This window comes from Scyliorhinus torazame, chromosome 13, assembly GCF_047496885.1.
Source record: "Scyliorhinus torazame isolate Kashiwa2021f chromosome 13, sScyTor2.1, whole genome shotgun sequence".
Lineage (NCBI taxonomy): Eukaryota > Metazoa > Chordata > Chondrichthyes > Carcharhiniformes > Scyliorhinidae > Scyliorhinus > Scyliorhinus torazame.
This window is the reverse complement of record NC_092719.1, coordinates 97,667,305-97,739,393: the sequence shown is the minus strand read 5'-3', so window position 1 is coordinate 97,739,393 and position 72,089 is coordinate 97,667,305.

Below are 72,089 nucleotides of genomic sequence, written 5' to 3'. Positions count from 1 at the left end.
TAACCCCTGGAGAGCCCAAGTGGCAGTCGTTAAAACTGGGGAGAAACGCAGAATGGTCGTGGACTACAGCCAGACCATCAATCGGTACACGCAGTTCAACGCGTACCCCCTCCCACGCATATCTGATATGGTCAATCAGATTGCACAGTACCGGGTCTTCTCAACGGTAAACCTCATCCGCCTACCACCAGCTCCCCATTCGTAAATCAGACCGTCCATACACCGCTTTCGAGGTGGACGGTCGTCTCTTATCACTTCCTCAGGGTTCCCTTCAGCGTCACTAACGGGGTCTCGGTCTTCCAAAGGGAGATGGACCGAATGGTCGACCGGTACGGTATTCAGGCCACCTTCCCGTACCTAGACAACGTCACCATCTGCGGCCATGACCAGCAGCACCACGATGCCAATCTTGCCAAATTTCTCCACACCGCCACTCTCCTCAACCTCACCTACAACAAGGAGAAGTGCATGTTTAGCACGACCCGCTTAGCCATACTCGGCTATGTGGTCCAGAACGGAATTCTGGGGCCCGATCCCGACCGCATGCGCCCCCTCATGGAGCTTCCCCTCCCCCACTGCCCCAAGGCCCTCAAACGCTGCCTGGGTTTCTTCTCGTACTATGCTCAGTGGGTCCCAAACTATGCGGACAATGCCCGCCCACTCATTCAGTCCACCCATTTTCCCTTGACACAGCAGGCCTTCGCCCGTATCAGAGCCGATATCACCAAGGCCGGGAAGCACCCAGTAGACGAGACACTGCCCTTTCAAATAGGGAGTGACGCAGGCAGACCCGTGGCAATCCTTTTCCCGCACCCTTCATGCCTCAGAAATTCGGCACTCATTGGTCGAAAAAGAGGCCCAAGCTATTGTTGAAGCTGTGCGGCATTGGAGACATTACCTGGTCGGCAGGAGATTCACTCTCCTCACTGACCAATGGTCGGTAGCCTTCATGTTCAATAACACACAGCGGGGAAAGATCAAAAACGATATAATCTTTCGGTGCAGGATCGAGCTCTCCACCGAGAAATAACGAGATTTTGTATCGACCCTGCAAACTCAACGAGCCCCCAGCTGCCCTATCCCGAGGTACATGTGCCAGCGCACAAGTAGACCGACTCTGGACCCTGCACGACAGCCTTTGTCACCCGGGAGTCACACGGTTGTACCATTTCATAAAGGCCCGCAACCTGCCCTACTCCGTCGAGGAAGTACGGACAATCACCAGGGACTGCCAGGTCTGTGCAGAGTGCAAGCCGCACTTCTACCGGCCGGACAGTGCGTGCCTGATGAAGGCCTCCCGCCCCTTTGAACGCCTCAGCATGGATTTCAAAGGGCCCCTCCCCTCCACCGACCGAAACACGTATATTCTCAGTGTGGTCGATGAGTACTCCAGGATCCCCTTCGCCATCCCATGCCCCGACATGACTTCTGCCACCGTCATCAAAGCCCTAAACACTATCTTCACTCTGTTTGGTTTCCCCGCCTATATCCACAGTGACAGGGGATCCTCATTCATGAGCGATGAGCTGCGTCAGTTCCTGCTCCAGCAGGACGACCAGCTATAACCCCCAGGAAAACGGACAGGTAGAGAGGGAGAACGGGACGGTATGGAGGGCCATCCAACTGGCCCTACGGTCCAGGAACCTCCCAGCCTCTCGCTGGCAGGAGGTCCTCCCTGATGCACTCCACTCCATTCGGTCACTGCTGTGCACCGCGACTAACAACACAGCCCATGAACGTCTCTTTGCCTTACCCCGATGGCCGCCAAGATACTGTCTCCCTCAAGGACCTGGCACCAGCAGGTTCCCCACACACATACCCCTCCGGCCCGGCACCACCCTCCCTCCCCCGGCGCTCCCAGCAGCAACCCCCCCCCAGGACCATCCGTCCTCCCCTTACCCACGTCCGAGGATGAAGAGGATTTCGGCACCCTCCCGGAGTCACCGAACATCGGGCCAGCATCGACATCGCCGCCACCGCTACGTCGGACCCAGCTGAACATCAAGGCACCGGACCGGTTAAATCTCTAAATGGCACCGGACTTCAAAAGACATTCTTTTTTCTGATCAAATACTGTAATTATAAATTCATTGCTGCATATAGTTCTCCACCACCCCCGCCGGACTCAATTTTAACATGGGGTGAATGTGGTAAACCACTGTTGCACCTGTATTAGGTCATGTAAGGTAGGACCTGTACTACAGGTTCACCGGTACTCCCTGCCTGCTGGCTCCGCCCAGTAGGCGGAGTATAAATATGTGTGTCCTCCATTCAGAAGCCATTTCCTCAGCTGCTGAGGGAGGCCACCACATCTTAGAACAATAAAGCCTCAGTTGTATCCAACTCTAGTCTTTGTTCAATTGATCGTGCCTCACTCCCACTTACTGAAAGACCCTCCCTCAGACTGACTGAAAGACCCTGCGTTCACAAACTGACTGAAAGATCCCCCAAAACACACATTGGCAGACTCTCCCTCATACACCGGCTGAAAGACACTCCATCACACACTGACTGGCAGACATCCCTCAATCACTGACTGAAAGACCCTCCCACACAAACTGACAAAAAGACCCTCCCTCGCACTGATTGAAAGACCCTCCCTCACACTGACTGGAAGATCCTCCCTCACACTGACTGGAAGATCCTTCCTCACACTGACTGAAAGACCCTCCCTCACACTGACTGAAAGACCCTCCCTCACACTGACTGAAAGACCCTCCCTCACACTGACTGGAAGATTCTCCCTCACACTGACTGGAAGATCCTCCCTCACACTGACTGAAAGACCCTCCCTCACACTGACTAAAAGACCCTCCCTCACACTGACTGGAAGATCCTCCCTCACACTGACTGAAAGACCCTCCCTCACACTGACTGAAAGACCCTCCCTCACACTGACTGAAAGACCCTCCCGCACACTGACTGAAAGACCATCCCTCGCACTGATTGAAAGGCCCTCCCTCACACTGACTGAAAGACCCGCCCTCACACTAACTGAAAGACCCTCCCTCACACTGACTGAAAGACCCTCCCTCACACTGACTGAAAGACCCTCCCTCGCTCTGACTGAAAGACCCTCCCTCACACTGACTGAAAGACCCTCCCTCACACTGACTGAAAGACCCTCCCTCACACTGACTGGAAGATCCTCCCTCACACTGACTGAAAGACCCTCCCTCACACTGACTGAAAGACCCTCCCTCACACTGACTGAAAGACCATCCCTCGCACTGATTGAAAGGCCCTCCCTCACACTGACTGAAAGACCCTCCCTCACACTGACTGGAAGACCCTCCCTCACACTGACTGAAAGACCCTCCCTCACACTGACTGAAAGACCCTCCCTCACACTGACTGGAAGATCCTCCCTCACACTGACTGAAAGACCCTCCCTCACACTGACTGAAAGACCCTCCCTCACACTGACTGAAAGACCCTCCCTCACACTGACTGAAAGACCCTCCCTCACACTGACTGAAAGACCCTCCCTCACACTGACTGAAAGACCCTCCCTTGCACATGGGGTGGCACAGTGGTTAGCACTGCAGTCTCACAGCACCGGGGACCCAGGTTCGATTCCGACCTCAGGTGACTGTCTGTGTGGAGTTTGCACTTTCTCCCCGTGTCTGCGTGGGTATCCTCCAGGTGCTCTTGTTTCTTCACACAGTCCAAAGATGTGCAGGTTAGGTGGTTTGGCCATGCTAAATTTCCCCCAGATTTGTGAAGAGGATAGGGTGAGAGTTGGGCCTAGGTCAGCTGCTCTGTCAGAGAGTCGGTGCAGACTCGATGGGCTGTATGGTGTTCATCTGCACTGTGGGGATTCTATGACCCTCCGTTGCACTGACTGGAAGACCCTCCCTCACACTGACTGAAAGACCCCCCCTCGCACTCACTGAAAGACCCCCCCCCCTCGCATTGGCTGAAAGACCCTCCCTTGCACTGACTGAAAGACCCTCCCTCGCTCTGACTGAAAGACCCTCCCTTGCACTGACTGAAAGACCCTCACTCGCTCAGACTGAAAGACCCTCCCTCACACTGACTGAAAGACCCTTCCTCCCACTGACTGGAAGGCCCTCCCTCGCAAACTGACTAAAAGATATTCCCTCACACTGACTGAAATACCCTCCCTCACACTGACTGGAAGATATTCCCTCACATTGACTGAAAGACCCTCCCTCCCACTGACTGAAAGACCCTCCCTCACACTGACTGGAAGATATTCCCTCACACTGACTGAAAAACCCTTCCTCACACTGACTGAAAGACCCTCCCTCACACTGACTGAAAGACCCACCCTTGCTCTAATTGAAAGACCCTCCCTCAGACTGACTGGAAGACCTTCCCTCGCACTGACTGAAAGACCCTCCCTCACACTGACTGAAAGACCCTCCCTCGCACTGACTGGAAGATATTCCCTCACACTGACTGAAAGACCCTCCCTCCCACTGACTGAAAGACCCTCCCTCACACTGACTGGAAGATATTCCCTCACACTGACTGAAAAACCCTTCCTCACACTGACTGAAAGACCCTTCCTCACACTGACTGAAAGACCCTCCCTCACACTGACTGAAAGACCCACCCTTGCTCTAATTGAAAGACCCTCCCTCACACTGACTGGAAGACCTTCCCTCGCACTGACTGAAAGACCCTCCCTCACACTGACTGAAAGACCCTCCCTCGCACTGACTGAAAGACCCTCCCTCGTACTGACTGAAAGACCTTTCCTCACTCTGACTGAAAGACCCTCCCTCGCACTGACTGAAAGATCCTCCCTCACATTGACTGAAATACCCTCCCTCACACTGACTGGAAGGCCCTCCCTCACACTGACTGGAAGACCCTCCCTCGCTCTGACTGAAAGACCCTCCCTCGCTCTGACTGAAAGACCCTCCCTCACACTGACTGGAAGACCCTCCCTCGCTCTGACTGAAAGACCCTCCCTCACACTGACTGAAAGACCCCCCCTCGCACTCACTGAAAGACCCCCCCCTCGCATTGGCTGAAAGACCCTCCCTTGCACTGACTGAAAGACCCTCCCTCGCTCTGACTGAAAGACCCTCCCTTGCACTGACTGAAAGACCCTCACTCACTCTGACTGAAAGACCCTCCCTCACACTGACTGAAAGACCCTTCCTCCCACTGACTGGAAGGCCCTCCCTCGCAAACTGACTAAAAGATATTCCCTCACACTGACTGAAATACCCTCCCTCACACTGACTGGAAGATATTCCCTCACATTGACTGAAAGACCCTCCCTCCCACTGACTGAAAGACCCTCCCTCACACTGACTGGAAGATATTCCCTCACACTGACTGAAAAACCCTTCCTCACACTGACTGAAAGACCCTCCCTCACACTGACTGAAAGACCCACCCTTGCTCTAATTGAAAGACCCTCCCTCACACTGACTGGAAGACCTTCCCTCGCACTGACTGAAAGACCCTCCCTCACACTGACTGAAAGACCCTCCCTCGCACTGACTGGAAGATATTCCCTCACACTGACTGAAAGACCCTCCCTCCCACTGACTGAAAGACCCTCCCTCACACTGACTGGAAGATATTCCCTCACACTGACTGAAAAACCCTTCCTCACACTGACTGAAAAACCCTTCCTCACACTGACTGAAAGACCCTCCCTCACACTGACTGAAAGACCCACCCTTGCTCTAATTGAAAGACCCTCCCTCACACTGACTGGAAGACCTTCCCTCGCACTGACTGAAAGACCCTCCCTCACACTGACTGAAAGACCCTCCCTCGCACTGACTGAAAGACCCTCCCTCGTACTGACTGAAAGACCTTTCCTCACTCTGACTGAAAGACCCTCCCTCGCACTGACTGAAAGATCCTCCCTCACATTGACTGAAATACCCTCCCTCACACTGACTGGAAGGCCCTCCCTCACACTGACTGGAAGACCCTCCCTCGCTCTGACTGAAAGACCCTCCCTCGCTCTGACTGAAAGACCCTCCCTCACACTGACTGGAAGACCCTCCCTCGCTCTGACTGAAAGACCCTCCCTCGCACTGACTGGAAGACCCTCCCTCGCACTGACTGGAAGACCTTCCCTCGCACTGACTGGAATACCCTCCCTCACACTGTAGCCACCTAAAATGGCTGATTCCCTATTAATTTGGCCAAAAACCGATTTAAAATGGCTAACCGAAAAGGCTGATGGGAAAAGCAGCCAACAGGACACAAACGGACAGCTGCAGACAGAATAGCGTATTCGGCCTGGGGAAGTCGGCCCAGATCGATACCTACGACTATTAGCAGCACTATCCCCGGGAACAATTGCAATATATTAGCAATTGAATGCCGGGCCAGACCTCTTGGCGCCAGCAGTGGCCAAAACAAAGACAGGTGAACGACCACCCCCCGATCGAGGAATTGCCCCATCATTGGAGCATATCGAACCCAGTGATTGGGAACAAGTCCAATCACTTGGGACTCAGGGTCAAGGGCCGCCCCAAGAGGCGGGAAGCCCCTGGGCCCTATAAATTGGGGGGCCAAGTTCAGATCGCTCTCTCTCTCCCTTCTTCTCCTGCTCGCAACCTTCGCAAGAACAGCGACCAGAAACAGTAAGTCTGACTCCAGCGATCGCTACCCGATAGAGATTCCTAGCCATCGACCCGTATCAGCCTTTTTGAATCCCGCAGGCCAGATCCAATTCGATAAACCATTTGTTTCCCTGACCTGGTGAGCCATTCCTAAAGTTAAGTATTGGCCAGTAGTGGTAGGTTTTGATATAGATAGTAGGATTATTGTGTAAGTATTGATTGCTGTACATAATAAATGACCGTTGATTTCAATCTTACTAAGCGGTGTGCTGACTTATTAATCATAACACGAGCTTGAACCACGTGGCGGTATCAGAAAGATACCTGGCGACTCGTGAGCAAAGGTGACATAATCAGAGCTAATAAACTAAGGCTAAAAAGAGCAACATAATTGGCGACTCTGGTGGGACCCGACATAGAAGTGGAAAACCACTCCGGGAGAACCGGAGCAGCACGGTAGCCTTGTGGATAGCACAATTGCTTCACAGCTCCAGGGTCCCAGGTTCGATTCTGGCTTGGGTCACTGTCTGTGCGGAGTCTGCACATCCTCCCCGTGTGTGCGTGGGTTTCCTCCGGGTGCTCCGGTTTACTCCCGCAGTCCAAAGATGTGCGGGTTAGGTGGATTGGCCATGATAAATTGCCCTTAGTGTCCAAAATTGCCCTTAGTGTTGGGTGGGGTTACTGGGTTATGGGGATAGGGTGGCGGTGTTGACCTTGGGTAGGGTGCTCTTTCCAAGAGCCGGTGCAGACTCGATGGGCTGAATGGCCTCCTTCTGCTCTGTAAATTCTATGATAATAACCCCAGAAATTTGAATAGAATCCAATTGGAAACAAAAACAAAAAAAAAGCCCACAAGTGTTCAAGCGGTTCTGGTTAATAATTCATAATTCGGAAGTGTGTGTATGCATGCGTGACTAACAGGGTTATAAGGTAAAACTGATAGATTTTGTTGCGTCAAAACTGTCGGAAGTCTGTATTTTCGGAAATTAGCGCAAGCCAAACTCGCATCTACGACACCACCTTAGCCCCCTGTTCCAAATTTGAATGTAGCAAGCAGATAAGAGAGAGTCATGCAGGAAATGCAACGCCTCATGAACCCCGAAGAATTTGCGGTCGCACCGATCAGCAGCATTAAAGTGGAACAGTGTCCCCTTTGGGAAGCAGAAATTCGGAAATTTCTACAGGGCAAAGGATGGCCCATGTGGAGCGGTTTCTGTAATAATGACGACTCAGGTCCCGGAAGTATAGGGCATACTTGGTGGGAGAACATGAGTGATATTCATAAGAAAAGCTTAGCAAAAGCGCGCAAGCCGATGGCAATCGTGTCCTGTCTGGCACAATTGCGAGGCACAGAGGAGGTCGTCAGGACGCTCCGAAAAGAAATAGAGGGCATACATCGTATGAGTAAAATCGATGTATGCGAGATGGAAAAAGAGAACCTGGAATTGAAAAGGCAGTTAGAAGCCAAGGACGAAGAGGTGGCTGACGCCAAACGGGGTCATCAGTCTTGTCTGGCGCATTTAAGCAGTTTTCAATCCCAGTATGAGAAGGCTTATCAGCACACGCAGCGTGCAGTCCTGGTTAAGAAAGAGACAGAGAAGCAGGCGGAGACGCTTCAGAAGCAATGTAGTGATCTCAAGGCAGCCTTGAGAGCGCTCCACGCAGAAACACGGAACAAAGGCAGAGTACCTTAGACCATGAGAAGTGCCGAAAGCAAATTGCAGACCTGCAAGCAATGCTTTCTGTCCAAAAGGGATTCCAAGACACCTTTGGGGAAAGTTTAGAACAGGAAGACGGCCCTGATTGGGAAGAACTGCAAGAGACAGCGCAGAGATATGTTCAGGGAACATACGCGCAGGGAAAGCCCCAAAGGAGGAAAGCACCCCCACCCCTCACACAACAGATAATACAGGCTCCCATGAACCCTGTAACAACCCACCGCACAGCCACAGCAGACGAGGCGGAAGTCTTATATTCCACCCCCCTCACAGTGACCCAATTACGGGACGCGTGTGCTAAAATCACACCGTTCCTCCCCGCTTCAGACCCACACCATTTCTTTGCCACCGTCAAACACCAGGCGATCTTGTACGGCCTGGATGAGAAAGAGCAGGTAAAGCTCACGGTCCTCAGCTTATACCCATCGGTCGCAGCAGCCCTTCCCGACCCACAGAATGTAGGAGGAGGCACCCTTGCAGAAATGCATACCGCGATCCTGGATGCGATCGGGTATAACCGGGGCGACCCCGTAGACGGTCTAAATAAGTGCGGACAGAAAAAGTCTGAACACCCCACAGCATTCGCAGGACGCTTGTGGATTCACTTTGAAGCCGTTTTCGGAAACGTAGACCGTGCCCATTTGTCCGCAGACAATATGGCCAAATGGACCCGCACCCTTATCTCCCATGCCACGGAAGCAGGACAGAATGCCTGTAGTAATTATGACCCCTCGGAGGAGGCTCATAATGAGAAGTGGGTGGTCAAAAGATTGTCCCGCGTTTGGGAACAAGCGGCTCACAGTAGACCCTCAGCTAGAACCCCCGAGGAAAAACAAGCCGCCGCAGACGTGCAGGCAGTAAGAACCACTCTTCACAACCCCACCTGGGTAAACGAGGGAAAGAGCAGCCCCCCAGCAAAACCGCAAGAATGCTACAATTGCGGACAGTTGGGACATTCTGCCAAAGAATGCAAGGCCCCTAAAAAGCCACAGAGAGCCCAACAGACAGGCACTCTCAAGAAGAAAAAGGCAGAGCCCATACATAGCGTTAGCGCCCGGTCGGATCAGACAGACGTGACCGGAACGGACTGATGGTGTACAGGCTCCCCTAGTTGGGTCTGCGATACCCTTTGGGATAGGTCAGGACGACCCGTAGTCACAGCAAAGGTTAGGGGACAGCCGATCGAGCTTCTCTGGGACACAGGAGGGTCCTGCACCACCTTAAATTCCTCCACCCTTGGTAAGGACACGTGGCCCACTACAGCCACTATCACCCTCAGCGGCTTCACAGGCCACTCACAGCAGGGACACATCACAACCCCTGTACCCATCCAAATCGGAACCATTAATACAAAACACCCCGTAGTGTTAGTCGACCTGCCCCCAACAGCAGAGCACATTTTGGGGATCGACTTCATGAATTCTCATCACCTCTCTTTCGATCCAGTCAACCAGTGTGTCTGGAAGATGGCGAAATCCGCTAGAGCCCCCGCAACGCTCAATATAGGGGATTATATGAACAAAATTAGTGCAGTAGGCGAGTTTTGGTTCAACCCCACCACACTCAGCACGGACCGACAGGTTAGGGCAGTCCTGCAAAAAACAGGGCAGCATTCGCGACCCACAAACACGACTATGGACGGATGACTGGTTCCGTACAAATAACAGGACCGGACCCTAGACCCCAAAAGCAATACGGATTCCCCCTAGAAGCAGAGGGAGAAATCCTAAAGGTTATAGAAAGTTTATTAGAGCAGGGCATCCTAAGATCGGTAGACTCATCTAATAATGCCCCGATTTGGCCAGTAAGGAAACCCGACGGATCATGGCGCCTGACCATTGATTATCGGGAACTCAATAAAGTCACCCCCGCAGCAGCCCCCACCGTTGCGACAAGTCCCGAGACCATGCTCAAACAGGGACTCCATGCCCGATATTTCACAGTTTTGGACGTCAGTAATGGATTCTGGTCCATTCCATTGGCAAAGGCGTGCCAGTACAAATTTGCCTTCACTTTCCGAGCGCAGCAATACACATGGACATGCCTGCCACAAGGCTTCCACAACTCCCCCTCCATTTTCCACCGACAGCTGGCGAGATTTTCTCGCCCCGAATGCCTGGTACAGTATGTAGACGATCTACTACTGCAGACAGACACAAAGGAAGAGCACCCAGCTTCTGTCCGAACTCCTGGAATTACTACATTCCATTGACTGTAAAGTCAACCCCAAAAGGGCCCAGATATTGGAAGAAAAGGTGATATATTTGGGTACTTTTATCACACACGGCAAACACGAGATCGAGCACAAAAGAATTGACTCGATCGCTAAATTGCCCCTTCCCCAAAACGTTTCAGCCCTCCGGTCATTTTTAGGACTGGTTGGCTACTGCCGAAACCACATTGACGGTTTCGCCAGCAAGGCAGCGCCCCTCTCAGACCTTCTAAAGAAAGGGCCCCTGGGAGTGGCTTCCGCAGCATACGGAGGCTGTGGAATCACTAAAACAGGCACTCATAGCCGCCCCCGCACTACAAGTTCCCGACCCGCTTTCCCCTTTTGCCATAGAGGTAGCGACCACAGACCGCACCCTTTTAGCCGTGCTCCTGCAGGAACGGCACGACCAGCTAAGACCCGTGGCTTATGCCTCCCAACTTTTAGATGCTGTGGAGCAGGGATTCTCAGCCTGTGAGAGGCACCTGCTCGCAGTTTTCTGGGCAGTCCAGTACTTTTCCTACATTACCGGACTGAACCCCATCACCATTTTGACCGAACACACCCCCACCCAACTTTTACTGGACGGATGACTTAAAGACGGTACCGTCAGCCAAATCCGTGCTGCTAGGTGGACCCTTCTCTTACAAGGACGGGACATCACAGTCAATCGGACCAAAACACACACATACTTAGCGGACAATCTACAGTACCCCGGAACCCCCCATGAGTGTGAAATCATCTCGCCCCACCCTTTATCGCGAAAACACCCCCAGAAAACTAGCCACTCCATCTCAAAAGCCCCCTCACCCGGACACGTGTGATCCCATTAGGATCTATGTCGAAGGATCTTCCACAGTCCTGGATGGGCAACGCATAACAGGTTGTGGATTTATGTGGAGGACGCGCAGGGATGCGCCCTCGAGGAAATCGCATTAAAATTACCCGGACACTGAGGCGCGCAGGCAGCAGAGCTTGCGGCCATCGCTTACATTGTAGAGCACCCAGATTCCTCCCCCAGCCCAGGAGACATATATTCAGACAGTCTATACGTCTGCAACAGCCTCACTGAATTTCTGCCCCTCTGGGAAACAAGAGGATTTATTTCCGCGGATGGGAAACCCCTCCCCTCAGCCCCATTACTCCGCCATATTCTGCAAAAAGCCAAGGACAGGACTTTTGGCATTATAAAAGTCCGCAGCCACCATTGTTCCTCCCCCCCTGGAAATGACGCGCTGGCTAAAGCAGGATCCAGGCATGGGTACTTTGGAAGCCCCCCGAAAGCGCCCCAGTGAGTGCGCCAGTGAGTGCAGTTCAGGTCACGCAGACTAGGATCGAAGATCTAGTAGAGGCCCAGAAGCAGGATAGCGCTCTCACTGAGATCGTGAAAGGGAAGTTTCCAGCTTCATACGAGAGGTACAGAAATATGGGGCGTCATTCTCCGACCCCCCAGCGGGTCGGAGAATGGCCGTTGGCCGCCGTGAATCCCACCCCTGCCGGTACCGGATATTCGGCGGGGGCGGGAATCGTGCCGCGTCGGTTGGCGGGCCCCCCCGCTGGATTCTCCGGCCCGGATGGGCCGAAGCCCCGCCGATAAATTGCCTGTCCCGCCGGCGTGGATTAAACCACCTTTTCAACGGCGGGACAAGGTGGCGTAGGCGGGCTCCGGGGTCCTGGGGGGGCCCAACAGTGGCCTGGCCCGCGATCGGGGCCCACCGATCCGCGGGCGGGCCTGTGCCGTGGGGGCACTCTTTCCCTTCCGTCTCCGCCACGGTCTCCACCATGGCAGAGGCGGAAGAGACTCCCTCCACTGCGCATGCGCGGGAAATTGTCAGCGGCCGCTGATGCTCCCGCGCATGCGCCGCCCCGAGATGTCATTTCCGTGCCAGCTGGCGGGGCAACAAAGGACGTTTCCGCCAGCTGGCGAGGCGGAAAACCCTCCGGCGTCGGCCTAGCCCCTCAATGTTGGGGCTCGGCCCCCAAAGATGCGGAGCATTCCGCACCTTTGGGGCGGCACGATGCCCGTCTGATTGGCACTGTTTTGGGCGCCAGTCGGCGGACATCGCGCCGTTTCAGGAGAATTTCGCCCATGATAACCACACATGACGGTGTGGTGTTGAAAGACACCCTTTATATAGTTCCAAAGCAGGATCGGAACCAACTAATCTGTTTATTCCATGATGGTCATGGACACCAGGGAATCGATCCCACCGCAGCCCTCCTCAACCAGCTTTGTTGGTGGCCAAATCTCAAAGAGGTTGTATCCCATTACATTGAGAATTGCCTCATCTGCGCTCAGAACAACCCAGATAGGTATACCAAAAAGGCACATCTCAGCCACACCCGACCCGTTAACGGCCCCTGGACTAACCTCCAGATCGATTTTATAGGTCCATTACCCCCTTGCAGGAATGGCTATAAATATGTTCTGGTGGTCATAGACACTTTTACAAAGTGGGTGGAAACCGCGAAAACCACTGCCAAAATCCTAACCCACCACATTTTTACAAGATGGGGACTCCCCCGCAGTATTGAATCGGACCAAGGTTCTCTCTTTACGGGACGGGTCATGCAGAACGTCCTCACGATATTTGGCATAACCCAAAAATTCCACATTGCGTACCACCCACAGTCGAGTGGTATAGTGGAGCGCATGAATCGGACCCTAAAAAGCACCCTTAGAAAAATGGTCCAGCAGAACAACACCACTTGGGATTCTGTCCTCCCCTTTGCGCTGATGTTTTTGCGTAACACTGTTTCCACCTCCACAGGTTACACCCCACACACCCTCATGACTGGATGCCCCATGAAAGGGTCAGAGTACTTGTTAGGTTTAGACCTGACCAGCCCTGAAGTTACGGCCCTCACCCACGAGAAAGCCGTTGAACAATTACTTGCGAATGTAAAAACGGCTCAGTTAGCAGCCGCTGGTAAACTGGGCACTAAAAGGAAACAGAGCAAGGCCTGTTTTGATAAGGCAGTACATGCAACGGAGTATGATAGAGGACAACAAGTGATGTTGTCTGTGTATAACCCCAGCACATTTCTGTCTCCGAAATACTCGGGTACGTACTCCATTACGGATAAAGTAAGCCCATCGGTATACAAAATCAAATACCAAAATGGTAAGACTGCGTGGTTTCACATAAACCAGTTAAAGGCTTATGGAGCACAGTCAAACCGCGCCCACCACGTCATGCTTGACGCAGCAGACCAAACCCTGCCCACAGCCACCGCGACCACACCAACCCCCACCACGTCCAGCCCAGACACGGACTCGCCCCCGACCCCACCCTCAAAATTTACACTCCGCCCCGGAATGCCCACAGACTGCAGCAGCAGAGACAGCGACTGTGACTCTGACGACAGCCACAGCACGCCTCCCTACTATCCTGGTCCCACACCCAGCAACTCCGAGTTCGACTCCAGGGATCCCTTCCTCATCACTTTCTTAAACAAACCACACCACCGACCACCGAACCACACGGACGACCCCAACTTTATCCCCACACAACTTGACGAACGCCATTGGCACCGCGACAACTGCTACAGACTCGTCCGCAACGACAAGAGCAACCCCAACTCACACCACGCAGCCCTCTCATCATTAATTCACTCCAGAATTTGGCACCCGGGAGAAGGGGACGACCTCGAATCAGACCCCCAATCCGCTAACCCCTTTGCGATCCTGTTCGCAACAGAGAACTGAGGTGTCCACATGATGATTTAAAGGAGACACTTGGGAAAAAGTGTTGTCCTTCCTGATGGAACCTGCAGGATGTTTTGCGTTGTTTGTAGGTTTGTTTAAATGTTGTTCGTCCGACAGGAGAATTTCTCACCGCCACACACCCATTCACCTGAAACTTTTTAGCTCTTTCCAAAACCCCCACCACGGCCAGACGCTTGTTCAGCGGTACCAACTTGTCCACAGATACCACAATGGTACCAACTTGTCCGCAGATACCTGGTCAGCAGACCGGACGTCCATTCTCATTCGAGGGTAGAAGCACAGCACTAGCCTCTCACCTGGTGCTGGTCCAAGTGCCAGACGCCCGATCTGATTTGACGGTAGAATCACAGCAGCAACCCCACCATGATGACTACATTTTTGCCCGTTCTTGTCGGTTGCCCAGGCAGTGGAGAAACGGCGTGAGACCCGCCCTGCCTGGGGACCCTCCCGTTGGTCAAAAACGCTCGGGTAGGGGACATACGGTATTGGTAGCCGTCCTACCCGGGGACTCCATCCAAATCTTACCCGTCGCCATCCATACACACCTCATTCGACCTTTTCCTTTCAAAACAGTTTTATTTATTTAGGCAACCCTTGGGTTGCTGCCTCATGCTATTTACATCCAGGAACATTTGGATGATAAACTTAGCACTGGTTCACCATTGGGAAGTGTGCCGTGTCCTAACATTTGTTTTGAAAAAAAATGGGGGAATCACATATAGTGACCAATTATAAGGGTTTAATTGGCCCCAAGAAGGACTGACACACTAACATACCGGATATTATACCAAGGTAGTTACAGATACTATGCTTGTTTTACAGAACTCCAGAAGCTCCAGGACCGGAGGAAAACAGAACACAAAGAAAGAAAAGAAAGAGGACAGCCATGAGGACTTCTTTCATCGTGATCAAAGTTTTCATACTGAGCATTTGGTTGCGCGGGAACGCGGACCCCATTACTCCAAACCCCCCTGCCGTTAATGTTTCACTGCCCCGCAGTACCGAGGGCCCAGTCACCAGCCACGCTGCATTATCCTGGTGTGCCAAGTTCATAACTTGGGCACCAGAGCCCTGTCGTACGTAATTGAAGCACTATTAGCGTTGGCAATACTCTGCTGTGCAGTGCAGACTATGCGCCTCCGCAAATGGAGAAGGAGAGCGTACCGCCCTCGAACCCCGGTATATAGGATCCAATCCCCTATGTTCGGGTATGACCAGACCCCAGACTCACGCGACCTATAATACAAAAAATAAAGAACAAGCACTTGCGTTTTTCTGTAAATAAAAGATGTACAAAACTGCCAGTAACAAAAAAAAAATGTATGATCCTGAGCTTGACTGCCGAGCCAGGAAAGAGTACATGGAATGTTATGATTGTTATTGTATGTTTTAGAGAGATAGGATGATGCAATGCTTGATGAGTGTATTTAGGTAAAATTAGAGGTTCCAAGTTTTTATTTTGTAGATGCATGCCCCTGCCTGACATAGCGCCCTCAAGAATTGTTTAGGTAAATTTTTGTGCATAGCTAGGGTCAGAGTAGTGGCCATGTAGGAGGTGTCCCCCGCCGGTTAGGGAACGGAAAGGACAACATTTATGTGATCCTTCACGCTTCGCGTTAGGATCACAAGGAGGGTCTGTAGCCACCTAAAATGGCTGATTCCCTATTAATTTGGCCAAAACCCGATTTAAAATGGCTAACTGAAAAGGCTGATGGGAAAAGCAGCCAACAGGACACAAATGGACAGCTGCAGACAGAATAGCGTATTCGGCCCTGGGGAAGTCGGCCCAGATCGATACCTACAACTATTAGCAGCACATCAACACAGACATCTGCAGTTAAATCGGCTATCCCCGGGAACAATTGCAACATATTAGCAATTGAATGCCGGGCCAGACCTCTCGGCGCCTGCAGTCGCCGAAACAAAGACAGGTGAACGACCACCCCCCGATCGAGGAATCGCCCCATTTTTGGAGCATATCGAACCCAGTGATTGGGAACAAGTCCAATCACTTGGGACTCAGGGTCAAGGGCCGCCCCGAGAGGCGGGAAGCCCCTGGGCCCTATAAATTGAATGGCCAAGTTCAGATCGCTCTCTCTCTCCCTTCTTCTCCTGCTCGCAACCTTCGCAAGAACATCGACCAGAAACAGTAAGTCTGACTTCAGCGATCGCTACCCGATAGAGATTCCTAGCCATCTAGCCATCCCGTATCAGCCTTTTTGAATCCCGCAGGCCAGATCCAATTCGATAAGCCATTCGTTTCTCTGACCTGGTGGGCCATTCCTAAAGTTAAGTATTGGCCAGTAGTGGTAGGTAGTGATATAGACAGTAGGATTATTGTGTAAGTATTGATTGCTGTACATAATAAATGACCGTTGATTTCAATCTTACTAAGCGGTGTGCTGACTTATTAATCATAACACGAGCTTGAACCACGTGGCGGTATCAGAAAGATACCTGGCGACTCGTGAGCAAAGGTGACATAATCAGAGCTAATAAACTAAGGCTAAAAAGAGCAACAGCACTGACTGGAAGACCCTCCCTCGCACTGACTGGAAGACCCTCACTCACACTGACTGAAAGACCCATCCTTGCTCTAATTGAAGGACCCTCCCTCACACTGACTGGAAGACCCTCCCTCACACTGACTGGAAGAACCTCCCTCGCACTGACTGAAAGACAACATAGGGGACCGGATTCGATTGGGCCTTGGTATGCTGCTCTGTCAGAAAATCGGTGCAGACTCGATCAGCCGTATGGCCTCCTTTTGCACTGTAGGGATTCAATGACCCTCCCTCACACTGACTGAATGACCCTCCCTCGCACTGACTGAAACACCCTCCCTCGCTGATGCACGATCAATTGCACAAAGACTAAAGTTGGGTACAACTGTGGCTTTATTACAGTCAAATGTGTGGCTTCCTGCTGCAGCTGGCGAAATGGCAGGGCGCAGGAGGTCATGCATATTTATACAGTTCTCCGTGGGCGGAGCCAGCCGGCAGGAGCTACTGGCGAACCTGTAGTGTAGGTCCTACCTTGCATCCCCTAATACAGTGGTTCACCACACTCGCACTGACTGAAAGACCCTCCCTCGCTCTGACTGAAAGACCCACCATCGCACGGACTGAAAGACCCTCCCTCGCAATGACTGAAAGACCCCTCCCTTGCGCTGGCGGAAAGACCCTCCCTCATACTGACAGAAAGAACCTTCCTCACACTGACTGAAAGACCCTCCCTCACACTGGCTGAAAGGGCCTCCCTCACACTGACTGGAAGATCCTCCCTTGCACTGACTGGAAGGCCCTCCCTCACACTGACTGAAAGACCCTCCCTCACACTGACTGCAAAAACCATCCCGCACACTGACTGAAAGACCCTCCCTCACACTGACTGAAAGGCCTTCCCTCACACTGACTGGAAAACCCTCCCTCACACTGACTGAAAGACCCGCCCTCACACTGACTGAAAGGCATTCCCTCACACTGACTGAAAGACCCGCCCTCACACTGACTGAAAGGACCCTCCCTCACACTGACTGGAAGACCCTTCCTCACACTGACTGAAGGACCCTCCCTCACACTGACTGAAAGGACCCTCCCTCACACTGACTGGAAGACCCTTCCTCACACTGACTGAAGGACCCTCCCTCACACTGACTGGAAGACCCTTCCTCACACTGACTGAAAGACCCTTCCTCACACTGACTGAAGGACCCTCCCTCACACTGACTGAAAGACCCGCCCTCACACTGACTGAAAGGACCCTCCCTTACATTGACTGGAAGACCCTCCCTCACACTGACTGAAAGACCCGCCCTCACACTGGCTGATAGACCCTCCCTCACACATACTGAAAGACCCTCCCTCACACTGACTGAAAAACCCTCCCTCACGCTGACTGAAAGACCCTCCCTCACACTGACTGAAAGACCCTCCCTCACACTGACTGAAAGATATTCCCTCACACTGACTAGAAGACCCTCCCTCACAAACTGACCCTTGCTCTAATTGAAAGACCCTCCCTCACACTGACTGAAAGACCCTCCCTCCCACTGACTGAAAGTCCCTCCCTCACACTGACTGGAAGACCCTCCCTTGCTCTGACTGGAAGGCCCTCCCTTGCACTGACTGAAAGACCCTCCCTTGCGCTGACTGAAAGACCCTCCCTCACACTGACTGAAAGACCCTCCCTCACACTGACTGAAAAACCCTCCCTCACACTGACTGAAAGACCCTCCCTCACACTGACTGAAAGGCCTTCCCTCACACTGACTGGAAGACCCTCCCTCACACTGACTGAAAGACCCGCCCTCACACTGACTGAAAGGCATTCCCTCACACTGACTGAAAGACCCGCCCTCACACTGACTGAAAGGTCCCTCCCTCACACTGACTGGAAGACCCTTCCTCACACTGACTGAAAGACCATCCCTCACACTGACTGAAAGGCCTTCCCTCACACTGACTGAAAGGCCTTCCCTCACACTGACTGGAAGACCCTCCCTCACACTGACTGAAAGGCCTTCCCTCACACTGACTGGAAGACCCTCCCTCACACTGACTGAAAGACCCGCCCTCACACTGACTGATAGACCCTCCCTCACACTGACTGAAAGACCCTTCCTCACACTGACTGGAAGACCCTCCCTCGCACTGACTGGAAGACCCTCCCTCACATTGACTGGAAGGCCTTCCCTCACACTGACTGGAAGACCCTCCCTTGCTCTGACTGGAAGGCCCTCCCTCGCACTGACTGAAAGACCCTCCCTTGCGCTGACTGAAAGACCCTCCCTCACACTGATTGAAAGGCCTTCCCTCACACTGACTGAAAGGCCTTCCCTCACACTGACTGGAAGACCCTCCCTCACACTGACTGAAAGGCCTTCCCTCACACTGACTGGAAGACCCTCCCTCACACTGACTGAAAGACCCGCCCTCACACTGACTGATAGACCCTCCCTCACACTGACTGAAAGACCCTCCCTCACACTGACTGGAAGGCCCTCCCTCACACTGACTGAAAGGCCCTCCAACACACTGACTGAAAGGCCCTCCCTCACACTGACTGAAAGGCCCTCCCTCACACTGACTGAAAGACCTTCCCTCACACTGACTGAAAGGCCCTCCCTCACACTGACTGAAAGGCCCTCCCTCACACTGACTGAAAGACCTTCCCTCACAAACTGACTGAAAGACCCTCCCACACACTGACTGAAAGACCCTCCCTCACACTGACTGAAAGACCCTCCCTCACACTGACTGATAGACCCTCCCTCGCACTGACTGGAAGGCCCTCCCTCGCAAACTGACTGAAAGACCCTCCCACACACTGACTGAAAGACCCTCCCTCACACTGACTGAAAGACCCTCCCTCCCACTGACTGAAAGGCCCTCCCTCACACTGACTGGAAGGCCCTTCCTCACACTGACTGGAAGACCCTCCCTCGCACTGACTGGAAGGCCCTTCCTCACACTGACTGGAAGACCCTCCCTCGCACTGACTGGAAGACCCTACCTCACATTCACTGGAAGGCCCTCCCTCACAAACTGACTGGAAGACCCTCCCTCACACTGACTGGAATGCCCTTCCTCACACTGACTGAAAGACCCTCCCTCACACTGGCTGGAAGGCCCTCCCTCACATTCACTGGAAGACTCTCCCTCACAAATTGACCCTTGCTCTAATTGAAAGACCCTCCCTCACACTGACTGAAAGATATTCCCTCACACTGACTGAAAGACCCTCCCTTGCACTGACTGGAAGACCCTCCCTCACATTGGCTGGAGGGCCCTCCCTCCCAAACTGACTGAAAGACCCTCCCTCGCTCTGACTGAAAGAACCTCCCTCACTCTGACTGAAAGACCCTCCCTTACACTGACTGGAAGACCCTCCCTCACACTGACTGGGAGACCCTCCCTCGCAAACTGACTGAAAGACCCTCCCTTGCACATGGGTTGGCACGGTGGCACAGTTGTTAGCACTGCTGTCTCACAGCACCGGGGACCCGGGTTCAATTGGGCCTAGGTATGCTGCTCTGTCAGAGAATTGGTGCAGACTCGATCGGCCGAATGCCCTCCTTCTGCACTATAGGGATTCAATGACCCTCCCTCACAGTGACTGGAAGACCCTCCCTCACACCGACGGGAAGTCCCTCCCTCACAAACTGAAAGACCCTCCCTTGCACATGGGTTGGCATGGTGGCACAGTGGTTAGCATTGCTGTCTCACAGCATTGGGGACCGGATTCGATTGGGCCTAGGTATGCTGCTCTGTCAGAAAATCGGTGCAGACTCGATCAGCCGAATGGCCTCCTTTTGCACTGTAGGGATTCAATGACCCTCCCTCACACTGACTGAAACACCCTCCCTCGCACTGACTGAAAGACCCTCCCTCGCTGATGCACGATCAATTGCACAAAGACTAAAGTTGGGTACAACTGTGGCTTTATTACAGTCAAATGTGTGGCTTCCTGCTGCAGCTGGCGAAATGGCAGGGCACTGGAGGTCATACATATTTATACAGTTCTCGGTGGGCGGAGCCAGCCAGCAGGAGCTACTGGCGAACCTGTAGTGTAGGTCCAACCTTGCATCCCCTAATACAGTGGATCACCACAGTCGCACTGAATGAAAGACCCTCCCTCGCTCTGACTGAAAGACCCACCATCGCACGGACTGAAAGACCCTCCCTCGCAATGACTGAAAGACCCCTCCCTTGCGCTGGCGGAAAGACCCTCCCTCATACTGACAGAAAGAACCTTTCTCACACTGACTGAAAGACCCTCCCTCACACTGGCTGAAAGGGCCTCCCTCACACTGACTGGAAGATCCTCCCTTGCTCTGACTGGAAGGCCCTCCCTCGCACTGACTGAAAGACCCTCCCTTGCACTGACTGAAAGACCCTCCCTCACACTGATTGAAAGGCCTTCACTCACACTGACTGAAAGACCCGCCCTCACACTGACTGAAAGGACCCTCCCTTACATTGACTGGAAGACCCTCCCTCACACTGACTGAAAGACCCGCCCTCACACTGGCTGATAGACCCTCCCTCACACATACTGAAAGACCCTCCCTCACACTGACTGAAAAACCCTCCCTCACGCTGACTGAAAGACCCTCCCTCACACTGACTGAAAGACCCTCCCTCACACTGACTGAAAGATATTCCCTCACACTGACTAGAAGACCCTCCCTCACAAACTGACCCTTGCTCTAATTGAAAGACCCTCCCTCACACTGACTGAAAGACCCTCCCTCCCACTGACTGAAAGTCCCTCCCTCACACTGACTGGAAGACCCTCCCTTGCTCTGACTGGAAGGCCCTCCCTTGCACTGACTGAAAGACCCTCCCTTGCGCTGACTGAAAGACCCTCCCTCACACTGACTGAAAGACCCTCCCTCACACTGACTGAAAAACCCTCCCTCACACTGACTGAAAGACCCTCCCTCACACTGACTGAAAGGCCTTCCCTCACACTGACTGGAAGACCCTCCCTCACACTGACTGAAAGACCCGCCCTCACACTGACTGAAAGGCATTCCCTCACACTGACTGAAAGACCCGCCCTCACACTGACTGAAAGGTCCCTCCCTCACACTGACTGGAAGACCCTTCCTCACACTGACTGAAAGACCATCCCTCACACTGACTGAAAGGCCTTCCCTCACACTGACTGAAAGGCCTTCCCTCACACTGACTGGAAGACCCTCCCTCACACTGACTGAAAGGCCTTCCCTCACACTGACTGGAAGACCCTCCCTCACACTGACTGAAAGACCCGCCCTCACACTGACTGATAGACCCTCCCTCACACTGACTGAAAGACCCTTCCTCACACTGACTGGAAGACCCTCCCTCGCACTGACTGGAAGACCCTCCCTCACATTGACTGGAAGGCCTTCCCTCACACTGACTGGAAGACCCTCCCTTGCTCTGACTGGAAGGCCCTCCCTCGCACTGACTGAAAGACCCTCCCTTGCGCTGACTGAAAGACCCTCCCTCACACTGATTGAAAGGCCTTCCCTCACACTGACTGAAAGGCCTTCCCTCACACTGACTGGAAGACCCTCCCTCACACTGACTGAAAGGCCTTCCCTCACACTGACTGGAAGACCCTCCCTCACACTGACTGAAAGACCCGCCCTCACACTGACTGATAGACCCTCCCTCACACTGACTGAAAGACCCTCCCTCACACTGACTGATAGACCCTCCCTCGCACTGACTGGAAGGCCCTCCCTCGCAAACTGACTGAAAGACCCTCCCACACACTGACTGAAAGACCCTCCCTCACACTGACTGAAAGACCCTCCCTCCCACTGACTGAAAGGCCCTCCCTCACACTGACTGGAAGGCCCTTCCTCACACTGACTGGAAGACCCTCCCTCGCACTGACTGGAAGGCCCTTCCTCACACTGACTGGAAGACCCTCCCTCGCACTGACTGGAAGACCCTACCTCACATTCACTGGAAGGCCTTCACTCACACTGACTGAAAGAACTTCCCTCACACTGACTGGAAGGCCCTCCCTCACACTGACTGAAAGACCCTCCCTCACACTGACTGAAAAACCCTCCCTCACACTGACTGAAAAACCCTCCCTCACACTGACTGAAAGACCCTCCCTCACACTGACTGAAAGGCCTTCCCTCACACTGACTGGAAGACCCTCCCTCACACTGACTGAAAGACCCGCCCTCACACTGACTGAAAGGCATTCCCTCACACTGACTGAAAGACCCGCCCTCACACTGACTGAAAGGTCCCTCCCTCACACTGACTGGAAGACCCTTCCTCACACTGACTGAAAGACCATCCCTCACACTGACTGAAAGGCCTTCCCTCACACTGACTGAAAGACCCTCCCTCACACTGACTGAATGACCCTCCCTCACACTGACTGAAAGACCCTCCCTCACACTGACTGAAAGACCCTCCCTCACACTGACTGAAAGACCCTCCCTCACACTGATTGAAAGATATTCCCTCACACTAACTAGAAGACCAACCCTCACAAACTGACCCTTGCTCTAATTGAAAGACCCTCCCTCACACTGACTGAAAGACCCTCCCTCCCACTGACTGAAAGTCCCTCCCTCACACTGACTGAAAGACCCTCCCTCACACTGACTGGAAGATCCACCCTCACACTGACTGAAAGACCCTCCCTCACACTGACTGAAAGACCCTCCCTCACACTGACTGGTAGGCCTTCCCTCACACTGACTGGAAGACCCTCCCTTGCTCTGACTGAAAGACCCTCCCTTGCGCTGACTGAAAGACCCTCCCTCACACTGACTGGAAGATCCACCCTCACACTGACTGAAAGACCCTCCCTCACACTGACTGAAAGACCCTCCCTCACACTGACTGGTAGGCCTTCCCTCACACTGACTGGAAGACCCTCCCTTGCTCTGACTGAAAGACCCTCCCTTGCGCTGACTGAAAGACCCTCCCTCACACTGATTGAAAGGCCTTCCCTCACACTGACTGAAAGGCCTTCCCTCACACTGACTGGAAGACCCTCCCTCACACTGACTGAAAGGCCTTCCCTCACACTGACTGGAAGACCCTCCCTCACACTGACTGAAAGACCCGCCCTCACACTGACTGATAGACCCTCCCTCACACTGACTGGAAGGCCCTCCCTCGCAAACTGACTGAAAGACCCTCCCACGCACCGACTGAAAGACCCTCCCTCACACTGACTGAAAGACCCTCCCTCACACTGACTGAAAGACCCACCCTCACACTGACTGATAGACCCTCCCTCACACTGACTGAAAGACCCTCCCTCACACTGACTGGAAGATCCACCCTCGTACTGACTGAAAGACCCTCCCTCACACTGACTGAAAGACCCTCCCTCACACTGACTGGTAGGCCTTCCCTCACACTGACTGGAAGACCCTCCCTTGCTCTGACTGAAAGACCCTCCCTTGCGCTGACTGAAAGACCCTCCCTCACACTGATTGAAAGGCCTTCCCTCACACTGACTGAAAGGCCTTCCCTCACACTGACTGGAAGACCCTCCCTCACACTGACTGAAAGGCCTTCCCTCACACTGACTGGAAGACCCTCCCTCACACTGACTGAAAGACCCGCCTTCACACTGACTGATAGACCCTCCCTCACACTGACTGGAAGGCCCTCCCTCGCAAACTGACTGAAAGACCCTCCCACACACCGACTGAAAGACCCTCCCTCACACTGACTGAAAGACCCTCCCTCCCACTGACTGAAAGACCCTCCCGCCCACTGTCTGAACGACCCTCCCTCACACTGACTGAAAGATCCTCCCTCACACTGACTGGAAGACCCTCCCTCACACTGACTGGAAGGCCCTCCCTCGCAAACTGACTGAAAGACCCTCCCTCACACTGACTGGAAGACCCCTCCCTTGCGCTGACTGAAAGACCCTCCCTCACACTGACAGAAACACCCTCCCTCCCACTGACTGAAAGACCCTCCCTCACACTGACTGGAAGACCCTCCCTCACACTGACTGAAAGACCCCTCCCTTGCGCTGACAGAAACACCCTCCCTCCCACTGACTGAAAGACCCTCCCTCACAAACTGACTGGAAGACCCTCCCTCACACTGACTGGAATGCCATCCCTCGCAAACTGACTGAAAGACCCTCCCTCACACTGACTGAAAGACCCTCCGTCACTCTGACTGAAAGACCCTCCCTCGCTCTGACTGAAAGACCCTCCCTCGCTCTGACTGAAAGACCCTCGATCACACTGACTGGAAGACCCTCCCTCACACTGACTGAAAGACCCTCCCTCCCACTGACTGACAGACCCTCCCTCGCTCTGACTGAAAGACCCTCCCTCGCACTGACTGAATGACCCTCCCTCGCACTGACTGGAAGACCCTCCCATACACTGACTGAAAGACCCTCCCTCCCACTGACTGAAAGACCCTCCCTCACACTGACTGAAAGACCCTCCCTCACACTGACTGAAAGACACTCCCTCGCTCTGACTGAAAGACCCTCCCTCGCTCTGACTGAAAGACCCTCCCTCGCTCTGACTGAAAGACCCTCCCTCGATCTGACTGAAAGACCCTCCCTCGCACTGACTGAAAGACCCTCCCTCACACTGACGGAAAGACCCACCATCGCACGGACTGAAAGACCCTCCCTCGCAATGACTGAAAGACCCCTCCCTTGCGCTGGCGGAAAGACCCTCCCTCATACTGACAGAAAGAACCTTCCTCACACTGACTGAAAGACCTTCCCTCACACTGGCTGAAAGGGCCTCCCTCACACTGACTGGAACATCCTCCCTTGCTCTGACTGGAAGGCCCTCCCTCGCACTGACTGAAAGACCCTCCCTTGCGCTGACTGAAAGACCCTCCCTCACACTGATTGAAAGGCCTTCACTCACACTGACTGAAAGACCCTCCCTCACACTGACTGAAAGACCCTCCCTCACACTGACTGAAAAACCCTCCCTCACACTGACTGAAAGGCCTTCCCTCACACTGACTGAAAGACCCTCCCTCACACTGACTGAAAAACCCTCCCTCACACTGACTGAAAGACCCTCCCTCACACTGACTGAAAAACCCTCCCTCACACTGACTGAAAGAACTTCCCTCACACTGACTGGAAGGCCCTCCCTCACACTGACTGAAAGACCCTCCCTCACACTGACTGAAAAACCCTCCCTCACACTGACTGAAAGACCCTCCCTCACACTGACTGAAAGGCCTTCCCTCACACTGACTGGAAGACCCTCCCTCACACTGACTGAAAGACCCGCCCTCACACTGACTGAAAGGCATTCCCTCACACTGACTGAAAGACCCTCCCTCACACTGACTGAAAGGCCTTCCCTCACACTGACTGGAAGACCCTCCCTCACACTGGCTGATAGACCCTGCCTCACACATACTGAAAGACCCTCCCTCACACTGACTGAAAGACCCTCCCTCACACTGACTGGAAGACCCTTCCTCACACTGACTGAAAGGCCCTCCCTCACACTGACTGAAAGGCCTTCCCTCACACTGACTGGAAGACCCTCCCTCACACTGGCTGATAGACCCTGCCTCACACATACTGAAAGACCCTCCCTCACACTGACTGAAAGACCCTCCCTCACACTGACTGAAAGACCCTCCCTCACACTGACTGAAAGATATTCCCTCACACTGACTGAAAGACCCTCACTTGCACTGACTAGTAGACCCTCCCTCACAAACTGACCCTTGCTCTAATTGAAAGACCCTCCCTCACACTGACTGAAAGACCCTCCCTCACACTGACTGAAAGTCCCTCCCTCACACTGACTGAAAGACCCTCCCTTGCACTGACCGGAAGACCCTCCCTCACAAACTGACTGAAAGACCCACCAGCACACTGACTAGAAGACTCTCCCTCACAAACTGAACCTTGCTCTAATTGAAAGACCGTCCCTCACACTGACTGAAAGACCCTCCCTCACACTGACTGAAAGACCCTCCCTTGCACTGACTGGAAGACCCTCCCTCACAAACTGACTGAAAGACCCACCAGCACACTGACTAGAAGACTCTCCCTCACAAACTGACCCTTGCTCTAATTGGAAGACACTCCCTCACACTGACTGAAAGATATTCCCTCACACTGTCTGAAAGACCCTCCCTCACACTGACTGGAAGGCCCTCCCTCACAAACTGACCCTTGCTCTAATTGAAAGACCCTCCCTCACACTGACTGAAAGATATTCCCTCACACTGACTGAAAGACCCTCCCATGCACTGACTGGAAGACCCTCCCTCACACTGACTGAAAGGCCTTCCCCACACTGACTGGAAGATCCTCCCTCACACTGACTGAAAGACCCACCCTCACACTGACTGAAAGACCCTCCCTCACACTGACTGAAAGACCCTCCCTCACACTGACTGAAAGACCCTCCCTCACACTGACTGAAAGATATTCCCTCACACTGACTGAAAGTCCCTCCCTTGCACTGACTAGAAGACCCTCCCTCACAAACTGACCCTTGCTCTAATTGAAAGACCCTCCCTCACACTGACTGAAAGACCCTCCCTCCCACTGACTGAAAGTCCCTCCCTCACACTGACTGAAAGACCCTCCATCACACTGACTGAAAGACCCTCCCTCACACTGACTGAAAGACCCTCCCTCACACTGACTGAAAGACCCTCCCTTGCACTGACTGGAAGACCCTCCCTCACAAACTGACTGAAAGACCCACCAGCACACTGACTAGAAGACTCTCCCTCACAAACTGACCCTTGCTCTAATTGAAAGACCCTCCCTCACACTGACTGAAAGACCCTCCCTCACACTGACTGAAAGACCCTCCCTTGCACTGACTGGAAGACCCTCCCTCACAAACTGACTGAAAGACCCTCCCTCACACTGGCTGGAAAGCCCTCCCTCACAAACTGACCCTTGCTCTAATTGGAAGACACTCCCTCACACTGACTGAAAGATATTCCCTCACACTGTCTGAAAGACCCTCCCTCACACTGACTGGAAGGCCCTCCCTCACAAACTGACCCTTGCTCTAATTGAAAGACCCTCCCTCACACTGACTGAAAGATATTCCCTCACACTGACTGAAAGACCCTCTCTTGCACTGACTGGAAGACCCTCCCTCACACTGACTGAAAGATATTCCCTCACACTGACTGAAGGACCCTACCTTGCACTGACTGGAAGACCCTCCCTCACATTGACTGGAGGGCCCTCCCTCCCAAACTGACTGAAAGATCCTCCCTCACACTGACTGAAAGACCCACCATCGCACGGACTGAAAGACCCTCCCTCGCAATGACTGAAAGACCCCTCCCTTGCGCTGGCGGAAAGACCCTCCCTCATACTGACAGAAAGAACCTTCCTCACACTGACTCAAAGACCCTCCCTCACACTGGCTGAAAGGGCCTCCCTCACACTGACTGGAAGATCCTCCCTTGCTCTGACTGGAAGGCCCTCCCTCGCACTGACTGAAAGACCCTCCCTTGCGCTGACTGAAAGACCCTCCCTCACACTGACTGGAAGGCCCTCCCTCACACTGACTGAAAAACCCTCCCTCACACTGACTGAAAAACCCTCCCTCACACTGACTGAAAGACCCTCCCTCACACTGACTGAAAGGCCTTCCCTCACACTGACTGGAAGGCCCTCCCTCACACTGACTGATAGACCCTCCCTCACACTGACTGGAAGACCCTCCCTCGCAAACTGACTGAAAGACCCTCTCATCACCGACTGAAAGACCCTCCCTCACACTGACTGAAAGACCCTCCCTCACACTGACTGAAAGACCCTCCCTCCCACTGACTGAACGACCCTCCCTCACACTGACTGGAAGACCCTCCCTCGCAAACTGACTGAAAGACCCTCTCACACACCGACTGAAAGACCCTCCCTCCCACTGACTGAACGACCCTCCCTCACACTGACTGGAAGACCCTCCCTCGCAAACTGACTGAAAGACCCTCTCACACACCGACTGAAAGACCCTCCCTCACACTGACTGGAAGACCCTCCCTCGCAAACTGACTGAAAGACCCTCTCACACACCGACTGAAAGACCCTCCCTCACACTGACTGAAAGACCCTCCCTCACACTGACTGAAAGACCCTCCCTCCCACTGACTGAACGACCCTCCCTCACACTGACTGAAAGACACTCCCTCGCTCTGACTGAAAGACCCTCCCTCGCTCTGACTGAAAGACCCACCTCGCTCTGACTGAAAGACACTCCCTCGCTCTGACTGAAAGACCCTCCCTCGCACTGACTGAAAGACCCTCCCTCACACTGACTGAAAGACCCACCAGCGCACGGACTGAAAGACCCTCCCTCGCAATGACTGAAAGACCCCTCCCTTGCGCTGGTGGAAAGACCCTCCCTCATACTGACAGAAAGAACCTTCCTCACACTGACTGAAAGACCCTCCCTCACACTGGCTGAAAGGGCCTCCCTCACACTGACTGGAAGATCCTCCCTTGCTCAGACTGGAAGGCCCTCCCTCGCACTGACTGAAAGACCCTCCCTCACACTGATTGAAAGGCCTTCACTCACACTGACTGAAAGAACTTCCTCACACTGACTGGAAGGCCCTCCCTCACACTGACTGAAAGACCCTCCCTCACACTGACTGAAAAGCCTTCCCTCACACTGACTGGAAGACCCTCCCTCACACTGACTGAAAGACCCGCCCTCACACTTACTGAAAGGACCCTCCCTCACACTGACTGGAAGACCCGCCCTCACACTGGCTGATAGACCCTCCCTCACACATACTGAAAGACACTCCCTCACACTGACTGAAAGACCCTCCCTCACACTGACTGAAAGACCCTCCCTCACACTGACTGAAAGCCCCTTCCTCACACTGACTAGAAGACCCTCCCTCACAAACTGACCCTTGCTCTAATTGAAAGTCCCTCCCTCACACTGACTGAAAGACCCTCCCTCACACTGACTGAAAGACCCTCCCTCACACTGACTGAAAGACCCTCCCTCACACTGACTGAAAGACCCTCCCTTGCACTGACTGGAAGACCCTCCCTCACAAACTGACTGAAAGACCCACCAGCACACTGACTAGAAGACTCTCCCTCACAAACTGACCCTTGCTCTAATTGAAAGACCCTCCCTCACACTGACTGAAAGACCCTCCCTCACACTGACTGAAGGACCCTCCCTTGCACTGACTGGAAGACCCTCCCTCACAAACTGACTGAAAGACCCACCAGCACACTGACTAGAAGACTCTCCCTCACAAACTGACCCTTGCTCTAATTGGAAGACACTCCCTCACACTGACTGAAAGATATTCCCTCACACTGTCTGAAAGACCCTCCCTCACACTGACTGGAAGGCCCTCCCTCACAAACTGACCCTTGCTCTAATTGAAAGACCCTCCCTCACACTGACTGAAAGATATTCCCTCACACTGACTGAAAGACCCTCCCTTGCACTGACTGGAAGACCCTACCTCACATTGACTGGAGGGCCCTCCCTCCCAAACTGACTGAAAGATCCTCCCTCACACTGACTGAAAGACCCTCCCTCACACTGACTGAAAGGCCTTCCCTCACACTGACTGGAAGACCCTCCCTCACACTGACTGAAAGACCCGCCCTCACACTGACTGAAAGACCCTCCCTCACACTGACTGAAAGACCCTCCCTCACACTGACTGAAAGACCCTCCCTCACATTGACTGAAAGATATTCCCTCACACTGACTGAAAGACCCTCCCTTGCACTGACTAGAAGACCCTCCCTCACAAACTGACCCTTGCTCTAATTGAAAGACCCTCCCTCACACTGACTGAAAGACCCTCCCTCCCACTGACTGAAAGTCCCTCCCTCACACTGACTGAAAGAGCCTCCCTCACTCTGACTGAAAGACCCTCCCTCACACTGACTGAAAGACCCTCCCTCACACTGACTGAAAGACCCTCCCTTGCACTGACTGGAAGACCCTCCCTCACAAACTGACTGAAAGACCCACCAGCACACTGACTAGAAGACTCTCCCTCACAAACTGACCCTTGCACTAATTGGAAGACCCTCCCTCACACTGACTGAAAGATATTCCCTCACACTGTCTGAAAGACCCTCCCTCATACTGACTGAAAGATATTCCCTCACACTGACTGAAAGACCCTCCCTTGCACTGACTGAAAGACCCTCCCTCATACTGACTGAAAGATATTCCCTCACACTGACTGAAAGACCCTCCCTTGCACTGACTGGAAGACCCTCCCTCACATTGACTGGAGGGCCCTCCCTCCCAAACTGACTGAAAGATCCTCCCTCACACTGACTGAAAGACCCACCATCGCACGGACTGAAAGACCCCTCGCGCTGGCGGAAAGACCCTCCCTCATACTGACAGAAAGAACCTTCCTCACACTGACTCAAAGACCCTCCCTCACACTGGCTGAAAGGGCCTCCCTCACACTGACTGAAAGACCCTCCCTTGCACTGACTGGAAGACCCTCCCTCACAAACTGACTGAAAGACCCACCAGCACACTGACTAGAAGACTCTCCCTCACAAACTGACCCTTGCTCTAATTGGAATACCCTCCCTCACACTGACTGAAAGATATTCCCTCACACTGTCTGAAAGACGCTCCCTCATACTGACTGAAAGATATTCCCTCACACTGACTGAAAGACCCTCCCTTGCACTGACTGAAAGATCCTCCCTCATACTGACTGAAAGATATTCCCTCACACTGACTGAAAGACCCTCCCTTGCACTGACTGGAAGACCCTCCCTCACATTGACTGGAGGGCCCTCCCTCCCAAACTGACTGAAAGATCCTCCCTCACACTGACTGAAAGACCCACCATCGCACGGACTGAAAGACCCCTCGCGCTGGCGGAAAGACCCTCCCTCATACTGACAGAAAGAACCTTCCTCACACTGACTCAAAGACCCTCCCTCACACTGACTGGAAGATCCTCCCTTGCTCTGACTGGAAGGCCCTCCCTCGCACTGACTGAAAGACCCTCCCTTGCGCTGACTGAAAGACCCTCCCTCACACTGATTGAAAGGCCCTCACTCACACTGGCTGAAAGACCCTCCCTCACACTGACTGAAAGGACTTCCCTCACACTGACTGGAAGGCCCTCCCTCACACTGACTGAAAGACCCTCCCTCACACTGACTGAAAGGCCCTCCCTCACACTGACTGGAAGTACTTCCCTCACACTGACTGGAAGACCCTCCCTCACACTGACTGGAAGGCCCTCCCTCACACTGACTGAAAGACCCTTCCTCACACTGACTGGAAGGCCCTCCCTCACACTGACTGGAAGGCCCTCCCTCACACTGACTGGAAGACCCTCCCTCACACTGACTGAACGACCCTCCCTCACACTGACTGAAAAACCCTCCCTCACACTGACTGAAAGACCCTCCCTCACACTGACTGAAAGATATTCCCTCACACTGACTGAAAGTCCCTCCCTTGCACTGACTAGAAGACCCTCCCTCACAAACTGACCCTTGCTCTAATTGAAAGACCCTCCCTCACACTGACTGAAAGACCCTCCCTCCCACTGACTGAAAGACCCTCCCTCACACTGACTGAAAGACCCTCCCTCACACTGACTGAAAGACCCTCCCTCACACTGACTGAAAGACCCTCCCTCACACTGACTGAAAGACCCTCCCTCACACTGACTGAAAGACCCTCCCTTGCACTGACTGGAAGACCCTCCCTCACAAACTGACTGAAAGACCCACCAGCACACTGACTAGAAGACTCTCCCTCACAAACTGACCCTTGCTCTAATTGAAAGACCCTCCCTCACACTGACTGAAAGACCCTCCCTCACACTGACTGAAAGACCCTCCCTTGCACTGACTGGAAGACCCTCCCTCACAAACTGACTGAAAGACCCTCCCTCACACTGGCTGGAAGGCCCTCCCTCACAAACTGACCCTTGCTCTAATTGGAAGACACTCCCTCACACTGACTGAAAGATATTCCCTCACACTGTCTGAAAGACCCTCCCTCACACTGACTGGAAGGCCCTCCCTCACAAACTGACCCTTGCTCTAATTGAAAGACCCTCCCTCACACTGACTGAAAGATATTCCCTCACACTGACTGAAAGACCCTCTCTTGCACTGACTGGAAGACCCTCCCTCACACTGACTGAAAGATATTCCCTCACACTGACTGAAGGACCCTACCTTGCACTGACTGGAAGACCCTCCCTCACATTGACTGGAGGGCCCTCCCTCCCAAACTGACTGAAAGATCCTCCCTCACACTGACTGAAAGACCCACCATCGCACGGACTGAAAGACCCTCCCTCGCAATGACTGAAAGAACCCTCCCTTGCGCTGGCGGAAAGACCCTCCCTCATACTGACAGAAAGAACCTTCCTCACACTGACTGAAAGACCCTCCCTCACACTGGCTGAAAGGGCCTCCCTCACACTGACTGGAAGATCCTCCCTTGCTCAGACTGGAAGGCCCTCCCTCGCACTGACTGAAAGACCCTCCCTCACACTGATTGAAAGGCCTTCACTCACACTGACTGAAAGAACTTCCTCACACTGACTGGAAGGCCCTCCCTCACACTGACTGAAAGACCCTCCCTCACACTGACTGAAAGGCCTTCCCTCACACTGACTGGAAGACCCTCCCTCACACTGACTGAAAGACCCGCCCTCACACTTACTGAAAGGACCCTCCCTCACACTGACTGGAAGACCCGCCCTCACACTGGCTGATAGACCCTCCCTCACACATACTGAAAGACACTCCCTCACACTGACTGAAAGACCCTCCCTCACACTGACTGAAAGACCCTCCCTCACACTGACTGAAAGCCCCTTCCTCACACTGACTAGAAGACCCTCCCTCACAAACTGACCCTTGCTCTAATTGAAAGTCCCTCCCTCACACTGACTGAAAGACCCTCCCTCACACTGACTGAAAGACCCTCCCTCACACTGACTGAAAGACCCTCCCTCACACTGACTGAAAGACCCTCCCTTGCACTGACTGGAAGACCCTCCCTCACAAACTGACTGAAAGACCCACCAGCACACTGACTAGAAGACTCTCCCTCACAAACTGACCCTTGCTCTAATTGGAAGACACTCCCTCACACTGACTGAAAGATATTCCGTCACACTGTCTGAAAGACCCTCCCTCACACTGACTGGAAGGCCCTCCCTCACAAACTGACCCTTGCTCTAATTGAAAGACCCTCCCTCACACTGACTGAAAGATATTCCCTCACACTGACTGAAAGACCCTCCCTTGCACTGACTGGAAGACCCTACCTCACATTGACTGGAGGGCCCTCCCTCCCAAACTGACTGAAAGATCCTCCCTCACACTGACTGAAAGACCCTCCCTCACACTGACTGAAAGGCCCTCCCTCACACTGACTGAAAGACCCTCCCTCACACTGACTGAAAGACCCTCCCTCACACTGACTGAAAGACCCTCCCTCACATTGACTGAAAGATATTCCCTCACACTGACTGAAAGACCCTCCCTTGCACTGACTAGAAGACCCTCTCTCACAAACTGACCCTTTCTCTAATTGAAAGACCCTCCCTCACACTGACTGAAAGACCCTCCCTCCCACTGACTGAAAGTCCCTCCCTCACACTGACTGAAAGAGCCTCCCTCACTCTGACTGAAAGACCCTCCCTCACACTGACTGAAAGACCCTCCCTCACACTGACTGAAAGACCCTCCCTTGCACTGACTGGAAGACCCTCCCTCACAAACTGACTGAAAGACCCACCAGCACACTGACTAGAAGACTCTCCCTCACAAACTGACCCTTGCACTAATTGGAAGACCCTCCCTCACACTGACTGAAAGATATTCCCTCACACTGTCTGAAAGACCCTCCCTCATACTGACTGAAAGATATTCCCTCACACTGACTGAAAGACCCTCCCTTGCACTGACTGAAAGACCCTCCCTCATACTGACTGAAAGATATTCCCTCACACTGACTGAAAGACCCTCCCTTGCACTGACTGGAAGACCCTCCCTCACATTGACTGGAGGGCCCTCCCTCCCAAACTGACTGAAAGATCCTCCCTCACACTGACTGAAAGACCCACCATCGCACGGACTGAAAGACCCCTCGCGCTGGCGGAAAGACCCTCCCTCATACTGACAGAAAGAACCTTCCTCACACTGACTCAAAGACCCTCCCTCACACTGGCTGAAAGGGCCTCCCTCACACTGACTGAAAGACCCTCCCTTGCACTGACTGGAAGACCCTCCCTCACAAACTGACTGAAAGACCCACCAGCACACTGACTAGAAGACTCTCCCTCACAAACTGACCCTTGCACTAATTGGAAGACCCTCCCTCACACTGACTGAAAGATATTCCCTCACACTGTCTGAAAGACCCTCCCTCATACTGACTGAAAGATATTCCCTCACACTGACTGAAAGACCCTCCCTTGCACTGACTGAAAGACCCTCCCTCATACTGACTGAAAGATATTCCCTCACACTGACTGAAAGACCCTCCCTTGCACTGACTGGAAGACCCTCCCTCACATTGACTGGAGGGCCCTCCCTCCCAAACTGACTGAAAGATCCTCCCTCACACTGACTGAAAGACCCACCATCGCACGGACTGAAAGACCCCTCGCGCTGGCGGAAAGACCCTCCCTCATACTGACAGAAAGAACCTTCCTCACACTGACTCAAAGACCCTCCCTCACACTGACTGGAAGATCCTCCCTTGCTCTGACTGGAAGGCCCTCCCTCGCACTGACTGAAAGACCCTCCCTTGCGCTGACTGAAAGACCCTCCCTCACACTGATTGAAAGGCCCTCCCTCACACTGGCTGAAAGACCCTCCCTCACACTGACTGAAAGGACTTCCCTCACACTGACTGGAAGGCCCTCCCTCACACTGACTGAAAGACCCTCCCTCACACTGACTGAAAGGCCCTCCCTCACACTGACTGGAAGGACTTCCCTCACACTGACTGGAAGACCCTCCCTCACACTGACTGGAAGGCCCTCCCTCACACTGACTGAAAGACCCTTCCTCACACTGACTGGAAGGCCCTCCCTCACACTGACTGGAAGGCCCTCCCTCACACTGACTGGAAGACCCTCCCTCACACTGACTGAACGACCCTCCCTCACACTGACTGAAAAACCCTCCCTCACACTGACTGAAAGACCCTCGCTCACACTGACTGAAAGATATTCCCTCACACTGACTGAAAGTCCCTCCCTTGCACTGACTAGAAGACCCTCCCTCACAAACTGACCCTTGCTCTAATTGAAAGACCCTCCCTCACACTGACTGAAAGACCCTCCCTCCCACTGACTGAAAGACCCTCCCTCACACTGACTGAAAGACCCTCCCTCACACTGACTGAAAGACCCTCCCTCACACTGACTGAAAGACCCTCCCTCACACTGACTGAAAGACCCTCCCTTGCACTGACTGGAAGACCCTCCCTCACAAACTGACTGAAAGACCCACCAGCACACTGACTAGAAGACTCTCCCTCACAAACTGACCCTTGCTCTAATTGAAAGACCCTCCCTCACACTGACTGAAAGACCCTCCCTCACACTGACTGAAAGACCCTCCCTTGCACTGACTGGAAGACCCTCCCTCACAAACTGACTGAAAGACCCTCCCTCACACTGGCTGGAAGGCCCTCCCTCACAAACTGACCCTTGCTCTAATTGGAAGACACTCCCTCACACTGACTGAAAGATATTCCCTCACACTGTCTGAAAGACCCTCCCTCACACTGACTGGAAGGCCCTCCCTCACAAACTGACCCTTGCTCTAATTGAAAGACCCTCCCTCACACTGACTGAAAGATATTCCCTCACACTGACTGAAAGACCCTCTCTTGCACTGACTGGAAGACCCTCCCTCACACTGACTGAAAGATATTCCCTCACACTGACTGAAGGGCCCTACCTTGCACTGACTGGAAGACCCTCCCTCACATTGACTGGAGGGCCCTCCCTCCCAAACTGACTGAAAGATCCTCCCTCACACTGACTGAAAGACCCACCATCGCACGGACTGAAAGACCCTCCCTCGCAATGACTGAAAGACCCCTCCCTTGCGCTGGCGGAAAGACCCTCCCTCATACTGACAGAAAGAACCTCCCTCACACTGACTCAAAGACCCTCCCTCACACTGGCTGAAAGGGCCTCCCTCACACTGACTGGAAGATCCTCCCTTGCTCTGACTGGAAGGCCCTCCCTCGCACTGACTGAAAGACCCTCCCTTGCGCTGACTGAAAGACCCTCCCTCACACTGATTGAAAGGACTTCCCTCACACTGACTGGAAGGCCCTCCCTCACACTGACTGATAGACCCTCCCTCACACTGACTGGAAGACCCTCCCTCGCAAACTGACTGAAAGACCCTCTCACACACCGACTGAAAGACCCTCCCTCACACTGACTGAAAGACCCTCCCTCTCACTGACTGAAAGACCCTCCCTCCCACTGACTGAACGACCCTCCCTCACACTGACTGGAAGACCCTCCCTCGCAAACTGACTGAAAGACCCTCTCACACACCGACTGAAAGACCCTCCCTCCCACTGACTGAACGACCCTCCCTCACACTGACTGGAAGACCCTCCCTCGCAAACTGACTGAAAGACCCTCTCACACACCGACTGAAAGACCCTCCCTCACACTGACTGGAAGACCCTCCCTCGCAAACTGACTGAAAGACCCTCTCACACACCGACTGAAAGACCCTCCCTCACACTGACTGAAAGACCCTCCCTCACACTGACTGAAAGACCCTCCCCCCCACTGACTGAACGACCCTCCCTCACACTGACTGAAAGACCCTCCCTCCCACTAACTGAAAGACCCTCCCTCACACTGACTGAAAGACCCTCCCTCCCACTGACTGAACGACCCTCCCTCACACTGACAGAAAGACCCTCCCTCCCACTGACTGAAAGACCCTCCCTCACACTGACTGAAAGACCATCCCTCACACTGACTGAAAGACCCTCCCTCACAAACTGACTGGAAGACCCTCCCTCACACTGACTGGAATGCCCTCCCTCGCAAACTGACTGAAAGACCCTCCCTCACACTGACTGAAAGACCCTCCCTCACTCTGACTGAAAGACCCTCCCTCGCTCTGACTGAAGGACCCTCCCTCGCTCTGACTGAAAGACCCTCCATCACACTGACTGGAAGACCCTCCCTCACACTGACTGAAAGACCCTCCCTCCCACTGACTGACAGACCCTCCCTCGCTCTGACTGAAAGACCCTCCCTCGCACTGACTGAAAGACCCTCCCTCGCACTGACTGGAAGACCCTCCCACACACTGACTGAAAGACCCTCCCTCCCACTGACTGAAAGACCCTCCCTCACACTGACTGAAAGACCCTCCCTCACACTGACTGAAAGACACTCCCTCGCTCTGACTGAAAGACCCTCCCTCGCTCTGACTGAAAGACCCACCTCGCTCTGACTGAAAGACACTCCCTCGCTCTGACTGAAAGACCCTCCCTCACACTGACTGAAAGACCCTCCCTTGCACTGACTGGAAGACCCTCCCTCACAAACTGACTGAAAGACCCTCCCTCACACTGGCTGGAAGGCCCTCCCTCACAAACTGACCCTTGCTCTAATTGGAAGACACTCCCTCACACTGACTGAAAGATATTCCCTCACACTGTCTGAAAGACCCTCCCTCACACTGACTGGAAGGCCCTCCCTCACAAACTGACCCTTGCTCTAATTGAAAGACCCTCCCTCACACTGACTGAAAGATATTCCCTCACACTGACTGAAAGACCCTCTCTTGCACTGACTGGAAGACCCTCCCTCACACTGACTGAAAGATATTCCCTCACACTGACTGAAGGACCCTACCTTGCACTGACTGGAAGACCCTCCCTCACATTGACTGGAGGGCCCTCCCTCCCAAACTGACTGAAAGATCCTCCCTCACACTGACTGAAAGACCCACCATCGCACGGACTGAAAGACCCTCCCTCGCAATGACTGAAAGACCCCTCGCGCTGGCGGAAAGACCCTCCCTCATACTGACAGAAAGAACCTTCCTCACACTGACTCAAAGACCCTCCCTCACACTGACTGAAAGACCCTCCCTTGCACTGACTAGAAGACCCTCCCTCACAAACTGACCCTTGCTCTAATTGAAAGACCCTCCCTCACACTGACTGAAAGACCCTCCCTCCCACTGACTGAAAGTCCCTCCCTCACACTGACTGAAAGAGCCTCCCTCACTCTGACTGAAAGACCCTCCCTCACACTGACTGAAAGACCCTCCCTCACACTGACTGAAAGACCCTTCCTTGCACTGACTGGAAGACCCTCCCTCACAAACTGACTGAAAGACCCACCAGCACACTGACTAGAAGACTCTCCCTCACAAACTGACCCTTGCACTAATTGGAAGATCCTCCCTCACACTGACTGAAAGATATTCCCTCACACTGTCTGAAAGACCCTCCCTCATACTGACTGAAAGATATTCCCTCACACTGACTGAAAGACCCTCCCTTGCACTGACTGAAAGACCCTCCCTCATACTGACTGAAAGATATTCCCTCACACTGACTGAAAGACCCTCCCTTGCACTGACTGGAAGACCCTCCCTCACATTGACTGGAGGGCCCTCCCTCCCAAACTGACTGAAAGATCCTCCCTCACACTGACTGAAAGACCCACCATCGCACGGACTGAAAGACCCCTCGCGCTGGCGGAAAGACCCTCCCTCATACTGACAGAAAGAACCTTCCTCACACTGACTCAAAGACCCTCCCTCACACTGGCTGAAAGGGCCTCCCTCACACTGACTGAAAGACCCTCCCTTGCACTGACTGGAAGACCCTCCCTCACAAACTGACTGAAAGACCCACCAGCACACTGACTAGAAGACTCTCCCTCACAAACTGACCCTTGCACTAATTGGAAGACCCTCCCTCACACTGACTGAAAGATATTCCCTCACACTGTCTGAAAGACCCTCCCTCATACTGACTGAAAGATATTCCCTCACACTGACTGAAAGACCCTCCCTTGCACTGACTGAAAGACCCTCCCTCATACTGACTGAAAGATATTCCCTCACACTGACTGAAAGACCCTCCCTTGCACTGACTGGAAGACCCTCCCTCACATTGACTGGAGGGCCCTCCCTCCCAAACTGACTGAAAGATCCTCCCTCACACTGACTGAAAGACCCACCATCGCACGGACTGAAAGACCCCTCGCGCTGGCGGAAAGACCCTCCCTCATACTGACAGAAAGAACCTTCCTCACACTGACTCAAAGACCCTCCCTCACACTGACTGGAAGATCCTCCCTTGCTCTGACTGGAAGGCCCTCCCTCGCACTGACTGAAAGACCCTCCCTTGCGCTGACTGAAAGACCCTCCCTCACACTGATTGAAAGGCCCTCACTCACACTGGCTGAAAGACCCTCCCTCACACTGACTGAAAGGACTTCCCTCACACTGACTGGAAGGCCCTCCCTCACACTGACTGAAAGACCCTCCCTCACACTGACTGAAAGGCCCTCCCTCACACTGACTGGAAGGACTTCCCTCACACTGACTGGAAGACCCTCCCTCACACTGACTGGAAGGCCCTCCCTCACACTGACTGAAAGACCCTTCCTCACACTGACTGGAAGGCCCTCCCTCACACTGACTGGAAGGCCCTCCCTCACACTGACTGGAAGACCCTCCCTCACACTGACTGAACGACCCTCCCTCACACTGACTGAAAAACCCTCCCTCACACTGACTGAAAGACCCTCCCTCACACTGACTGAAAGATATTCCCTCACACTGACTGAAAGTCCCTCCCTTGCACTGACTAGAAGACCCTCCCTCACAAACTGACCCTTGCTCTAATTGAAAGACCCTCCCTCACACTGACTGAAAGACCCTCCCTCCCACTGACTGAAAGACCCTCCCTCACACTGACTGAAAGACCCTCCCTCACACTGACTGAAAGACCCTCCCTCACACTGACTGAAAGACCCTCCCTCACACTGACTGAAAGACCCTCCCTCACACTGACTGAAAGACCCTCCCTTGCACTGACTGGAAGACCCTCCCTCACAAACTGACTGAAAGACCCACCAGCACACTGACTAGAAGACTCTCCCTCACAAACTGACCCTTGCTCTAATTGAAAGACCCTCCCTCACACTGACTGAAAGACCCTCCCTCACACTGACTGAAAGACCCTCCCTTGCACTGACTGGAAGACCCTCCCTCACAAACTGACTGAAAGACCCTCCCTCACACTGGCTGGAAGGCCCTCCCTCACAAACTGACCCTTGCTCTAATTGGAAGACACTCCCTCACACTGACTGAAAGATATTCCCTCACACTGTCTGAAAGACCCTCCCTCACACTGACTGGAAGGCCCTCCCTCACAAACTGACCCTTGCTCTAATTGAAAGACCCTCCCTCACACTGACTGAAAGATATTCCCTCACACTGACTGAAAGACCCTCTCTTGCACTGACTGGAAGACCCTCCCTCACACTGACTGAAAGATATTCCCTCACACTGACTGAAGGACCCTACCTTGCACTGACTGGAAGACCCTCCCTCACATTGACTGGAGGGCCCTCCCTCCCAAACTGACTGAAAGATCCTCCCTCACACTGACTGAAAGACCCACCATCGCACGGACTGAAAGACCCTCCCTCGCAATGACTGAAAGACCCCTCGCGCTGGCGGAAAGACCCTCCCTCATACTGACAGAAAGAACCTTCCTCACACTGACTCAAAGACCCTCCCTCACACTGGCTGAAAGGGCCTCCCTCACACTGACTGGAAGATCCTCCCTTGCTCTGACTGGAAGGCCCTCCCTCGCACTGACTGAAAGACCCTCCCTTGCGCTGACTGAAAGACCCTCCCTCACACTGATTGAAAGGACTTCCCTCACACTGACTGGAAGGCCCTCCCTCACACTGACTGAAAAACCCTCCCTCACACTGACTGAAAAACCCTCCCTCACACTGACTGAAAGACCCTCCCTCACACTGACTGAAAGGCCTTCCCTCACACTGACTGGAAGGCCCTCCCTCACACTGACTGATAGACCCTCCCTCACACTGACTGGAAGACCCTCCCTCGCAAACTGACTGAAAGACCCTCTCACACACCGACTGAAAGACCCTCCCTCACACTGACTGAAAGACCCTCCCTCTCACTGACTGAAAGACCCTCCCTCCCACTGACTGAACGACCCTCCCTCACACTGACTGGAAGACCCTCCCTCGCAAACTGACTGAAAGACCCTCTCACACACCGACTGAAAGACCCTCCCTCCCACTGACTGAACGACCCTCCCTCACACTGACTGGAAGACCCTCCCTCGCAAACTGACTGAAAGACCCTCTCACACACCGACTGAAAGACCCTCCCTCACACTGACTGGAAGACCCTCCCTCGCAAACTGACTGAAAGACCCTCTCACACACCGACTGAAAGACCCTCCCTCACACTGACTGAAAGACCCTCCCTCACACTGACTGAAAGACCCTCCCTCCCACTGACTGAACGACCCTCCCTCACACTGACTGAAAGACCCTCCCTCCCACTGACTGAAAGACCCTCCCTCACACTGACTGAAAGACCCTCCCTCCCACTGACTGAACGACCCTCCCTCACACTGACAGAAAGACCCTCCCTCCCACTGACTGAAAGACCCTCCCTCACACTGACTGGAAGACCCTCCCTCACACTGACTGGAAGGCCCTCCCTCGCAAACTGACTGAAAGATATTCCCTCACACTGACTGAAAGACCATCCCTCACACTGACTGAAAGACCCTCCCTCACAAACTGACTGGAAGACCCTCCCTCACACTGACTGGAATGCCCTCCCTCGCAAACTGACTGAAAGACCCTCCCTCACACTGACTGAAAGACCCTCCCTCACTCTGACTGAAAGACCCTCCCTCGCTCTGACTGAAGGACCCTCCCTCGCTCTGACTGAAAGACCCTCCATCACACTGACTGGAAGACCCTCCCTCACACTGACTGAAAGACCCTCCCTCCCACTGACTGACAGACCCTCCCTCGCTCTGACTGAAAGACCCTCCCTCGCACTGACTGAAAGACCCTCCCTCGCACTGACTGGAAGACCCTCCCACACACTGACTGAAAGACCCTCCCTCCCACTGACTGAAAGACCCTCCCTCACACTGACTGAAAGACCCTCCCTCACACTGACTGAAAGACACTCCCTCGCTCTGACTGAAAGACCCTCCCTCGCTCTGACTGAAAGACCCACCTCGCTCTGACTGAAAGACACTCCCTCGCTCTGACTGAAAGACCCTCCCTCGCACTGACTGAAAGACCCACCAGCGCACGGACTGAAAGACCCTCCCTCACACTGACTGAAAGACCCTCCCTTGCACTGACTGGAAGACCCTCCCTCACAAACTGACTGAAAGACCCTCCCTCACACTGGCTGGAAGGCCCTCCCTCACAAACTGACCCTTGCTCTAATTGGAAGACACTCCCTCACACTGACTGAAAGATATTCCCTCACACTGTCTGAAAGACCCTCCCTCACACTGACTGGAAGGCCCTCCCTCACAAACTGACCCTTGCTCTAATTGAAAGACCCTCCCTCACACTGACTGAAAGATATTCCCTCACACTGACTGAAAGACCCTCTCTTGCACTGACTGGAAGACCCTCCCTCACACTGACTGAAAGATATTCCCTCACACTGACTGAAGGACCCTACCTTGCACTGACTGGAAGACCCTCCCTCACATTGACTGGAGGGCCCTCCCTCCCAAACTGACTGAAAGATCCTCCCTCACACTGACTGAAAGACCCACCATCGCACGGACTGAAAGACCCTCCCTCGCAATGACTGAAAGACCCCTCGCGCTGGCGGAAAGACCCTCCCTCATACTGACAGAAAGAACCTTCCTCACACTGACTCAAAGACCCTCCCTCACACTGGCTGAAAGGGCCTCCCTCACACTGACTGGAAGATCCTCCCTTGCTCTGACTGGAAGGCCCTCCCTCGCACTGACTGAAAGACCCTCCCTTGCGCTGACTGAAAGACCCTCCCTCACACTGATTGAAAGGACTTCCCTCACACTGACTGGAAGGCCCTCCCTCACACTGACTGAAAAACCCTCCCTCACACTGACTGAAAAACCCTCCCTCACACTGACTGAAAGACCCTCCCTCACACTGACTGAAAGGCCTTCCCTCACACTGACTGGAAGGCCCTCCCTCACACTGACTGATAGACCCTCCCTCACACTGACTGGAAGACCCTCCCTCGCAAACTGACTGAAAGACCCTCTCACACACCGACTGAAAGACCCTCCCTCACACTGACTGAAAGACCCTCCCTCTCACTGACTGAAAGACCCTCCCTCCCACTGACTGAACGACCCTCCCTCACACTGACTGGAAGACCCTCCCTCGCAAACTGACTGAAAGACCCTCTCACACACCGACTGAAAGACCCTCCCTCCCACTGACTGAACGACCCTCCCTCACACTGACTGGAAGACCCTCCCTCGCAAACTGACTGAAAGACCCTCTCACACACCGACTGAAAGACCCTCCCTCACACTGACTGGAAGACCCTCCCTCGCAAACTGACTGAAAGACCCTCTCACACACCGACTGAAAGACCCTCCCTCACACTGACTGAAAGACCCTCCCTCACACTGACTGAAAGACCCTCCCTCCCACTGACTGAACGACCCTCCCTCACACTGACTGAAAGACCCTCCCTCCCACTGACTGAAAGACCCTCCCTCACACTGACTGAAAGACCCTCCCTCCCACTGACTGAACGACCCTCCCTCACACTGACAGAAAGACCCTCCCTCCCACTGACTGAAAGACCCTCCCTCACACTGACTGGAAGACCCTCCCTCACACTGACTGAAAGACCCTCCCTCACACTGACTGAAAGACCCTCCCTCACACTGACTGAAAGACCCTCCCTCCCACTGACTGAACGACCCTCCCTCACACTGACAGAAAGACCCTCCCTCACACTGACTGAAAGACCATCCCTCACACTGACTGAAAGACCCTCCCTCACAAACTGACTGGAAGACCCTCCCTCACACTGACTGGAATGCCCTCCCTCGCAAACTGACTGAAAGACCCTCCCTCACACTGACTGAAAGACCTTCCCTCACTCTGACTGAAAGACCCTCCCTCGCTCTGACTGAAGGACCCTCCCTCGCTCTGACTGAAAGACCCTCCATCACACTGACTGGAAGACCCTCCCTCACACTGACTGAAAGACCCTCCCTCCCACTGACTGACAGACCCTCCCTCGCTCTGACTGAAAGACCCTCCCTCGCACTGACTGAAAGACCCTCCCTCGCACTGACTGGAAGACCCTCCCACACACTGACTGAAAGACCCTCCCTCCCACTGACTGAAAGACCCTCCCTCACACTGACTGAAAGACCCTCCCTCACACTGAATGAAAGACACTCCCTCGCTCTGACTGAAAGACCCTCCCTCGCTCTGACTGAAAGACCCACCTCGCTCTGACTGAAAGACACTCCCTCGCTCTGACTGAAAGACCCTCCCTCGCACTGACTGAAAGACCCACCAGCGCACGGACTGAAAGACCCTCCCTCACACTGACTGAAAGACCCTCCCTCGCACTGACTGAAAGACCCTCCCTCACACTGACTGAAAGACCCACCAGCGCACGGACTGAAAGACCCTCCCTCGCAATGACTGAAAGACCCCTCCCTTGCGCTGGCGGAAAGACCCTCCCTCATACTGACAGAAAGAACCTTCCTCACACTGACTGAAAGAGCCTCCCTCACACTGGCTGAAAGGGCCTCCCTCACACTGACTGGAAGATCCTCCCTTGCTCAGACTGGAAGGCCCTCCCTCGCACTGACTGAAAGACCCTCCCTCACACTGATTGAAAGGCCTTCACTCACACTGACTGAAAGAACTTCCTCACACTGACTGGAAGGCCCTCCCTCACACTGACTGAAAGACCCTCCCTCACACTGACTGAAAGGCCTTCCCTCACACTGACTGGAAGACCCTCCCTCACACTGACTGAAAGACCCGCCCTCACACTGACTGAAAGGACCCTCCCTCACACTGACTGGAAGACCCGCCCTCACACTGGCTGATAGACCCTCCCTCACACATACTGAAAGACACTCCCTCACACTGACTGAAAGACCCTCCCTCACACTGACTGAAAGACCCTCCCTCACACTGACTGAAAGCCCCTTCCTCACACTGACTAGAAGACCCTCCCTCACAAACTGACCCTTGCTCTAATTGAAAGTCCCTCCCTCACACTGACTGAAAGACCCTCCCTCACACTGACTGAAAGACCCTCCCTCACACTGACTGAAAGACCCTCCCTCACACCGACTGAAAGACCCTCCCTTGCACTGACTGGAAGACCCTCCCTCACAAACTGACTGAAAGACCCACCAGCACACTGACTAGAAGACTCTCCCTCACAAACTGACCCTTGCTCTAATTGAAAGACCCTCCCTCACACTGACTGAAAGACCCTCCCTCACACTGACTGAAAGACCCTGCCTTGCACTGACTGGAAGACCCTCCCTCACAAACTGACTGAAAGACCCACCAGCACACTGACTAGAAGACTCTCCCTCACAAACTGACCCTTGCTCTAATTGGAAGACACTCCCTCACACTGACTGAAAGATATTCCCTCACACTGTCTGAAAGACCCTCCCTCACACTGACTGGAAGGCCCTCCCTCACAAACTGACCCTTGCTCTAATTGAAAGACCCTCCCTCACACTGACTGAAAGACCCTCCCTCACACTGACTGAAAGATATTCCCTCACACTGACTGAAAGACCCTCCCTTGCACTGACTGGAAGACCCTACCTCACATTGACTGGAGGGCCCTCCCTCCCAAACTGACTGAAAGATCCTCCCTCACACTGACTGAAAGACCCTCCCTCACACTGACTGAAAGGCCTTCCCTCACACTGACTGGAAGACCCTCCCTCACACTGACTGAAAGACCCGCCCTCACACTGACTGAAAGACCCTCCCTCACACTGACTGAAAGACCATCCCTCACACTGACTGAAAGACCCTCCCTCACATTGACTGAAAGATATTCCCTCACACTGACTGAAAGACCCTCCCTTGCACTGACTAGAAGACCCTCCCTCACAAACTGACCCTTGCTCTAATTGAAAGACCCTCCCTCACACTGACTGAAAGACCCTCCCTCCCACTGACTGAAAGTCCCTCCCTCACACTGACTGAAAGAGCCTCCCTCACACTGACTGAAAGACCCTCCCTCACACTGACTGAAAGACCCTCCCTCACACTGACTGAAAGACCCTCCCTTGCACTGACTGGAAGACCCTCCCTCACAAACTGACTGAAAGACCCACCAGCACACTGACTAGAAGACTCTCCCTCACAAACTGACCCTTGCACTAATTGGAAGACCCTCCCTCACACTGACTGAAAGACCCTCCCTTGCGCTGACTGAAAGACCCTCCCTCACACTGATTGAAAGGCCCTCACTCACACTGACTGAAAGACCCTCCCTCACACTGACTGAAAGGACTTCCCTCACACTGACTGAAAGACCCTCCCTCACACTGACTGAAAAACCCTCCCTCACACTGACTGAAAGGCCCTCCCTCACACTGACTGGAAGGACTTCCCTCACACTGACTGGAAGACCCTCCCTCACACTGAATGGAAGGACTTCCCTCACACTGACTGGAAGACCCTCCCTCACACTGACTGAACGACCCTCCCTCACACTGACTGAAAAACCCTCCCTCACACTGACTGAAAGGCCCTCCCTCACACTGACTGGAAGACCCTCCCTCACACTGACTGAAAGGCCCTCCCTCACACTGACTGACAGACCCTCCCTCACACTGACTGGAAGACCCTCCCTCACAAACTGACTGGAAGACCCTCCCTCACAAACTGACTGGAAGACCCTCCCTCACACTGACTGGAATGCCCTCCCTCGCAAACTGACTGAAAGACCCTCCCTCACACTGACTGGAATGCCCTCCCTCGCAAACTGACTGAAAGACCCTCCCTCACACTGACTGAAAAACCCTCCCTCGCTCTGACTGAAAGACCCTCCCTCGCTCTGACTGACAGACCCTCCCTCACACTGACTGAAAGACCCTCCCTCACTCTGACTGAAAGACACTCCCTCGCTCTGACTGAAAGACCCTCCCTCGCTCTGACTGAAAGACCCTCCATCACACTGACTGGAAGACCCTCCCTCACACTGACTGAAAGACCCTCCCTCCCACTGACTGACAGACCATCCCTCGCTCTGACTTAAAGACCCTCCCTCGCACTGACTGGAAGACCCTCCCACACACTGACTGAAAGATCCTCCCTCCCACTGACTGAAAGACCCTCCCTCACACTGGCTGAAAGGGCGTTCCTCACACTGACTGGAAGATCCTCCCTTGCTCTGACTGGAAGGCCCTCCCTCGCACTGACTGAAAGACCCTCCCTCACACTGACTGAAAGGACTTCCCTCACACTGACTGGAAGGCCCTCCCTCACACTGACTGAAAAACCCTCCCTCACACTGACTGAAAGACCCTCCCTCACACTGACTGAAAGGCCTTCCCTCACACTGACTGGAAGACCCTCCCTCACACTGACTGAAAGACCCACCCTCACACTGATAGAAAGGCATTCCCTCACACTGACTGAAAGACCCGCCCTCACACTGACTGAAAGGACCCTCACTCACACTGACTGGAAGACCCTCCCTCACACTGACTGAAAGACCCTCCCTCGCAATGACTGAAAGACCCCTCCCTTGTGCTGACGGAAAGACCCTCCCTCATACTGACAGAAAGGCCCTTCCTCACACTGACTGAAAGACCCTCCCTCACACTGACTGAAAGGACTTCCCTCACACTGACTGGAAGGCCCTCCCTCACACTGACTGAAAGACCCTCCCTCACACATACTGAAAGACCCTCCCTCACACTGACTGAAAGACCCTCCCTCACACTGACTGAAAGACCCTCCCTCACACTGACTGAAAGACCCTCCCTCACACTGACTGAAAGATATTCCCTCACACTGACTGAAAGACCCTCCCTTGCACTGACTAGAAGACCCTCCCTCATAAACTGACCCTTGCTCTAATTGAAAGACCCTCCCTCACACTGACTGAAAGACCCTCCCTCCCACTGACTGAAAGTCCCTCCCTCACACTGACTGAAAGACCCGCCCTCACACTTACTGAAAGGACCCTCCCTCACACTGACTGGAAGACCCGCCCTCACACTGGCTGATAGACCCTCCCTCACACATACTGAAAGACACTCCCTCACACTGACTGAAAGACCCTCCCTCACACTGACTGAAAGACCCTCCCTCACACTGACTGAAAGCCCCTTCCTCACACTGACTAGAAGACCCTCCCTCACAAACTGACCCTTGCTCTAATTGAAAGTCCCTCCCTCACACTGACTGAAAGACCCTCCCTCACACTGACTGAAAGACCCTCCCTCACACTGACTGAAAGACCCTCCCTCACACTGACTGAAAGACCCTCCCTTGCACTGACTGGAAGACCCTCCCTCACAAACTGACTGAAAGACCCACCAGCACACTGACTAGAAGACTCTCCCTCACAAACTGACCCTTGCTCTAATTGGAAGACACTCCCTCACACTGACTGAAAGATATTCCGTCACACTGTCTGAAAGACCCTCCCTCACACTGACTGGAAGGCCCTCCCTCACAAACTGACCCTTGCTCTAATTGAAAGACCCTCCCTCACACTGACTGAAAGATATTCCCTCACACTGACTGAAAGACCCTCCCTTGCACTGACTGGAAGACCCTACCTCACATTGACTGGAGGGCCCTCCCTCCCAAACTGACTGAAAGATCCTCCCTCACACTGACTGAAAGACCCTCCCTCACACTGACTGAAAGGCCCTCCCTCACACTGACTGAAAGACCCTCCCTCACACTGACTGAAAGACCCTCCCTCACACTGACTGAAAGACCCTCCCTCACATTGACTGAAAGATATTCCCTCACACTGACTGAAAGACCCTCCCTTGCACTGACTAGAAGACCCTCTCTCACAAACTGACCCTTTCTCTAATTGAAAGACCCTCCCTCACACTGACTGAAAGACCCTCCCTCCCACTGACTGAAAGTCCCTCCCTCACACTGACTGAAAGAGCCTCCCTCACTCTGACTGAAAGACCCTCCCTCACACTGACTGAAAGACCCTCCCTCACACTGACTGAAAGACCCTCCCTTGCACTGACTGGAAGACCCTCCCTCACAAACTGACTGAAAGACCCACCAGCACACTGACTAGAAGACTCTCCCTCACAAACTGACCCTTGCACTAATTGGAAGACCCTCCCTCACACTGACTGAAAGATATTCCCTCACACTGTCTGAAAGACCCTCCCTCATACTGACTGAAAGATATTCCCTCACACTGACTGAAAGACCCTCCCTTGCACTGACTGAAAGACCCTCCCTCATACTGACTGAAAGATATTCCCTCACACTGACTGAAAGACCCTCCCTTGCACTGACTGGAAGACCCTCCCTCACATTGACTGGAGGGCCCTCCCTCCCAAACTGACTGAAAGATCCTCCCTCACACTGACTGAAAGACCCACCATCGCACGGACTGAAAGACCCCTCGCGCTGGCGGAAAGACCCTCCCTCATACTGACAGAAAGAACCTTCCTCACACTGACTCAAAGACCCTCCCTCACACTGGCTGAAAGGGCCTCCCTCACACTGACTGAAAGACCCTCCCTTGCACTGACTGGAAGACCCTCCCTCACAAACTGACTGAAAGACCCACCAGCACACTGACTAGAAGACTCTCCCTCACAAACTGACCCTTGCACTAATTGGAAGACCCTCCCTCACACTGACTGAAAGATATTCCCTCACACTGTCTGAAAGACCCTCCCTCATACTGACTGAAAGATATTCCCTCACACTGACTGAAAGACCCTCCCTTGCACTGACTGAAAGACCCTCCCTCATACTGACTGAAAGATATTCCCTCACACTGACTGAAAGACCCTCCCTTGCACTGACTGGAAGACCCTCCCTCACATTGACTGGAGGGCCCTCCCTCCCAAACTGACTGAAAGATCCTCCCTCACACTGACTGAAAGACCCACCATCGCACGGACTGAAAGACCCCTCGCGCTGGCGGAAAGACCCTCCCTCATACTGACAGAAAGAACCTTCCTCACACTGACTCAAAGACCCTCCCTCACACTGACTGGAAGATCCTCCCTTGCTCTGACTGGAAGGCCCTCCCTCGCACTGACTGAAAGACCCTCCCTTGCGCTGACTGAAAGACCCTCCCTCACACTGATTGAAAGGCCCTCCCTCACACTGGCTGAAAGACCCTCCCTCACACTGACTGAAAGGACTTCCCTCACACTGACTGGAAGGCCCTCCCTCACACTGACTGAAAGACCCTCCCTCACACTGACTGAAAGGCCCTCCCTCACACTGACTGGAAGGACTTCCCTCACACTGACTGGAAGACCCTCCCTCACACTGACTGGAAGGCCCTCCCTCACACTGACTGAAAGACCCTTCCTCACACTGACTGGAAGGCCCTCCCTCACACTGACTGGAAGGCCCTCCCTCACACTGACTGGAAGACCCTCCCTCACACTGACTGAACGACCCTCCCTCACACTGACTGAAAAACCCTCCCTCACACTGACTGAAAGACCCTCGCTCACACTGACTGAAAGATATTCCCTCACACTGACTGAAAGTCCCTCCCTTGCACTGACTAGAAGACCCTCCCTCACAAACTGACCCTTGCTCTAATTGAAAGACCCTCCCTCACACTGACTGAAAGACCCTCCCTCCCACTGACTGAAAGACCCTCCCTCACACTGACTGAAAGACCCTCCCTCACACTGACTGAAAGACCCTCCCTCACACTGACTGAAAGACCCTCCCTCACACTGACTGAAAGACCCTCCCTTGCACTGACTGGAAGACCCTCCCTCACAAACTGACTGAAAGACCCACCAGCACACTGACTAGAAGACTCTCCCTCACAAACTGACCCTTGCTCTAATTGAAAGACCCTCCCTCACACTGACTGAAAGACCCTCCCTCACACTGACTGAAAGACCCTCCCTTGCACTGACTGGAAGACCCTCCCTCACAAACTGACTGAAAGACCCTCCCTCACACTGGCTGGAAGGCCCTCCCTCACAAACTGACCCTTGCTCTAATTGGAAGACACTCCCTCACACTGACTGAAAGATATTCCCTCACACTGTCTGAAAGACCCTCCCTCACACTGACTGGAAGGCCCTCCCTCACAAACTGACCCTTGCTCTAATTGAAAGACCCTCCCTCACACTGACTGAAAGATATTCCCTCACACTGACTGAAAGACCCTCTCTTGCACTGACTGGAAGACCCTCCCTCACACTGACTGAAAGATATTCCCTCACACTGACTGAAGGGCCCTACCTTGCACTGACTGGAAGACCCTCCCTCACATTGACTGGAGGGCCCTCCCTCCCAAACTGACTGAAAGATCCTCCCTCACACTGACTGAAAGACCCACCATCGCACGGACTGAAAGACCCTCCCTCGCAATGACTGAAAGACCCCTCCCTTGCGCTGGCGGAAAGACCCTCCCTCATACTGACAGAAAGAACCTCCCTCACACTGACTCAAAGACCCTCCCTCACACTGGCTGAAAGGGCCTCCCTCACACTGACTGGAAGATCCTCCCTTGCTCTGACTGGAAGGCCCTCCCTCGCACTGACTGAAAGACCCTCCCTTGCGCTGACTGAAAGACCCTCCCTCACACTGATTGAAAGGACTTCCCTCACACTGACTGGAAGGCCCTCCCTCACACTGACTGATAGACCCTCCCTCACACTGACTGGAAGACCCTCCCTCGCAAACTGACTGAAAGACCCTCTCACACACCGACTGAAAGACCCTCCCTCACACTGACTGAAAGACCCTCCCTCTCACTGACTGAAAGACCCTCCCTCCCACTGACTGAACGACCCTCCCTCACACTGACTGGAAGACCCTCCCTCGCAAACTGACTGAAAGACCCTCTCACACACCGACTGAAAGACCCTCCCTCCCACTGACTGAACGACCCTCCCTCACACTGACTGGAAGACCCTCCCTCGCAAACTGACTGAAAGACCCTCTCACACACCGACTGAAAGACCCTCCCTCACACTGACTGGAAGACCCTCCCTCGCAAACTGACTGAAAGACCCTCTCACACACCGACTGAAAGACCCTCCCTCACACTGACTGAAAGACCCTCCCTCACACTGACTGAAAGACCCTCCCCCCCACTGACTGAACGACCCTCCCTCACACTGACTGAAAGACCCTCCCTCCCACTAACTGAAAGACCCTCCCTCACACTGACTGAAAGACCCTCCCTCCCACTGACTGAACGACCCTCCCTCACACTGACAGAAAGACCCTCCCTCCCACTGACTGAAAGACCCTCCCTCACACTGACTGAAAGACCATCCCTCACACTGACTGAAAGACCCTCCCTCACAAACTGACTGGAAGACCCTCCCTCACACTGACTGGAATGCCCTCCCTCGCAAACTGACTGAAAGACCCTCCCTCACACTGACTGAAAGACCCTCCCTCACTCTGACTGAAAGACCCTCCCTCGCTCTGACTGAAGGACCCTCCCTCGCTCTGACTGAAAGACCCTCCATCACACTGACTGGAAGACCCTCCCTCACACTGACTGAAAGACCCTCCCTCCCACTGACTGACAGACCCTCCCTCGCTCTGACTGAAAGACCCTCCCTCGCACTGACTGAAAGACCCTCCCTCGCACTGACTGGAAGACCCTCCCACACACTGACTGAAAGACCCTCCCTCCCACTGACTGAAAGACCCTCCCTCACACTGACTGAAAGACCCTCCCTCACACTGACTGAAAGACACTCCCTCGCTCTGACTGAAAGACCCTCCCTCGCTCTGACTGAAAGACCCACCTCGCTCTGACTGAAAGACACTCCCTCGCTCTGACTGAAAGACCCTCCCTCACACTGACTGAAAGACCCTCCCTTGCACTGACTGGAAGACCCTCCCTCACAAACTGACTGAAAGACCCTCCCTCACACTGGCTGGAAGGCCCTCCCTCACAAACTGACCCTTGCTCTAATTGGAAGACACTCCCTCACACTGACTGAAAGATATTCCCTCACACTGTCTGAAAGACCCTCCCTCACACTGACTGGAAGGCCCTCCCTCACAAACTGACCCTTGCTCTAATTGAAAGACCCTCCCTCACACTGACTGAAAGATATTCCCTCACACTGACTGAAAGACCCTCTCTTGCACTGACTGGAAGACCCTCCCTCACACTGACTGAAAGATATTCCCTCACACTGACTGAAGGACCCTACCTTGCACTGACTGGAAGACCCTCCCTCACATTGACTGGAGGGCCCTCCCTCCCAAACTGACTGAAAGATCCTCCCTCACACTGACTGAAAGACCCACCATCGCACGGACTGAAAGACCCTCCCTCGCAATGACTGAAAGACCCCTCGCGCTGGCGGAAAGACCCTCCCTCATACTGACAGAAAGAACCTTCCTCACACTGACTCAAAGACCCTCCCTCACACTGACTGAAAGACCCTCCCTTGCACTGACTAGAAGACCCTCCCTCACAAACTGACCCTTGCTCTAATTGAAAGACCCTCCCTCACACTGACTGAAAGACCCTCCCTCCCACTGACTGAAAGTCCCTCCCTCACACTGACTGAAAGAGCCTCCCTCACTCTGACTGAAAGACCCTCCCTCACACTGACTGAAAGACCCTCCCTCACACTGACTGAAAGACCCTTCCTTGCACTGACTGGAAGACCCTCCCTCACAAACTGACTGAAAGACCCACCAGCACACTGACTAGAAGACTCTCCCTCACAAACTGACCCTTGCACTAATTGGAAGATCCTCCCTCACACTGACTGAAAGATATTCCCTCACACTGTCTGAAAGACCCTCCCTCATACTGACTGAAAGATATTCCCTCACACTGACTGAAAGACCCTCCCTTGCACTGACTGAAAGACCCTCCCTCATACTGACTGAAAGATATTCCCTCACACTGACTGAAAGACCCTCCCTTGCACTGACTGGAAGACCCTCCCTCACATTGACTGGAGGGCCCTCCCTCCCAAACTGACTGAAAGATCCTCCCTCACACTGACTGAAAGACCCACCATCGCACGGACTGAAAGACCCCTCGCGCTGGCGGAAAGACCCTCCCTCATACTGACAGAAAGAACCTTCCTCACACTGACTCAAAGACCCTCCCTCACACTGGCTGAAAGGGCCTCCCTCACACTGACTGAAAGACCCTCCCTTGCACTGACTGGAAGACCCTCCCTCACAAACTGACTGAAAGACCCACCAGCACACTGACTAGAAGACTCTCCCTCACAAACTGACCCTTGCACTAATTGGAAGACCCTCCCTCACACTGACTGAAAGATATTCCCTCACACTGTCTGAAAGACCCTCCCTCATACTGACTGAAAGATATTCCCTCACACTGACTGAAAGACCCTCCCTTGCACTGACTGAAAGACCCTCCCTCATACTGACTGAAAGATATTCCCTCACACTGACTGAAAGACCCTCCCTTGCACTGACTGGAAGACCCTCCCTCACATTGACTGGAGGGCCCTCCCTCCCAAACTGACTGAAAGATCCTCCCTCACACTGACTGAAAGACCCACCATCGCACGGACTGAAAGACCCCTCGCGCTGGCGGAAAGACCCTCCCTCATACTGACAGAAAGAACCTTCCTCACACTGACTCAAAGACCCTCCCTCACACTGACTGGAAGATCCTCCCTTGCTCTGACTGGAAGGCCCTCCCTCGCACTGACTGAAAGACCCTCCCTTGCGCTGACTGAAAGACCCTCCCTCACACTGATTGAAAGGCCCTCACTCACACTGGCTGAAAGACCCTCCCTCACACTGACTGAAAGGACTTCCCTCACACTGACTGGAAGGCCCTCCCTCACACTGACTGAAAGACCCTCCCTCACACTGACTGAAAGGCCCTCCCTCACACTGACTGGAAGGACTTCCCTCACACTGACTGGAAGACCCTCCCTCACACTGACTGGAAGGCCCTCCCTCACACTGACTGAAAGACCCTTCCTCACACTGACTGGAAGGCCCTCCCTCACACTGACTGGAAGGCCCTCCCTCACACTGACTGGAAGACCCTCCCTCACACTGACTGAACGACCCTCCCTCACACTGACTGAAAAACCCTCCCTCACACTGACTGAAAGACCCTCCCTCACACTGACTGAAAGATATTCCCTCACACTGACTGAAAGTCCCTCCCTTGCACTGACTAGAAGACCCTCCCTCACAAACTGACCCTTGCTCTAATTGAAAGACCCTCCCTCACACTGACTGAAAGACCCTCCCTCCCACTGACTGAAAGACCCTCCCTCACACTGACTGAAAGACCCTCCCTCACACTGACTGAAAGACCCTCCCTCACACTGACTGAAAGACCCTCCCTCACACTGACTGAAAGACCCTCCCTCACACTGACTGAAAGACCCTCCCTTGCACTGACTGGAAGACCCTCCCTCACAAACTGACTGAAAGACCCACCAGCACACTGACTAGAAGACTCTCCCTCACAAACTGACCCTTGCTCTAATTGAAAGACCCTCCCTCACACTGACTGAAAGACCCTCCCTCACACTGACTGAAAGACCCTCCCTTGCACTGACTGGAAGACCCTCCCTCACAAACTGACTGAAAGACCCTCCCTCACACTGGCTGGAAGGCCCTCCCTCACAAACTGACCCTTGCTCTAATTGGAAGACACTCCCTCACACTGACTGAAAGATATTCCCTCACACTGTCTGAAAGACCCTCCCTCACACTGACTGGAAGGCCCTCCCTCACAAACTGACCCTTGCTCTAATTGAAAGACCCTCCCTCACACTGACTGAAAGATATTCCCTCACACTGACTGAAAGACCCTCTCTTGCACTGACTGGAAGACCCTCCCTCACACTGACTGAAAGATATTCCCTCACACTGACTGAAGGACCCTACCTTGCACTGACTGGAAGACCCTCCCTCACATTGACTGGAGGGCCCTCCCTCCCAAACTGACTGAAAGATCCTCCCTCACACTGACTGAAAGACCCACCATCGCACGGACTGAAAGACCCTCCCTCGCAATGACTGAAAGACCCCTCGCGCTGGCGGAAAGACCCTCCCTCATACTGACAGAAAGAACCTTCCTCACACTGACTCAAAGACCCTCCCTCACACTGGCTGAAAGGGCCTCCCTCACACTGACTGGAAGATCCTCCCTTGCTCTGACTGGAAGGCCCTCCCTCGCACTGACTGAAAGACCCTCCCTTGCGCTGACTGAAAGACCCTCCCTCACACTGATTGAAAGGACTTCCCTCACACTGACTGGAAGGCCCTCCCTCACACTGACTGAAAAACCCTCCCTCACACTGACTGAAAAACCCTCCCTCACACTGACTGAAAGACCCTCCCTCACACTGACTGAAAGGCCTTCCCTCACACTGACTGGAAGGCCCTCCCTCACACTGACTGATAGACCCTCCCTCACACTGACTGGAAGACCCTCCCTCGCAAACTGACTGAAAGACCCTCTCACACACCGACTGAAAGACCCTCCCTCACACTGACTGAAAGACCCTCCCTCTCACTGACTGAAAGACCCTCCCTCCCACTGACTGAACGACCCTCCCTCACACTGACTGGAAGACCCTCCCTCGCAAACTGACTGAAAGACCCTCTCACACACCGACTGAAAGACCCTCCCTCCCACTGACTGAACGACCCTCCCTCACACTGACTGGAAGACCCTCCCTCGCAAACTGACTGAAAGACCCTCTCACACACCGACTGAAAGACCCTCCCTCACACTGACTGGAAGACCCTCCCTCGCAAACTGACTGAAAGACCCTCTCACACACCGACTGAAAGACCCTCCCTCACACTGACTGAAAGACCCTCCCTCACACTGACTGAAAGACCCTCCCTCCCACTGACTGAACGACCCTCCCTCACACTGACTGAAAGACCCTCCCTCCCACTGACTGAAAGACCCTCCCTCACACTGACTGAAAGACCCTCCCTCCCACTGACTGAACGACCCTCCCTCACACTGACAGAAAGACCCTCCCTCCCACTGACTGAAAGACCCTCCCTCACACTGACTGGAAGACCCTCCCTCACACTGACTGGAAGGCCCTCCCTCGCAAACTGACTGAAAGATATTCCCTCACACTGACTGAAAGACCATCCCTCACACTGACTGAAAGACCCTCCCTCACAAACTGACTGGAAGACCCTCCCTCACACTGACTGGAATGCCCTCCCTCGCAAACTGACTGAAAGACCCTCCCTCACACTGACTGAAAGACCCTCCCTCACTCTGACTGAAAGACCCTCCCTCGCTCTGACTGAAGGACCCTCCCTCGCTCTGACTGAAAGACCCTCCATCACACTGACTGGAAGACCCTCCCTCACACTGACTGAAAGACCCTCCCTCCCACTGACTGACAGACCCTCCCTCGCTCTGACTGAAAGACCCTCCCTCGCACTGACTGAAAGACCCTCCCTCGCACTGACTGGAAGACCCTCCCACACACTGACTGAAAGACCCTCCCTCCCACTGACTGAAAGACCCTCCCTCACACTGACTGAAAGACCCTCCCTCACACTGACTGAAAGACACTCCCTCGCTCTGACTGAAAGACCCTCCCTCGCTCTGACTGAAAGACCCACCTCGCTCTGACTGAAAGACACTCCCTCGCTCTGACTGAAAGACCCTCCCTCGCACTGACTGAAAGACCCACCAGCGCACGGACTGAAAGACCCTCCCTCACACTGACTGAAAGACCCTCCCTTGCACTGACTGGAAGACCCTCCCTCACAAACTGACTGAAAGACCCTCCCTCACACTGGCTGGAAGGCCCTCCCTCACAAACTGACCCTTGCTCTAATTGGAAGACACTCCCTCACACTGACTGAAAGATATTCCCTCACACTGTCTGAAAGACCCTCCCTCACACTGACTGGAAGGCCCTCCCTCACAAACTGACCCTTGCTCTAATTGAAAGACCCTCCCTCACACTGACTGAAAGATATTCCCTCACACTGACTGAAAGACCCTCTCTTGCACTGACTGGAAGACCCTCCCTCACACTGACTGAAAGATATTCCCTCACACTGACTGAAGGACCCTACCTTGCACTGACTGGAAGACCCTCCCTCACATTGACTGGAGGGCCCTCCCTCCCAAACTGACTGAAAGATCCTCCCTCACACTGACTGAAAGACCCACCATCGCACGGACTGAAAGACCCTCCCTCGCAATGACTGAAAGACCCCTCGCGCTGGCGGAAAGACCCTCCCTCATACTGACAGAAAGAACCTTCCTCACACTGACTCAAAGACCCTCCCTCACACTGGCTGAAAGGGCCTCCCTCACACTGACTGGAAGATCCTCCCTTGCTCTGACTGGAAGGCCCTCCCTCGCACTGACTGAAAGACCCTCCCTTGCGCTGACTGAAAGACCCTCCCTCACACTGATTGAAAGGACTTCCCTCACACTGACTGGAAGGCCCTCCCTCACACTGACTGAAAAACCCTCCCTCACACTGACTGAAAAACCCTCCCTCACACTGACTGAAAGACCCTCCCTCACACTGACTGAAAGGCCTTCCCTCACACTGACTGGAAGGCCCTCCCTCACACTGACTGATAGACCCTCCCTCACACTGACTGGAAGACCCTCCCTCGCAAACTGACTGAAAGACCCTCTCACACACCGACTGAAAGACCCTCCCTCACACTGACTGAAAGACCCTCCCTCTCACTGACTGAAAGACCCTCCCTCCCACTGACTGAACGACCCTCCCTCACACTGACTGGAAGACCCTCCCTCGCAAACTGACTGAAAGACCCTCTCACACACCGACTGAAAGACCCTCCCTCCCACTGACTGAACGACCCTCCCTCACACTGACTGGAAGACCCTCCCTCGCAAACTGACTGAAAGACCCTCTCACACACCGACTGAAAGACCCTCCCTCACACTGACTGGAAGACCCTCCCTCGCAAACTGACTGAAAGACCCTCTCACACACCGACTGAAAGACCCTCCCTCACACTGACTGAAAGACCCTCCCTCACACTGACTGAAAGACCCTCCCTCCCACTGACTGAACGACCCTCCCTCACACTGACTGAAAGACCCTCCCTCCCACTGACTGAAAGACCCTCCCTCACACTGACTGAAAGACCCTCCCTCCCACTGACTGAACGACCCTCCCTCACACTGACAGAAAGACCCTCCCTCCCACTGACTGAAAGACCCTCCCTCACACTGACTGGAAGACCCTCCCTCACACTGACTGAAAGACCCTCCCTCACACTGACTGAAAGACCCTCCCTCACACTGACTGAAAGACCCTCCCTCCCACTGACTGAACGACCCTCCCTCACACTGACAGAAAGACCCTCCCTCACACTGACTGAAAGACCATCCCTCACACTGACTGAAAGACCCTCCCTCACAAACTGACTGGAAGACCCTCCCTCACACTGACTGGAATGCCCTCCCTCGCAAACTGACTGAAAGACCCTCCCTCACACTGACTGAAAGACCTTCCCTCACTCTGACTGAAAGACCCTCCCTCGCTCTGACTGAAGGACCCTCCCTCGCTCTGACTGAAAGACCCTCCATCACACTGACTGGAAGACCCTCCCTCACACTGACTGAAAGACCCTCCCTCCCACTGACTGACAGACCCTCCCTCGCTCTGACTGAAAGACCCTCCCTCGCACTGACTGAAAGACCCTCCCTCGCACTGACTGGAAGACCCTCCCACACACTGACTGAAAGACCCTCCCTCCCACTGACTGAAAGACCCTCCCTCACACTGACTGAAAGACCCTCCCTCACACTGACTGAAAGACACTCCCTCGCTCTGACTGAAAGACCCTCCCTCGCTCTGACTGAAAGACCCACCTCGCTCTGACTGAAAGACACTCCCTCGCTCTGACTGAAAGACCCTCCCTCGCACTGACTGAAAGACCCACCAGCGCACGGACTGAAAGACCCTCCCTCACACTGACTGAAAGACCCTCCCTCGCACTGACTGAAAGACCCTCCCTCACACTGACTGAAAGACCCACCAGCGCACGGACTGAAAGACCCTGCCTCGCAATGACTGAAAGACCCCTCCCTTGCGCTGGCGGAAAGACCCTCCCTCATACTGACAGAAAGAACCTTCCTCACACTGACTGAAAGACCCTCCCTCACACTGGCTGAAAGGGCCTCCCTCACACTGACTGGAAGATCCTCCCTTGCTCAGACTGGAAGGCCCTCCCTCGCACTGACTGAAAGACCCTCCCTCACACTGATTGAAAGGCCTTCACTCACACTGACTGAAAGAACTTCCTCACACTGACTGGAAGGCCCTCCCTCACACTGACTGAAAGACCCTCCCTCACACTGACTGAAAGGCCTTCCCTCACACTGACTGGAAGACCCTCCCTCACACTGACTGAAAGACCCGCCCTCACACTGACTGAAAGGACCCTCCCTCACACTGACTGGAAGACCCGCCCTCACACTGGCTGATAGACCCTCCCTCACACATACTGAAAGACACTCCCTCACACTGACTGAAAGACCCTCCCTCACACTGACTGAAAGACCCTCCCTCACACTGACTGAAAGCCCCTTCCTCACACTGACTAGAAGACCCTCCCTCACAAACTGACCCTTGCTCTAATTGAAAGTCCCTCCCTCACACTGACTGAAAGACCCTCCCTCACACTGACTGAAAGACCCTCCCTCACACTGACTGAAAGACCCTCCCTCACACCGACTGAAAGACCCTCCCTTGCACTGACTGGAAGACCCTCCCTCACAAACTGACTGAAAGACCCACCAGCACACTGACTAGAAGACTCTCCCTCACAAACTGACCCTTGCTCTAATTGAAAGACCCTCCCTCACACTGACTGAAAGACCCTCCCTCACACTGACTGAAAGACCCTGCCTTGCACTGACTGGAAGACCCTCCCTCACAAACTGACTGAAAGACCCACCAGCACACTGACTAGAAGACTCTCCCTCACAAACTGACCCTTGCTCTAATTGGAAGACACTCCCTCACACTGACTGAAAGATATTCCCTCACACTGTCTGAAAGACCCTCCCTCACACTGACTGGAAGGCCCTCCCTCACAAACTGACCCTTGCTCTAATTGAAAGACCCTCCCTCACACTGACTGAAAGACCCTCCCTCACACTGACTGAAAGATATTCCCTCACACTGACTGAAAGACCCTCCCTTGCACTGACTGGAAGACCCTACCTCACATTGACTGGAGGGCCCTCCCTCCCAAACTGACTGAAAGATCCTCCCTCACACTGACTGAAAGACCCTCCCTCACACTGACTGAAAGGCCTTCCCTCACACTGACTGGAAGACCCTCCCTCACACTGACTGAAAGACCCGCCCTCACACTGACTGAAAGACCCTCCCTCACACTGACTGAAAGACCATCCCTCACACTGACTGAAAGACCCTCCCTCACATTGACTGAAAGATATTCCCTCACACTGACTGAAAGACCCTCCCTTGCACTGACTAGAAGACCCTCCCTCACAAACTGACCCTTGCTCTAATTGAAAGACCCTCCCTCACACTGACTGAAAGACCCTCCCTCCCACTGACTGAAAGTCCCTCCCTCACACTGACTGAAAGAGCCTCCCTCACACTGACTGAAAGACCCTCCCTCACACTGACTGAAAGACCCTCCCTCACACTGACTGAAAGACCCTCCCTTGCACTGACTGGAAGACCCTCCCTCACAAACTGACTGAAAGACCCACCAGCACACTGACTAGAAGACTCTCCCTCACAAACTGACCCTTGCACTAATTGGAAGACCCTCCCTCACACTGACTGAAAGACCCTCCCTTGCGCTGACTGAAAGACCCTCCCTCACACTGATTGAAAGGCCCTCACTCACACTGACTGAAAGACCCTCCCTCACACTGACTGAAAGGACTTCCCTCACACTGACTGAAAGACCCTCCCTCACACTGACTGAAAAACCCTCCCTCACACTGACTGAAAGGCCCTCCCTCACACTGACTGGAAGGACTTCCCTCACACTGACTGGAAGACCCTCCCTCACACTGAATGGAAGGACTTCCCTCACACTGACTGGAAGACCCTCCCTCACACTGACTGAACGACCCTCCCTCACACTGACTGAAAAACCCTCCCTCACACTGACTGAAAGGCCCTCCCTCACACTGACTGGAAGACCCTCCCTCACACTGACTGAAAGGCCCTCCCTCACACTGACTGACAGACCCTCCCTCACACTGACTGGAAGACCCTCCCTCACAAACTGACTGGAAGACCCTCCCTCACAAACTGACTGGAAGACCCTCCCTCACACTGACTGGAATGCCCTCCCTCGCAAACTGACTGAAAGACCCTCCCTCACACTGACTGGAATGCCCTCCCTCGCAAACTGACTGAAAGACCCTCCCTCACACTGACTGAAAAACCCTCCCTCGCTCTGACTGAAAGACCCTCCCTCGCTCTGACTGACAGACCCTCCCTCACACTGACTGAAAGACCCTCCCTCACTCTGACTGAAAGACACTCCCTCGCTCTGACTGAAAGACCCTCCCTCGCTCTGACTGAAAGACCCTCCATCACACTGACTGGAAGACCCTCCCTCACACTGACTGAAAGACCCTCCCTCCCACTGACTGACAGACCATCCCTCGCTCTGACTTAAAGACCCTCCCTCGCACTGACTGGAAGACCCTCCCACACACTGACTGAAAGATCCTCCCTCCCACTGACTGAAAGACCCTCCCTCACACTGGCTGAAAGGGCGTTCCTCACACTGACTGGAAGATCCTCCCTTGCTCTGACTGGAAGGCCCTCCCTCGCACTGACTGAAAGACCCTCCCTCACACTGACTGAAAGGACTTCCCTCACACTGACTGGAAGGCCCTCCCTCACACTGACTGAAAAACCCTCCCTCACACTGACTGAAAGACCCTCCCTCACACTGACTGAAAGGCCTTCCCTCACACTGACTGGAAGACCCTCCCTCACACTGACTGAAAGACCCACCCTCACACTGATAGAAAGGCATTCCCTCACACTGACTGAAAGACCCGCCCTCACACTGACTGAAAGGACCCTCACTCACACTGACTGGAAGACCCTCCCTCACACTGACTGAAAGACCCTCCCTCGCAATGACTGAAAGACCCCTCCCTTGTGCTGACGGAAAGACCCTCCCTCATACTGACAGAAAGGCCCTTCCTCACACTGACTGAAAGACCCTCCCTCACACTGACTGAAAGGACTTCCCTCACACTGACTGGAAGGCCCTCCCTCACACTGACTGAAAGACCCTCCCTCACACATACTGAAAGACCCTCCCTCACACTGACTGAAAGACCCTCCCTCACACTGACTGAAAGACCCTCCCTCACACTGACTGAAAGACCCTCCCTCACACTGACTGAAAGATATTCCCTCACACTGACTGAAAGACCCTCCCTTGCACTGACTAGAAGACCCTCCCTCATAAACTGACCCTTGCTCTAATTGAAAGACCCTCCCTCACACTGACTGAAAGACCCTCCCTCCCACTGACTGAAAGTCCCTCCCTCACACTGACTGAAAGACCCGCCCTCACACTGACTGACAGGACCCTCCCTCACACTGACTGGAAGACCCTCCCTCACACTGACTGAAAGACCCTCCCTCGCAATGACTGAAAGACCCCTCCCTTGCGCTGACGGAAAGACCCTCCCTCATACTGACAGAAAGGCCCTTCCTCACACTGACTGAAAGACCCTCCCTCACACTGACTGAAAGATATTCCCTCACACTTACTGAAAGACCCTCCCGCGCACTGACTAGAAGACCCTCCCTCACAAAGTGAACCTTGCTCTAATTGAAAGACCCTCCCTCACACTGACTGAAAGACCCTCCCTCCCACTGACTGAAAGTCCCTCCCTCACACTGACTGAAAGACCCTCCCTCACACTGACTGAAAGACCCTCCCTCACACTGACTGAAAGACCCTCCCTTGCACTGACTAGAAGACTCTCCCTCACAAACTGACCCTTGCACCAATTGAAAGACCCTCCCTCACACTGACTGAAAGATATTCCCTCACACTGACTGAAAGTCCCTCCCTCACACTGACTGAAAGACCCTCCCTCACACTGACTGGAAGGCCCTCCCTCACAAACTGACCCTTGCTCTAATTGAAAGACTCTCCCTCACACTGACTGAAAGATATTCCCTCACACTGACTGAAAGACCCTCCCATGCACTGACTGGAAGACCCTCCCTCACATTGACTGGAGGGCCCTCCCTCCCAAACTGACTGAAAGATCCTCCCTCACACTGACTGAAAGACCCTCCCTAATACTGACTGAAAGACCCTCCTTCGCTCTGACTGAAAGACCCTCCCTCGCTCTGACTGAAAGACCCTCCCTCGCTCTGACTGAAAGACTCTCCCTCGCTCTGACTGAAAGACCCTCCCTCGCACTGACTGAAAGACACTCCCTCACACTGACTGAAAGACCCACCATCGCACGGACTGAAAGACCCTCCCTCGCAATGACTGAAAGACCCCTCCCTTGCACTGGCGGAAAGACCCTCCCTCATACTGACAGAAAGAACCTTCCTCACACTGACTGTAAGACCCTCCCTCACACTGGCTGAAAGGGCCTCCCTCACACTGACTGGAAGATCCTCCCTTGCTCTGACTGGAAGGCCCTCCCTCGCACTGACTGAAAGACCCTCCCTTGCGCTGCCTGAAAGACCCTCCCCCACACTGATTGAAAGGCCTTCACTCACACTGACTGGAAGGCCCTCCCTCACACTGACTGAAAGACCCTCCCTCACACTGACTGAAAAACCCTCCCTCACACTGACTGAAAGACCCTCCCTCACACTGACTGAAAGGCCTTCCCTCACACTGACTGGAAGACCCTCCCTCACACTGACTGAAAGACCCGCCCTCACACTGACTGAAAGGCATTCCCTCACACTGACTGAAAGACCCGCCCTCACACTGACTGAAAGGACCCTCCCTCACACTGACTGGAGGATCCTTCCTCACACTGACTGAAAGACCCTCCCTCACACTGACTGAAAGGCCTTCCCTCACACTGACTGGAAGACCCTCCCTCACACTGACTGAAAGACCCGCCCTCACACTGGCTGATAGACCCTCCCTCACACATACTGAAAGACCCTCCCTCACACTGACTGAAAGACCCTCCCTCACACTGACTGAAAGATATTCCCTCACACTGACTGAAAGACTCTCCCTTGCACTGACTGGAAGACCCTCCCTCACAAACTGACCCTTGCTCTAATTGAAAGACCCTCCCTCACACTGAATGAAAGACCCTCCCTCCCACTGACTGAAAGTCCCTCCCTCACACTGACTGAAAGACCCTCCCTCACACTCACTGAAAGACCCTCCCTCACACTGACTGAAAGACCCTCCCTCACACTGACTGAAAGACCCTCCCTCACACTGACTGAAAGACCCTCCCTTGCACTGACTGGAAGACCCTCCCTCACAAACTGACTGAAAGACCCACCAGCACACTGACTAGAAGACTCTCCCTCACAAACTGACCCTTGCTCTAATTGAAAGACCCTCCCTCACACTGACTGAAAGACCCTCCCTCACACTGACTGAAAGACCCTCCCTCAAACTGACTGAAAGACCCTCCCTCACACTGACTGAAAGACCCTCCCTCACACTGTCTGAAAGACCCTCCCTCACACTGACTGAAAGACCCTCCCTTGCACTGACTGGAAGACCCTCCCTCACAAACTGACTGAAAGACCCACCAGCACACTGACTAGAAGACTCTCCCTCACAAACTGACCCTTGCTCTAATTGAAAGACCCTCCCTCACACTGACTGAAAGACCCTCCCTCACACTGACTGAAAGACCCTCCCTCACACTGACTGAAAGACCCTCCCTCACACTGACTGAAAGACCCTCCCTCACACTGACTGAAAGACCCTCCCTTGGACTGACCGGAAGACCCTCCCTCACAAACTGACTGAAAGACCCACCAGCACACTGACTAGAAGACTCTCCCTCACAAACTGACCCTTGCTCTAATTGGAATACCCTCCCTCACACTGACTGAAAGATATTCCCTCACACTGTCTGAAAGACCCTCCCTCACACTGACTGGAAGGCCCTCCCTCACAAACTGACCCTTGCTCTAATTGAAAGACCCTCCCTCACACTGACTGAATGATATTCCCTCACACTGACTGAAGGACCCTACCTTGCACTGACTGGAAGACCCTCCCTCACATTGACTGGAGGGCCCTCCCTCCCAAACTGACTGAAAGATCCTCCCTCACACTGACTGAAAGTCCCTCCCTCACACTGACTGAAAGACCCTCCCTCACACTCACTGAAAGACCCTCCCTCACACTGACTGAAAGACCCTCCCTCACACTGACTGAAAGACCCTCCCTCACACTGACTGAAAGACCCTCCCTTGCACTGACTGGAAGACCCTCCCTCACAAACTGACTGAAAGACCCACCAGCACACTGACTAGAAGACTCTCCCTCACAAACTGACCCTTGCTCTAATTGAAAGACCCTCCCTCACACTGACTGAAAGACCCTCCCTCACACTGACTGAAAGACCCTCCCTCACACTGACTGAAAGACCCTCCCTCACACTGACTGAAAGACCCTCCCTCACACTGTCTGAAAGACCCTCCCTCACACTGACTGAAAGACCCTCCCTTGCACTGACTGGAAGACCCTCCCTCACAAACTGACTGAAAGACCCACCAGCACACTGACTAGAAGACTCTCCCTCACAAACTGACCCTTGCTCTAATTGAAAGACCCTCCCTCACACTGACTGAAAGACCCTCCCTCACACTGACTGAAAGACCCTCCCTTGGACTGACCGGAAGACCCTCCCTCACAAACTGACTGAAAGACCCACCAGCACACTGACTAGAAGACTCTCCCTCACAAACTGACCCTTGCTCTAATTGGAATACCCTCCCTCACACTGACTGAAAGATATTCCCTCACACTGTCTGAAAGACCCTCCCTCACACTGACTGGAAGGCCCTCCCTCACAAACTGACCCTTGCTCTAATTGAAAGACCCTCCCTCACACTGACTGAATGATATTCCCTCACACTGACTGAAGGACCCTACCTTGCACTGACTGGAAGACCCTCCCTCACATTGACTGGAGGGCCCTCCATCCCAAACTGACTGAAAGATCCTCCCTCACACTGACTGAAAGACCCACCATCGCACGGACTGAAAGACCCTCCCTCGCAATGACTGAAAGACCCCTCGCGCTGGCGGAAAGACCCTCCCTCATACTGACAGAAAGAACCATCCTCACACTGACTCAAATACCCTCCCTCACACTGGCTGAAAGGGCGTTCCTCACACTGACTGGAAGATCCTCCCTTGCTCTGACTGGAAGGCCCTCCCTCGCACTGACTGAAAGACCCTCCCTCGCACTGACTGAAAGACCCTCCCTCGCACTGACTGAAAGACCCTCCCTCTCACTGACTGAAAGACCCTCCCTCTCACTGACTGAAAGACCCTCCCTCGCACTGACTGAAAGACCCTCCCTCACACTGACTGAAAGGACTTCCCTCACACTGACTGGAAGGCCCTCCCTCACACTGACTGAAAAACCCTCCCTCACACTGACTGAAAGACCCGCCCTCACACTGACTGAAAGGCATTCCCTCACACTGACTGGAAGACCCTCCCTCACACTGACTGAAAGACCCACCCTCACACTGATTGAAAGGCATTCCCTCACACTGACTGAAAGACCCGCCCTCACACTGACTGAAAGGACCCTCACTCACACTGACTGGAAGACCCTCCCTCACACTGACTGAAAGACCCTCCCTCGCAATGACTGAAAGACCCCTCCCTTGTGCTGACGGAAAGACCCTCCCTCATACTGACAGAAAGGCCCTTCCTCACACTGACTGAAAGACCCTCCCTCACACTGACTGAAAGGACTTCCCTCACACTGACTGGAAGGCCCTCCCTCACACTGACTGAAAGACCCTCCCTCACACATACTGAAAGACCCTCCCTCACACTGACTGAAAGACCCTCCCTCACACTGACTGAAAGACCCTCCCTCACACTGACTGAAAGACCCTCCCTCACACTGACTGAAAGATATTCCCTCGCACTGACTGAAAGACCCTCCCTTGCACTGACTAGAAGACCCTCCCTCACAAACTGACCCTTGCTCTAATTGAAAGACCCTCCCTCACACTGACTGAAAGACCCTCCCTCCCACTGACTGAAAGTCCCTCCCTCACACTGACTGAAAGACCCGCCCTCACACTGACTGAAAGGACCCTCCCTCACACTGACTGGATGACCCTCCCTCACACTGACTGAAAGACCCTCCCTCGCCATGACTAAAAGACCCCTCCCTTGCGCTGACGGAAAGACCCTCCCTCATACTGACAGAAAGGCCCTTCCTCACACTGACTGAAAGACCCTCCCTCACACTGACTGAAAGATATTCCCTCACACTGACTGAAAGACCCTCCCTCACACTTACTGAAAGACCCTCCCGCGCACTGACTAGAAGACCCTCCCTCACAAAGTGAACCTTGCTCTAATTGAAAGACCCTCCCTCACACTGACTGAAAGACCCTCCCTCCCACTGACTGAAAGTCCCTCCCTCACACTGACTGAAAGACCCTCCCTCACACTGACTGAAAGACCCTCCCTCACACTGAGTGAAAGACCCTCCCTCACACTGACTGAAAGACCCTCCCTTGCACTGACTGGAAGACCCTCCCTCACAAACTGACTGAAAGACCCACCAGCACACTGACTAGAAGACTCTCCCTCACAAACTGACCCTTGCACCAATTGAAAGACCCTCCCTCACACTGACTGAAAGATATTCCCTCACACTGACTGAAAGTCCCTCCCTCACACTGACTGAAAGACCCTCCCTCACACTGACTGGAAGGCCCTCCCTCACAAACTGACCCTTGCTCTAATTGAAAGACCCTCCCTCACACTGACTGAAAGATATTCCCTCACACTGACTGAAAGACCCTCCCTTGCACTGACTGGAAGACCCTCCCTCACATTGACTGGAGGGCCCTGCCTCCCAAACTGACTGAAAGATCCTCCCTCACACTGACTGAAAATCCCACCATCGCACGGACTGGAAGACCCTCCCTCGCAATGACTGAAAGACCCCTCGCGCTGGCGGAAAGACCCTCCCTCATACTGACAGAAAGAACCTTCCTCACACTGACTGGAAGAACCTCCCTTGCTGTGACTGGAAGGCCCTCCCTCGCACTGACTGAAAGACCCTCCCTTGCGCTGACTGAAAGACCCTCCCTCACACTGATTGAAAAGCCCTCACTCACACTGACTGAAAGACCCTCCCTCACACTGACTGAAAGGACTTCCCTCACACTGACTGGAAGGCCCTCCCTCACACTGACTGAAAGACCCTCCCTCACACTGACTGAAAAACCCTCCCTCACACTGACTGAAAGACCCTCCCTCACACTGATTGAAAGGTATTCCCTCACACTGACTGAAAGACCCGCCCTCACACTGACTGAAAGGACCCTCCCTCACACTGACTGGAAGACCCTCCCTCACACTGACTGAAAGACCCTCCCTCGCAATGACTGAAAGACCCCTCCCTTGCGCTGACGGAAAGACCCTCCCTCATACTGACAGAAAGGCCCTTCCTCACACTGACTGAAAGTCCCTCCCTCACACTGACTGAAAGGCCCTCCCTAACACTGACTGAAAGACCCTCCCTCACACTGACTGGAAGATCCTCCCTCACACTGACTGAAAAGGCCTCCCTCACACTGACTGGAAGATCCTCCCTCACACTGACTGAAAGACCCGCCCTCACACTGACTGGAAGACCTTCCCTCACACTGACTGGAAGACCCTCCCTTGCTCTGACTGGAAGGCCCTCCCTCGCACTGACTGAAAGACCCTACATTGCGCTGACTGAAAGACCCTCCCTCACACTGATTGAAAGGCCTTCCCTCACACTGACTGAAAGGCCTTCCCTCACACTGACTGGAAGACCCTCCCTCACACTGACTGAAAGCCTTCCCTCACACTGACTGGAAGACCCTCCCTCACACTGACTGGAAGACCCTCCCTCACACTGACTGAACAACCCGCCCTCACACTGACTGATAGACCCTCCCTCACACTGACTGGAAGGCCCTCCCTCACACTGACTGAAAGACCCTCCCTCACACTGACTGGAAGCCCTCCCTTACACTGACTGAAAGGCCTTCCCTCACACTGACTGAAAGACCCTCCCTCACACTGACTGGAAGGCCCTCCCTCACACTGACTGAAAGACCTTCCCTCACAAACTGACTGGAAGGCCCTCCCTCGCAAACTGACTGAAAGACCCTCCCACACACTGACTGAAAGACCCTCCCTCACACTGACTGAAAGACCCTCCCTCACACTGACTGAAAGACCCTCCCTCACACTGACTGGAATGCCCTCCCTCGCAAATTGACTGAAAGACCCTCCCTCACACTGACTGAAAAACCCTCCCTCACACTGACTGAAAGACCCTCCCTCGCTCTGACTGAAAGACCCTCCCTCACACTGACTGAAAGACCCTCCCTCACACTGACTGAAAGACCCTCCCTCACACTGACTGAAAGACCCTCCCTCACACTGACTGGAATGCCCTCCCTCGCAAATTGACTGAAAGACCCTCCCTCACACTGACTGAAAAACCCTCCCTCACACTGACTGAAAGACCCTCCCTCGCTCTGACTGAAAGACCCTCCCTCACACTGACTGAAAGTCCCTCCCTCACTCTGACTGAAAGACCCTCCCTCGCTCTGACTGAAAGACCCTCCCTCGCTCTGACTGAAAGACCCTTCATCACACTGACTGGAAGACCCTCCCTCACACTGACTGAAAGACCCTCCCTCCCACTGACTGACAGACCCTCCCTCGCTCTGACTGAAAGACCCTCCCTCGCACTGACTGAAAGACCCTCCCTCGCACTGACTGGAAGACCCTCCCACACACTGACTGAAAGATCCTCCCTCCCACTGACTGAAAGACCCTCCCTCACACTGACTGAAAGACCCTCCCTCACACTGACTGAAA